The sequence below is a fragment of the Silene latifolia genome, chromosome 10 (genome assembly GCF_048544455.1).
Source record: "Silene latifolia isolate original U9 population chromosome 10, ASM4854445v1, whole genome shotgun sequence".
In the NCBI taxonomy this organism is placed as follows: Eukaryota; Viridiplantae; Streptophyta; class Magnoliopsida; order Caryophyllales; family Caryophyllaceae; genus Silene; species Silene latifolia.
The window spans coordinates 82,394,393-82,466,481 of NC_133535.1; the positions used below are offsets into that span (position 1 = coordinate 82,394,393).

The window sequence follows — 72,089 nt, forward strand, 5'->3', positions numbered from 1 at the left end:
CTTTGGGCTTGTTATGTGAAACTTGGTCGTGGTTTAAAATCATCTATTTTGCTTTTAATTTTGTGAATCTCAGACCTTATCTTGTGAATGTCAGACCTTGTTCAGTGAATCTTAGGGCTTGTTATGTGAAACTTGGTCATGGTTTAAAATCATCTATTTTGCTCTTAATTTTGTGAATCTTAGACGTTATCTTGTGAATCTCAGACCTTGTTAAGTGAATCTCAGGGCTTGTTATGTGAAACTTGGTCGTGGTTTAAAATCATCTATTTTGCTCTTAATTTTGTGAATCTCAGACCTTATCTTGTGAATCTCAGACCTTGTTCAGTGAATCTTTGGGCTTGTTATGTGAAACACAAAGCTAATATTCTTAAACTTGGTCATAAGTTGTTGAAATTGCCTATTTTGTTATTTCTCTTATCTTGTGAATTTGAGACCTTGTTTAGTGAATCTTAGAGCTTGATTTGTGACCAAAGATCTCTGACAATAGATAATGTGGATTTTGTGACTTGCAGCCGTGTTCAAAAAAGCAAGACATCGCTTTTGCATGTGGCACATTATGAAGAAAGTAACAGACAAGGTTGGGAGCACAATTTGCAAAGAGACTGATTTCTTAAGTCGTCTGAACAATGTTGTTTGGAGCGAGGACTTGGAGCCTGAGGAATTTGAAGAGAATTGGGCTAAGGTCATTAGCGAGTTTTCGTTAGAAGAAAATAAATGGTTGACTGACAAGTTTGCGGAACGAGATCAGTGGAACCACACAAAGATCAGAGAGTTCGAATAGCTTCTTCAAGAGATTTGAAAATAAATATGGGACTCTCATAGAATTTTGGATGAGATTTGAGAGTGACATGGACCAACAAAGGCACAATCTAAAGCTTCTTGAAGCACAGAGCCACAACTCAATGCCTGAAACCCTATTCGGGTCAAACTGGGAGGCCCATGCAATGAAGGTCTATACACATGAAGTGTTCTTTGACTTCCAAGAGGAGGTTAAATTTTCGGTAAATACGTGTAGTGTTTGTGGATACACCCCACCAGATCCAGTAACTAACTTTGAAGTTTCAATTGTTGAGGACGCGAACAAGCGAAAGAGATATGCAGTTGAGTACAATAGGAGAATAATGGATGTCCGTTGTGTATGTAAATTGTTTAAAAGGAAAGGTATCTTATGCAACCATATCATTTGGATTTGCTCGGGAAAGTTTAAGGAAATTCCCGAGAAATACATTTTGCGTAGGTGGAGTAAGAATGCACTCAGAAACCCGGTTTATGATTTGAATGGAAATCTACTGGAAAACAATGATCTTAATGGTAATAGTAAATTTGGAATGTCTCGGGTGTGGTCTGAGATTTACGCAATTGTTGGTATGCTCAAAAGAAAAGAACCAGAGTCAGATATGAGAGAGTTTGCTAAGCTAATAAAAGAATTCCGAGAGAAGTTGGAGCCAAACCCAAAGCCTTTGACCAAAGAACAAGAATTGGAGGCCCTTCTCAACTGCAAGGCTCCAAAATAAATCAAGATCTTACCGCCTAAAGTCTCTAGAAACAAAGGTAGTGGTAAAAGGATGGTGAGCAGGAAAAATAAGGCAATTATGAAGGCAAAAAAACCGAAAAGGTTGTGTGCTAAGGGTTAACGCATGTCACACCACGATAAAAGAAATTGTCCAAATGAGTTTGCAGAGCATCCTCCTGAGAATCAAGTATGTATAATTCTACTATTGTCTTTTCATTTTAGTATTGCTTGAAAACGCAACTACTATTGTCTACTAATTCTTTTTTTTTTCTAAAAAAAAGTATCTAATAAAGGTTTGATTCTTCACATAGGGAGACACATCGGAAGAAGAGGAAGAGGTCGAGAATGAAGAATGATGTAATGGAGTATTCTTAAGCAATGAGAATAGAGATGACGATTGAAGAAGACAAGTTTTAAGCTTGTTTTATTTTTGTCAATGTAATGGAGTATTCTTAAGCAACGAGAATAGAGATGACGATTGAAGAAGACAAGTTTTAAAGCTCGTTTTATTTTTGTCAATGTTGTGAATCCCGTGAATCCCGGACCTTATTTTGTGAAACTGGAACGTAAAATTGTGAAACTTGGTTCTGAATCTAGCATCAAGCGTTTTTATCATTTTAGACCTTGTTCAGTGAATCTTGTGAATCTCAGACCTTGCTCAGTGAATCTTAGAGCTTGTTCCGTGAAACTTGGTCGTAGTTTAAAATCATCTATTTTGCTCTTAGTTTTGTGAATCTCAGAGCTTATCTTGTGAATCTCAGGCCTTGTTCAGTGAATCTTAGGGCTTGTTCTGTGAAACTTGGTCATGGTTTAAAATCATCTATTTTGCTCTTAATTTTGTGAATCTCAGACCTTATCTTGTGAATCTCAGACCTTGTTTAGTGAATCTTAGGGCTTGTTCTGTGAAACTTGGTCGTGGTTTAAAATCATCTATTTTGCTCTTAATTTTGTGAATCTCAGAGCTTATCTTGTGAATCTCAGACCTTGTTCAGTTAATCTTAGGGCTTGTTCTGTGAAACTTGGTCATGGTTTAAAATCATCTATTTTGCTCTTAATTTTGTGAATCTCAGACCTTATCTTGTGAATCTCAGACCTTGTTCAGTGAATCTTAGGGTTTGTTCTGTGAAACTTGGACGTGGTTTAAAATCATCTATTTTGCTCTTAATTTTGTGAATCTCAGACCTTATCTTGTGAATCTCAGACCTTTTGCTCAACTCAATGTCAATGTCAATGTCAAACTTGGTCGTGGTTTAAAATCATCTACTTTATAACTATCAAATATCTTTACAAGAGTCGATGAAGGCAACAATATTTACAGGAGCCTCGACCCACTTTTTCTCAACTCAATGTCAAATTAGCTACATAAGTCACATAAGTGACCCTGAAAAATTATTACGACTTTACAACTATCAAATATCTTTACAAGAGTTGATGAAGGCAACAATCTTTACAGGAGCCTCGACCCACTTTTGCATATTATGACTTCACGGACAATTGTCGTCTTTAATTAAACACCTATACAACCAAAAACAAGTACAATCGACTTATTTACGAAATATTCGCCCACTACAAAAAAACGTTTCGATGCGACGGACACACTGCGACGGAATATTAATCCGTAAAAAATTTAAACCTGCGACGGACACTGCGACGGACCTCATGCTGTGCGACGGACTTTCCGTTGCAGCCTATTTTCCCAGACAGCCAAATTTTCTGACATGGCGGGAAGGTCTGCGACGGAAATTCCGTCGCGATAATAAAATAATAATAAGTTCTGCGACGGAAGTTCCGTCGCTATATTAAAATAATATTTTCTGTGCGACGGAATTTCCGCGCAGAAATTTTAAAGTGTCCAGCTGTACACCTCTTACCACGCTGGAAAAAAAAATATTATTTTAAGTCTGCGACGGAAATTCCGTCGCAGGATTTATTATTATTTTATTTTTGCGACGGAATTTCCGTCGCATGATTTCTTTATACGGGCTGCAGCGTCTTCCTCCCCCTTCATTATCACTCTTCAATTATTTACCCCAAATCACCCAAAACTCCGTCTCCCTCAATCTCACTACCACCACTCCCACCACCACCACTCCCACCACCACCCTACTCCCCAAATCACTCCTCCTATTTCTCCTTTCTCCTTTCCCTTTTCCCCTTTCTTCTCCTTTCCCCTTTCCCTTTTTTCCTTTCCCCTTTCCCTTTTTTTTTCTGCCGCCGCCGAGCTCGCCGCCGCCGTTTGCTCCCGCCGCCGCCGCTCTTCTCCCTTGTCTCCATCTCTTAATTAATTTAAGGTTTGTTTAATTTATTTTACTATTTTGATTAATTAGGGTTTATGGTTATTGTTTAAATTAATTATGATTAGTTTAGGATGCTTAGTATTATTAGGATTGTTTAGTTTAGTTGAAAGCCAATTTAGGATGTTTAGTATTATTAGGATAGTGAAATTTAGTTAAAAGCCAATTTAGGATGTTTAAATCAATTTTATAATACTTAGTTTAATTAAGTTTAGGAATGGTAAAATATATTAGTTTAATTAATATCTAATTTAGAATGTTTAGGATTATTAGGGTAGTTTAATTTAGTTAAAAGCCAATTTAGGATGTTTAAATCAATTTTATAATGCTTAATTTAATTAAGTTTAGGATTATTAAAATGATTTAGTTTAATCAAAAGACAATTTATGATGTTTAAACCAATTTAAGGATGCTTACTCTACTTTTGCTTAGTTTTATAAGATTTATTAGTAATTATTAAGTTTGTTTTGATAAGTTGTGTACATTTGTGTCATGTATATTTTTTTTACAAATATTAATTCATCTTATGCTTGTGTTGTGATTGTTAATATATTTTTGACCTAGTACCCGTTCAGGGATTACACATTAGGTGTAATTCTTGAATAGTCCCCGTTTTGATCGTCTTTGAATCTTTTATGCCATTTAGGTGGTAAATACTCAATTTTTTTCTTGATTGTTATGAGACAAAATTTGGTTGACATTTCCTTTAATGTTCTCCGAATACATATGTAGAGTGAGAATTCATTCTAAATAATGTATTTGGAGAACTGTAAGGAAGTGTTTGCCAATTTTTGTCTCATTACAATCAAGAAAAAAAAAATGGGTATTTACTAATGGTATGAAAGATTCAAAGATGGGTTTAGGTTGGAGAGATAAGGACCCCAATACTTTGAAAGTATTTTTTTGCGTTGTGGGTTGTCTTTGGTTGTTGTTGTTGTTGTTGTTGTTGTTGTTGTTGTTGTTGTTGTTGTTGTTGTTGTTGTTGTTGTTGTTGTTGTTGTTGTTGTTGTTGTTGTTGTTGTTGTTGTTGTTGTTGTTGTTGTTGTATGAAAAATTCAAAGATAAGTTTATGAATGCTCTTACCATTTTTATTAATAATTTTTATTTACTAATATATATGTAGATTTTCAATGAAGAGATTAGAACGAAACTGGATGTATGAAAGGTTGGATTCCAATAAAAAATTAAGGAAGGAATTCGTAATAGGGGTTAATAAATTCATTGATTATGTTAAGCAACAAGACGAATTCATTAGAAATAAAGAAATTAGGTGTTCATGTAGTAAGTGCAAAAATAAACAGTTTTTAGTTGAACAAGAAGTACAAAAACACCTTGGTCTAAAGGGTTTTTGTGACAACTATTATGATTGGGTGTGTCACGGAGAGAAATTCCCCGTTGAGGAAGAGGAAATGGCAATGCCCTCTGACAATCCTTATAGGGATATGGTAGAGGATGCGTTGCGCGATAGCATTGATCAAATTAGGGAAGAAGCTCTTAATGCCGAGGTGGTTGATGAATCTCCAAATCCCAATGTATTAGCCTTTTTTCAAATGTTAAAACGTGCCGAGCAACCTGTCTACGAGAGATGTCGACTCTCATTGCTACAGTCGGCTGCAAGGCTTGTCGCTCTGAAATGTGAACACAACTTAGCCCATAAATGTGTAGATGGTTTCACGTCACTCATGGGAGACCTTCTTCCTCAAGATCATATTTTGATGCGTAACTTCTATGAAACCAAAAATGTTCTCAAAGCTCTTCAACTTCCTCATGAAAAGATAGATGCTTGTTTTAATGGATGTATGCTTTTTTGGATGGACGACGCTCTTCTCGACAAGTGTAGAAAATGTGGTAGAGCTAGGTACAAAAGTGCAAAGAATGCAAATGGCAAAAGGGTCCCCGAAAATTTCTTAAATTATTACCCAATAGGGCCACGTTTGCAACGAATTTATGCCACAAAAAACCTCGCGGAACAAATGCGTTGGCATTATGAAAACCCCCGAGTTAGTGGGACAATGTCTCATCCAAGTGACAGTGAGGCGTGGAAACATTTTGATCATCTTCATCCTTCTTTTGCATCTGAGCCTCGGAATGTTAGACTTGGACTTTGCACTGATAGTTTCTCGGCTTTTGGGCCATTCGGGAACACATATTCATGCTGGCCGGTGATGCTTACACCTTACAATTTACCACCCTGGCTATGCATGAAAAGACAATTTATGTTCTTAACATTAATTATTCCTAGACCAAAGAGTCCCAAACAAAACCTTGATGTCTATTTACAGCCTCTAATTCACGAGTTGAAGCAATTGTGGGACACGGGATTGTTTACATATGACGTGTCTATGAAACAAAACTTCGACTTAAGAGCCGCACTCCTATGGACGATCAACGACTTTACTGCTTATGGCATGTTATCTGGTTGGTCAACTGCTGGTGAGAATGCATGTCCATGTTGTACGAAAAAGAGACTAAATCGACTTGGCTTCAAAGATAGCGTAAAAATGGAGTTGGTTTGATTGTCATAGACAATATTTAGACACTGATCATACTTTTCGCAAGGATAAAGTCCACTTTCGAAAAGGAAGAATAGAGAACGATGTTGCTGGAACGAGGTTATCGGGCGAACAAGTGTGGGAATGTGTGAAAGATTTACCAAAAATCGTGGATGCATCTGACCATGAATTGAAGACGGTTAAAGCGAAACGAATTGGGTGGTGGAAACAAAGTATTTTTTGGGAGCTTCCATATTGGAGCACACTACTAATTCGACATAACCTTGATGTCATGCATATTGAGAAATTTTTTTTCGAACAACTAATTCACACGGTGATGGATAGAAAAGACAAGACAACCTTGAACCTAAATGCACAAAAAGACATCTTACAACTTTGTTCAAGGTCGCGAAAGGTGGATTCAGTCGTTTTGAAAAAAGAGCAGAAGAAAGTGTTGTGTGATTGGATATGTAATTTAAAGTTTCCAGACGGATATGCTTCAGATTTGAGAAGATGTGTCGATATGAATGAGTTGAAGCTACATGGCTTGAAAAGCCATGACTGTCATGTGTTTATGGAGCGTTTACTGCCGGTTGCTTTAAGGCACCTTCTCCCTAAAAATGAGTGGAATGCCATAACTGTGATTAGTCAATTTTTCAGAGACTTGTGCACTTCATCAGTACAAATTGAAAAAATAACAAGTCTCGAGAAAAATATTGTCGAGATAATCTGCAAATTGGAAAAAATACTTCCACCTTCATTTTTTAACTCAATGGAACATCTGCCAATTCATTTGCCATATGAAGTGAAAGTGGGTGGTCCTGTGTAATATAAGTGGATGTATCCTTTTGAGAGGTAATATCAATATTTTTTACGAAGCCTTTTAAGGTTATTACTTAATTTCATTCATTCTTAACCAATTTTTTTGTAGGTTCTTGAATCATTTGAAAAAAAAAAATTGGAAATAAAGCTCGTGTTCAAGGGTCATTATGCAACGCATATTTGCTTGAAGAAGTAGCAAATTTTTGTTCTTTTTACTTTGAAGATCATATAGACACAAAAGGAAAAGACCTTGACATAGGTCAGAAAAAGGCGAAGTATTCTACCTTGCCCGAGCTATGTCAAGATCATGAGGGCACTACTTCTGGAAAATGTCGTGAAAGATTTTTGGAAGATAACGAATATGAACGTGCACACCTCTATGTTTTATCTAATTGTGATTCTGATGGGTAAAATCATCTCAAAGAAAACTCAGCTTCAGAGTCAAGGGGTCGAGAACATTGATGATAATGAGATTTATATTGAAGAACATGGAGGATTTGATAAGAAAGGTAGAGTACTTGGCGCGGGAAATGCAGCACCACAAATTTGGGAGCACCACCGCTGCTCGACTGGTAACCTCTTTTCTACTCCTCATACTCCGGTTTTTGTTGGTAGAGTCGCAAAAGAGAATGCCCGACATAAGCAAGTCGAGGCCGAACAATCTCAAAGGCGTGCGGCAATAGAGGAGTTCTTGAGCCAACAAGGTTTTACCACTCAAACTTGTAACCCCGGAGGTCCATCTCAAGCTAGAAATGACTTTGATGATGATGGTGGCGACAATGCTAGGCCTACTCCTACTCCCACTCCCGTGTATTGATGTAGTTGTTTGTTGATTAGTAGTTATCATTCCTACCCCGTAGTTTATGGACTTATTTGGCTTTCTTTGTTGAACAATTATTGTACTAAACGGTTGTAAACCTTTTATTTTAAGTTAATGTGAAGACGTTGTTTGGAAATCTCGTCTTGAACGAGTTGTGAATTTGTCAATTGCTAGATTTTCTGTATGTTTGTAGGAAACCGGGAGTATATGTAATTGCTTTCAAATCAATTTGGGCACTGGAAAAGCGCTGTAAACCCACTGGGTATTTCATCCCTGCGACGGAATTAGCGACGGAAAATCCGTCGCAAGGTTTGACTTTGATGTTGACTTTGGGGACATGTGTCCCATATGAACAGTGATCTGCGACGGATTTTCCGTCGCAGATTTTGACTTTCTGGTTGACTTAAGTGCCTACGTGGCCTGTTTGAACAGTGATCTGCGACGGATTTTCCGTCGCAGATGTTGACTTTCTGTTTGACCAACGTGCCTACGTGGCCTCGAATGAACAGTGCAACGCGACGGAATTTACGTCGCAAGTCTCTCTTTTGCGACGGGTTTATGCGACGCTTTGATCCGTCGCAGATATTTAGTTGCAACGGAATTACCGTCGCAAAACCAAATTTTGCGACGAAATAGAGCGACGGGTTAAATCCGTCGCAAGATCGATTTTTGCGACGGGATTAACATATTTGCGACGGAGTTTTCCGTCACTATGGAACCTTTTCTTTGTAGTGGCCAAAGTTATGAAGAAATGAACTTCACATCATTTTTAAGACAATGAAGTGTACGTTTTTAGTATTTTTATCCCATATAAGTAGTCCCAATATGATCGATTTTCGATATTGTGTCAATTTCTGCAAAGAGCGACATATATTAATGAAGTATATAGACAACCAACCTATCTTTATGTGGTGAATATCAAACCTTGTTTTGTGATTCTCAAACCTTGTTCAGTGAATCTCAGAGCTTGTTCAGTGAATCTCAGAGCTTGTTGATTTTAAACCATTTATAATGACCAAGTTTCATAAAAAAAGATCTAAGATTCACTGAACAATGTCTGAGATTTACAAGATAAGCCTTTATTTTCGTATACTAATGAACTTACCTCAAAATATTCACTTTTGGTCCATAAACTATCATCGTCCAAGGCACTCAACCACTTCAACAAAAAAACTCCACAATCATAACTAGACAAAAAAAAACAGTAAATGTTTTAAAATCAACAAGCTCAAAATAATAACTATTGATCTGTTAACAAAAGGAAAAAGATACATGCTTACATACCTTGTTTGTTGAGGGACTTCGAGATTGACAAATTCGTTCGTGTGCTTGAACTACAAAGATTTATATGACTCTCCCAAAATAGATAAAACATGATGTATCTGAAAAAGAAAAGGCAATAATATATAAGATCAAAATATATTTTGGAGTATACTTTTAAAAGAAAAGGCAATAACAATATTTTGGAAAAAAAAAATCATACAAGCTCTTTGGCATGCTTGTTGTCAGGATCCACATTAACAGCCACACATGAGTCAAGGATGAAATTTTTTCCCTGCTTTATATCACAGACACAAGCCCACCAATGCTGCGGCATCGTGTTACTATGGAAAGGGATAAAAACCTGAGATAGTAAATGTACAAGACAAACCAAGAGATTAATGCTATAATAAGGAAAATAAGGTCCATGATTCACAAAATAAGGTCAAGGATTCACAAAACAAGTTCACAAACTAAGGTCAAGAAGTTCACAAAATAAGGTGCAGGATTCACAAAACAAGGTCCATGATTCACGAATTAAGTTCCAGGATTCACAAATAAGTTCACAAAATAAGTTCGAAGATTCACAAAATAAGCTCCAAGATTCACAAAATAAGCTCCTAGATTCACAAAATAACGTCAAGGATTCACACAATAAGTTCACAAATAAGGTCAAGGATACATAAAATAAGTTCACAAAATAAGGTCCAGGATTCACAAAATAACGTCTAGGATTCAAAAAATAAGTTCACAAATAAGTTCACAAAATAACTTCACAAAATAAGTTCAAAAAATAAGCTCAAAGATTCACAAAATAAGATCCAGGATTCACAAAATAAGGTCCAGGATTCACAAAATAAGTTCACAAAATAAGGTCCAGGATTCACAAAAATAAACTCCAAGATTCACAAAATAAGCTCCAAGATTCACATAATAAGCTCCAAGATTCACAAAACAAGTTCCAAACATATCAATGACCTACAAATAAGTAAAATAAACATCACAAATATCTGACCTTGTCGATATGGCTACCATCAACTGAAGTGTAACTGTTCTGTATGTATGGACCCCAAATAACGGGGTTGTTTTCTCGATGAAGACCCTACAAGTCACAAGAAGGCAATCTTAAAAACAAAGCAACTTTAAGAACGCAAAAATACTTGAATATCAACATATAAAGGATTTGAGACTGACAAATATTGTTGTTGGCAAGTAGAGTAAATTTCTTCTACTGAGTGTGCACTTAATTCCAAATATATCAATGACCTACAAAATTAAATTTGTTAGGAAACATACACATCGAGTGACGTGAACAAAATGAAAACATGGGGAGGAAAAGGAAAATAATACTCAGGGGTTACTTACCTGATCCATAATAAGGCCTTTCGGTCCAAGGCTATGCAAAGCATCTCTTGTGACTTCCATCCACGGAGTGGACACCATAACCTCACTTCATTATTGATAAAATTCAATTAGTAGATATATTTATTACAATAAAAAAAATCAAAAAATCAAAGCAAAAATATGACATTACTGTTGGGTTTTCTTTGATTTCTTTTGAACAAAATTCAGCAATTCATTGTCAGTGTATCGAGGCCATTCTAGTGCATCATTTTGTACTATTTCTCTGGATAGGTTCTCTTGATCGCACGCCCTCAACTCCTTACTGGCAGATGGTTTATCAAGGCCGGAAACAATTGGTGTAGAAGGAGGATCACTGTTCCCTACCACAAGAGGAGGAGTAGAAGTCGCATGAGTAGCTAGAACAGTAACGGTGGGGTGAGTGGGCTCACTGTTCTCAGATCATGTAATAATTTGATCGCACGCACTCAACTCCTTACTGGCAGATGGTGTAGAAGGAGGATCACTGTTCCCTACCACAAGAGGAGGAGGAGGAGTAGGAGTAGAAGGAGTAGCTAGAACAGTCACAGTGGGGTGAGTGGGCTCATTGACGGAAGGGACATCATCAATAGCACTGGAACTTGTTTGCATATCTCTTTCACTTGTTCTCCTCCTATTGTACTCAACCCACCGTTCTTGATTATGATGATCATCCGCTACCACTGTGGGCTCAGAATGGTCAGGTTGTTCATCATTGACGTGAGGAACATCATCATTGACGGGAGGGAAATCATCAATTGCAGTATTATGAGAGGGAGATAAAAGATGATCAGGTTGTTCATCAGCTTGAATACAAAGCGTTGAAGGTTCACGAAGTGGTATGATTTAGCATTCTGGTTTTGGTGGTGAACGACGTGACTGTATTTGTTGCAAAGCATAACCCATCACGTCCAATGCCTCCAACAATTCCGCTAGATTATCCCCACTATTACCCTCCACACTCTCCTGGACATTAACCTCCACACTCTCCTGTATATTACCCTCCTCATTATTGTCTTCTTGAGATAACCTAAAACCATCTGCCATACCATCTACAGCTGCAACTAGTTTGGAAACTGTTGCTAAGGAAGGTAGTTTGCTCAGAGCTTGGCTAGCAAGAGATTTGTACTCCATGAAAGCTTGAGCCATGACCTTTGCGGAAACCGCAAGTTTATTAACAAACTCAGTAGTACTACCTGAATTATTAGGTAGAAGAGGATCAACATTTGCGGAAAGCGCAAGTTTATTAATAAACTCAGTAGGAGGATCAGAAGGTTCTTCATCTTCAGAATGTTGTTGTTCACTTGTTCGCTTTGAAGACTGCCTAAACTCAATAGTAGGCAAAGGTGCACTCGGTGGCTTTGAAGACTGCCTAAACTCAATAGTAGGCAAAAGTGCATGTGCCTTATGCTGAGTGATGACCAGTGGAGGCTCAATAGAACCCTTGCCGAAAGTTTTATTGTCCGAATTTTTGTCATTCACTTCCTCCTTAAGTCTCTGGGATATAACTTCTTTAGTCCAAGTTGAGAGCGTTGGAAACTGCCGAGTAACAAGGCGTGCTTTGAAGACACATCGGTCTAGATAAATAAAACCCAAGACCATAGTAGGTCCACCAAACCAATTTTCTTTCAGCTTTTTGATCTTCCACTCCTCCTTTTGCCAAGAATCAACTTAGGAAGCCAATTTACGTTTTATAAAATTGCACCAGTTGAATTCGTAGATCAACTCAGTGTTTACCAAACTTTTAAGAAGTCTCAAAGTTGCCTAATTGCCTACAACACCGCCTAAAAGAGCATTGCATATATAAATGATGAAAGTGCGTTTGAAATCATCTCCACCATCTCTTTGTGTAGAGAGCTTTTGCATAATGTGTTTGACCTCAATGGAACTACCTTTGTATTGACTTCTGAACTCCTCCAAAACAGACACATAAGAAGGGCACTTATCTCCAATTTTTGCTTCTTCGACAATGTTTGGACCCATTGGCAATCCCAGGCACAGATGGATATCTTCCTCTAAAACAAGGTGTTTCCCATCACACAACGATCCTGTAAAGGGGTCATAACTTGAAAATAGCCAGTAGGCCAAGTGACCCGGACCAGCATCTGTTTTAAGATGCAATAGGGAACCAAATCCCATTTCTTGTATAGCTTCAATCTGCTTATCTGATGGTGGATTCTCCTTATTGTTGAGAAAGTTGTAAAGCCCAGCAGGAGACATCCGAGTCCTCAACACAGGCAGTCTGTCTTTGTAAATTCTTGTCTTTTTTGTAGGTGGCTCAGAGAGTGGTTCAGTAGCTTCAGTAGGTGCTTCCGTAGAATCAGCAGCTGGTTCAACATGTCGCTTCATTTTAGCTTACTTCCTATTATGCACCAAGTAAGGCAAAATAACATCAGAACTAAAATCCAAAATGTAAACATTTTAAGTAAGTTTGACAATAGAGAAGGTGATTTCATGCACTTATTAACAAGTATAACAATATTAACTTCTAGTTTCACAAAACAGTGTCTGAGATTCGCACAATTAGGTCCTAGATTCACACAAGTAGGTCCTAGATTCACGAAATGCAAATGAGATGTAGCTACTGAAAACTTAACCAACAATACATTTAAAAACTGGCAAAGAACATGCATCCAAAGAACATGCATCCAAAAGAACGATAAATTAATCACAAAACCATACGCAAGAGAATCGAAATATACTAAAAAAACCCTAAACCCTCAATAACAAAAACCCTAAACCTTCACTAACAAAAAATGGCAAAAACCCTAAACCCTCAATAACAAAAACCTGCATAATAAAAACAATAATTTGACGAACTAAAGAAGTTGATTGAAAATTATGGTGAAAAATACGAAACAAAAGGAGGATGAATCGAAACTTGAGAAAGTAGATAGAAAATACCTAATTTACGGATGATAGCGATAGTAGAAACGGTAATGCTAATGGCAGACGAAAAGCTCAATGATAATGGCGGATAATGGCGAAGACGGATGTGAAATTGGAGCACTGAATATGGAAGTTGAAAAGAGAAGCAGTTAGTGAATATGGAAGTTGAAGAGAGAGCACTGAATATGGAAGTTGAAGTGAAATTTGAAATTGCGAAATTTTGTGAAACTGGACCACGTGAATCTTTACTTAAGAATACATGACTCCTAATTATGAGAATCTTTGAACTAATTACGTGAAACTGGAGCATGAAATTGTGAAACTAAGTCTTGAATAGTTGATCTTCACTTAAGATGTTTCTTTTACTCAATGTTGTGAATCCTGGAACTTATCTTGTGAAACTGGAACATAAAATTATGAAACCTAGACCTGAATCCAGCATTAAGTATTTTTGTGATTTTGATCAAAATTTAGTCTTTAGTCGATGTCATCGTTTCCCAATTTAGCCCGAATCCAGCATCGTTTCCCAATGAAGTAAAGCCTTTAGTTGATGACATTAAACATGTAATTGCCAAAGGTATATCCAGACCTGAATCCATTAATCATGTAATGTACATAATACAGAAAAAGATGCTAATCAAATGAGAAGGCGGCTTGCATTAAACATCTTTGTCTCTCAATAAAAGACCGTCATACGAAGTACACCCGTCTCATCTTATGGTCAAATCCAAGTTTCACAATTTCTTGTAGCATTACATTCTCGACTACTAAATACATTCTCGACTAATCAAATACAAGACTACAGACTAATCAATTCATGGTACCATTACAAACAAACAAGGTCATATGGCCGAATTTCACCATTTCGAATACTGAGTACATCAACACAAGATAGATATAGCAGGCCTGCTGAAGCAAGGGATGTCCACCAGTGAACACATATCCATCGGAGAAAGATCATTTGCTTGCAAAAAGACTGCCATGTCATCAATGAAACACCTATACCATCAAAAACAAGTAACAATTAAGAGATGTTCACCAAAGTTATGACCAAATGGACGTTGAATTAATTTTAAGTCAAGCAAGTGTACCGTTTTTGTATTTTTATCCCATTTAAGAAGTTCCAATATTATCTTCTTTCGATAGTCAGGCAATTTCTGCAAAAGAGATTTTCATACAGTATAGTATATATTTAATATGTAGCAATGGCAAGGTAGGAGGCAAAACCCGTAAATATATACCTCAAAATATTCACTGTTGGTTCATAAACTTTCATTGTCCAACGCATCCAACCATTTCAGCACAAACACTCCACAATCAAAACTACAAATAAATAAACATTTATGAGTAAAAGAAACATCTCAAGTGAAGATCAACTATTCAACCATTCATTTCAGCAATATGGGATTGGGTACTTGGTTTTGGTCAGAGAGGGACCATTCAAACTTGTACGATAAAAACACAAATATAGCCTAAAAAACGAAGATACATGGTTACATACCATGTTTTTTGTTGAGGGACTTTAAGGTTGACAATTGGGTTCATGTACATCAACCGCAAAGGTTCAAATGCAGATGAACCACCACAAAGAACAGATGATACTTGGTACAACTGGAACATGAAAAAGCCAATAGAACATAAAAAAATGACAGGGTTATATTTTTAAGAAACTAAAGATAAATACTCCAAAATATTTTGGGAAAAAATCATACAATCTCGTGGGCTGTGTGGTTATCAGGATCCGCATGTAAATCGGTGCTCGAGTCGAGGATGAAATTTACTTTTTGCTTTAAATCGCAAACGCAAGCCCACCAATGATGACACTTATCGTTAAGCATAGGGATAAAAACCTGCAATAGACAAACCAATTAACAATACACATGAACGAAAATAAATAAAAAAGAACATAAATAGTAGAAGAGGGATCTTTCACCTTTTGGATATTGCTCCCATCAAATGGAATGTAATCAGACTTCGTGTATTGACCCCAAATAGTCAAGGGTTGCGTTCTTCATGAACGGTCTGCATGTGACAAAAGTAGGACCATTTTAATAAACCAGAGAGGAGCAACATTAAGAAAGCAAATACTTGAATATCAACATCTAAAGTATTTGAAGCTCACATATACTGTGGTTGGCAAGTAGAGGAGATGTGATCTACCGAGTGTGGACTTAACTCCAAACATATCAATCACCTACAAAATCAAATTTAACAAAACATAGGTAAAGGATTCACAAAATAAGTTCCATCATTCACAAAATAAGGTCCAGGATTCACAAAACAAGTTCCAGGATTCACAAAATAAATTCACAAAATAAGTTCCAAGATTCAGAAAACAAGTTCCAGGATTCACAAAATAAGTTCTAGGATTCACAAAAAAGTAAAATGAAACATGAAAAGAAAAAGGAAAGGAAAATGATACTTACCTGATCCATAACAAAGCCACGTGGTCCAAGGGTCTGTAAAGCATGTCTTGTGACTTCCATCCACGGAGTGGACACCATAGCGTCACTTAAATATTGAGGAAATGCAATTAGTCAATATCTCTCACAATATAACTTTTATATTGTAAAATCAAAGCAAAATCATATAACTTTTATATTGTAAAATCAAAGCAAAATCAATACAATTTAGTTTGTGCCGATTTTGATCTGCAAACATAATCCAACAATTGCTGGTCACTGTAAGGAAGTGGTTGAGAGCCACTGCCACAATACGAACAAATAACATTATTTAATCAACTAAAGTACTAAAGGTTTTGCAAGAAAAATTTGATAATATTAAAAGAAGAAGGTTCTTACAGCGGTACACGACTCCATTCTAGTGCATCTTTTTTCACTCTATCTCTTAATACGTTCTTATCACATGTAATAATGTGATAGCACACCCTCAATGCAAAATGCTTCACCTGAGCTTCCTATAAATGGAAAAGGGGGAATAATAATATGTTGCAAACTTATAAAAATTTATATTTATCAATGTATAAATAGAGTTGAAAAAGTAATCTTACAGTATATATGGTTATTGGACAATCACTTTTGTTTCCTTTGTAATTCTCCAATATGTTCAATAAATAGATGCCATTATCTATTTCATCAGAAGTTAAATTTGATTTTGGGATAAACACTTCAAGGCCCACAAAATACTTGTCGATCTTTGGCAACTTTGGTTTAAGAAGCCGGATGAGCTTTTCTTTCTGTATGAACAAAAGATAAATCAGTCTTTCTTAGCAGAAGTATAAACAAAACTTATTTTGTGAGGTACACCACACTAACTAAGAATCATATAAGGTACTATACTGTCAAAACAGACACTAGCTACGAAATTGCACCAGTTGAACCATACATCTTAGTTTGTAAAACTTGGAGTGAAATGGTAAAGGACCATAGGTTCACAATATAAGATCTAAGATTCACAAAATAAAGGCCTACTTTCACAAAGTCCCCTATTTTGCCCTTTTCCTTTTTTGGTGAACCTCAGACCTTGTCTTGTGAATCTCAGACCTTGTTCAGTGAATCTTAGGGCTTGTTTTGTGAAACTTGGTCAACATAAGTGGTTTAAAATCATCTATTTTGCTCTTAATTTTGTGAATCTCATACCTTATCTTGTGAATCTCAGACCTTGTTCAGTGAATCTTAGGGCTTGTTTTAGTGAAACTTGGTCAACATAAGTAGTTAAAGTGATAAGATTCACAAACCTTAAGTGTAGGCTTCACAAAATAAAGTCATACATTCACAAAGTCATTTCCTAGTAGAATCACAATAACACACATTTTCCTAAGCAAAATGGAAACAATAGACGTACCACAGATTGTATAAAACAAGAATAATCAACAGATCTGCCTTTCATAGGATGGATGATTTGCACTTTGCTACTTTTAGTTCTGAGGTCGATACAAATCAATAAAGGTGGGCATGAGGCGGAGACTATTGGAGCGCAAACCTGAAAAAGGACAAAAAGTAAACTGAATTAAAAAGACAAAAATGCAGTGTATAAAAAAGACAAAAATGAACTTAAGTTGAAATATAAGCAGACCAAAATCAAAGACTTACTAGTTGAACTGCAGAAACATCAACATTGGAGAGATACTGGGAACAAAAAATAAGATCAGTATGAGTAACGATTAGAAGTCAACATCATGTAAAATAGACTTGGAGAATTGGATAAAGTAGAGGGTAATAAGACTAACACTTTCATTTCTATACGGCACAAATAAACGAGAAGGGGAAGTCCGGGATTTGAATATCTCAATACTATTTAAGATCTCACAATACGCATCTATGACATGAGATGATATCGGATCGCCTTCAGCCACACTCTTCAACTGGCTCCTTGTCAAAGTCTGACATTGACTTTGGAAAAGAATCTCCGTTTCATCATATGATTCACCAAGTATAAAATCTAATACTTGTTTCTCAGCTTGATTCAAATCCCTAAAAATATTAAGATTTCTTTGCAAATAGGGCGATCGGAAAACTTCAGCTAGAACTACAACCCTCCTCTAACCACGACCCTGAACATCCTCTTCAATTGGTAATGGACATATGGGAAATGGGATTGCAGCATTAGTTGGGGTTTTGCAAGGAACACTGGCAATCGCCTTTGCCCAATGACGTGGCGATCGACGAATATATACATTACTGACAGATCGTTTACTGACAGATGGTTTATCGATTGTTGAAACAAGTGGAGTATCTGGTAGGCAAATAACATCAAGAGTTGTCTTCCGTACCACAGTAGTAGGAGGAGAAGGAGGAGTAGCTGTTATCTCAATAATTGTAGGCTCAGTGACGTCCTTATCAGGAAGAACATCATCCAGAGCAGCGTGAGAGGATGTGTTCCCTACTAAAGGAGTGGGCTCAGTGAAAGAAGGGATGACATCCACAAGGAGGGATGACACAACAAAGATATGTGTCGTCGCTCGGGCTCGAGTTGAGACAACAAATGGTCATCAGCTGCTAGGAGCCTAAAGGATGGGTATTTTGCATTTGGTGGTGGTGAATGATGTGGCGCTATTGGTTGCAAAGCTTCACCCATCACATCCAATGCCGCCAACAAATCAGCCTCAGTCCACCCATACAAATTATCCATATTCTCCCCACCTTTCTCCACATTCTCATGAATATCGTCAACCACTTTCTCAACGATATTCTCATCCACAATGTCCGACACCTTTTCCTCATTCTTCACATCCTTCACATTTTCAGCATCATCCTCTTATTGAGATAACTTAAAACCTTCTGCTATGTCGTCTACAGCTGCAACTAGTTTCTTCACTGTTGTTGTTGAAGGCAGTTTGGAGGGAGCTTGACTAGAAAGTGATTTGTAGTCCGCAAAAGCTTGAGCCATTTCCTTTGTAGAAAGTGCAAGTTTATGGACAAACTCACTAGTGCCTTCATTCCCAGGTAGAGGTAATTTTTCAACTTCAGCTTCATATGCTTTATCTTGAATTGTTGACTTGGAAGACTGGCCGAGCTCAATATTTGGAGGAGGAGGACACAACTGTGGAATATGGTGGTTGATGACCATTGGAGGCTCAATAGAACCCCTGCCAAAAGTTTTCTTTTCCGAATTTTTGTCATTCACTTCCTGCTTAACTCTCTTGGATATAGCTTCTTTAGTCCAAGTTGAGAGCATTGGAAACTGCCGAGTAACAAGGCGTGCTTTGAAGATACATCGGTCAAGATAAATGAAAACCAAGACCATAATAGGTCCACCAAACCAATTTTCTTTCAGCTTTTTGGTCTGCCACTCCTCCTTTTGCCAAGACTCAACTTGGGCAGCCAATTCGTGTTTGATGAAATTGCACCAGTTGAATTTGGAGATCAACTCAGTGTTTACCAAACTTTTAAGAAGTCTCAAACTTGCCCGATTGCCTACAACACCGCCTAAAAGAGCATTAAAGATATAAATGATGAAAGTGCATTTGAAATCATCTCCACCATCTCTTTGTGTAGAGAGCTTTTGCATAATGTGTTTGACCTCAATGGAACTACCTTTGTATTGACTTCTGAACTCCTCCCAAACAGACACATAATAAGGGCACTTATCTCCAATTTTTGCTTCTTCGACAATGTTTGGACCCATTGGCAATCCCAGGCACAGATGGATATCTTCCTCTAAAACAAGGAGTTTCCCATCACACAACGATCCTGTAAAGGGGTCATAATTTGAAACTAGCCAGTACGCCAAGTGACCCGGAACAACATCTGTTTTAAGATGCAATAGAGAACCAAATCCCATTTCTTGTATAGCTTCAATCTGCTTATCTGATGGTGGATTCTCCTTATTGTTGAGAAAGTTGTAAAGCCCAACAGGAGACATCCGATTCCTCAACACATGCAGTCTGTCTTTGTAAATTCTTGTCTTTTTTGTAGCTGGCTCAGAGAGTGGTTCAGTAGCTTCAGTAGGTGCTTTAGTAGCTTCAGTACGTCCTCAACAGGCCGCTTCATCCTGGCTTGGCTTGCTTCCTACAACTCAGTAAAGCCTATTATTCACAAAGCTAGGGAAATAAGTTCACAAAATAAAGAAACTTGGTCAGTAAGGTTTAGATTCTCAGACCTTGTTTTGTGAATCTCAGACCTTGTTCAGTGAATCTAAGGGCTTGTTTTGTGAAACTTGGTCATTATAAGTGGTTTAAATCATCTATTTTGCTCATACCTTTATTTGGTGAATTCACAGACTTGTTTTGTGAATCTCAGACCTTATTAAGTGAATCTAAGGGCTTGTTTTGTGAAACTTGGTCATTATATGTGGTTAAAATCATCTATTTTGCTCATACCTTTATTTGGTGAATTCACAAACCTTGTTTTGTGAATCTCAAACCTTATTCAGTGAATATAAGAGCTTGTTTTGTGAAACTTGGTCATTATAAGTGGTTAAAATCATCTATTTTGCTCATATCTTTATTTGGTGAATTCACAGACCTTGTTTTGTGAATCTCAGACCTTATTAAGTGAATCTAAAGGCTTGTTTTGTGAAACTTGGTCATTATAAGTGGTTAAAATCATCTATTTTGCTCATACCTTTATTTGGTGAATTCACAGACCTTGTTTTGTGAATCTCAGACCTTATTCAGTGAATCTAAGGGCTTGTTTTGTGAAACTTGGTCATTATAAGTTGTTAAAATCATCTATTTTGCTCATACCTTTATCTGGTGAATTCACAGACCTTGTTTTGTGAATCTCAGACCTTATTCAGTGAATCTAATGGCTTGTTTTGTGAAACTTGGTCATTATAAGTTGTTAAAGAACATTACATTATAACAATAAGCTATGGTCAATTAACTGAATTTAAGTGATAATAGGTAAGAAAGAAGCAGGAAAATTCACTAAACAAAGTCTCAGATTCACTAAACAAGGTCTAAGATTCACAAAATAAGTTCCACGATTCACAAAATAAGTTCCAGGATTCACATAATAAGTTGCAAGATTCACAAAAGAAGTTCCACAATTCACAAAATAAGGTCACAAAATAAGTTAGTCATTATAAGTGCATGGAAGAATATGTAAGAAAACAAATACAAAATTAAATGGAAAATCAGAAGTAAAGAACATTGCATTATACATAGAAAAGTGATCCATGCAAATATTTAAAACAAAGTACAAGATTACATGATAATTTATGTTATCCAAAATGTTAAACTAAGATGTACATAATTATACAGAAGGTTGACACTACTACGAAATTATACAAAATAACAAAAGGGCAAAGTTAAAACCTTAAAGTGCAAAGCCCTAGTTACACAGATAGTACATTACAAACAAGGGACAACTCTAGGCTATATATACAACATCAAAGGTAAGTCAAGAAAAGATATATCTCTACGAGTGACTAGTAAGTCAGCAGCAATGCCAATATCTATATCTCGCTCTTCACTGGGCGTAGCTAAAACATGCAATGACTCATTAACTGCACTGCGTGCAACATCATCCAGAGCATTTAGATGAGTACTCTGAGATGGAATTTTTGCTTGGTGATAATGTAGTAAGAATTTGGCAATCATATCCTCCATCATGAAACATTTGTATGTTTGAAACACTATTCTAGGACCCCTACAAATAGTCCGAACACCATTCATATCATTTATGTCTACAGAAAGCCAATATGCCAAGGTGACCCCAGGTGCACTTTTGTGTATCAGAAATAGTTGAGCCCAATTTCGACATACGAGCGCCATATGTGCTTTATCTTCGTAATGATTAATTTTAGAGAAGATTTTTTGCATAAGATCTTGATTATTAAAAACAGAATGACATGCTTGATAGTGACGGCCAGGCACTATAACTTCCTTTAACGTCGAAAAAGAGAAATCCATAGCTGTTTGTTTTTCAGTGACATAAAGTGCGCGAAATGACACTTGATCTTCGTCAAGAAGATTAACAACACAACCATTGCACCAAGTTGTCATACTTGTCTATGAAACAAGTGAAATACAAATATTAGTTAAACAAAAGAAATGTGAAAATACAAAACACAAATTCCTAGGTAGTTGGACTAACAAGCTGGGAAAATAAACAAAGGTGAAGGAGGGTCACAAAATTAGATCTAGGAAGCACAAAAGCCGGGAAAATAAAAACGTTTAGATTCTCAGACCTTGTTTGGTGAATCTTAGACCTTGTTTAGTGAATCTAAAGGCTTGTTTTGTGAAACTTGGCCATTATAAGTGGTTAAAATCATCTGTTTTGCTCATTTCGTTATTTGGTGAATTTATAGACCCTGTTTTGTGAATCTCAGACCTTATTAAGTGAATCTAAGAGCTTGTTTTGTGAAACTTGGTCATTATAAGTGGTTAAAATCATCTATTTTGCTCTTTTCTTCTTAATTTGTTTCTCTGCTTCTTTGTAATCGCAGACCTTATTCAATTAACACTCAAGCAATAACAGCAGATGACAAAAAGTAGCTAGTGTAATTTATGCAAACCTCTATAATTTATGAAAACCTTTGAATAATCTCAGACCTTATTCAATGAGAACTCAAGCAACAACAACAACAACAACAGCAGAAGACAAAATGCAACACGCAACCAAATTTACTGGTTTGAAGATAATATAATAATAAACTACTGGTTTCACAAATTTACCTCCTAGATTCACAAAATAAGTTCTAGGTTTCACAAAAGCAGGTAAACGAAATCTTAACAAACAAATGACAAACATTAAGTCCAAGTTTGAAGATAATATAACAATAAGCTACTGGTTTCACAAATTTACCTCCTAGATTCACAAAATAAGCTACTGGTTTCACAAGTTTAAAATAGAAAGAAACATACGAAAAAGCGGAGAAATCGATTGCAGTTGATTTTATGCGTTCCTACTGTGTTCGATTATGCTCACGAAGCGATCAAAACCTGCATAATAACAACAATAATTTAGTAAAGAAACGGAAAATAGAAAAATAAGAGAAAGTTTCAATCAAATTGCGAGCATAATCGAGCAGAAACGAAATGCATAGAAATCAAACGAAGTCGAGTGAAGGAAAATAGAAAAATAAGAGAAAACTGAGTAATTAAACTAATTAAATAAATTTAGTAAAGAAACGGAAAGGAACATACGAAGAAAAGGAGAAATCGACTTCGATGGCGGAACAAATGTGACGGAGTTTAGCGAATGGCGAAGACGGAGTGAATGGCGAAGACGGAGTAAATATGACAGAGTAAATGATTGAGGATGAAGGGAAATGGCGGAATAGATGAGCTTGTAGAAGCTCAGTGGTAATGGTGATAATGGCGGAAAAGTAGTTGTGAAGGAAGGGAGAGAAATAAATGAGAGGAAGTGATATTGTAAATGAGGGAAGTGCGTTAGTTGGGGAGTATTTATGGGGGACACGTGTCACATATCTGGTGCATCTAAAAGTTAGATCCAATGGTGAGTAAATGGTTCAGCCGCCTCACCCTAAGGAGGGTGCCTATATTAATTAATTAATTAAGTTTATCAGGCATTCCTCTCTATCATCTTGCTTCTTCTTTGTTTTATTTTATTTAGTTTGTTTTACAAGCTAATAAACGCAGAACAATAACAGTGACAAAACTAATTAAGCGAATAATACTTAGAGAAAGAACATAATGATCGATAAAAACACATGCAAATGAAATAATTAGAGAAAGAAAATAATGACTGAGATGACAAAACCTAAATTAAATCATGCATTTTTACCTGATAATTAGAGAAAGTAAGAGACGATGAAACCAACAGTGACGGCGAGATGATAAAGCGACGATGAGGAAGAGAGAAAGAGACGATGAGAAAGTGTGTTTGTGTTTGTGTTTGTGTTTGTGTTTGTGTTTGTGTTTGTGTTTGTGTTTGTGTTTGTGTTTGTGTTTGTGTTTGTGTTTGTGTTTGTGTTTGTGTTTGTGTTTGTGTTTGTGTTTGTGTTTGTGTATGTTTGTGTTAGGTTTGTGTTTTGTGGCTGTACCTGATCTGTGTTTGTGTGGTTTATAGTATGGAAAGTATTGACAACGGTTGTTAAACAAAAACTCGTGGCCATTACAGAATATATTAACAACGGGTCCATAGTAAACCCCGTTTGAGAGATTGCATCACAATAGTCGCAAAAGGTTTCCATATGAGAATGAGGGTCCTCACTAGGCATCCCCCCAAATTGGCTCCTCTCAACTAATTGGATGAAGGCGGACTTGGCAATAAAATTTCCGGTTAGATGTTGCGGTGTAGGAGTACCATTTGGTAGATTCTCCTCGGTGGGTACGGAGTGTGACGAGAATTTAGGCATTGTAGGTGGATTTTGTGGGGTATTGTGTAATGGGTTCTCTTCTCCTTCTATTGCGAAAGGATTGACAAACTCACTAGTGGGTTGGACAACTTCACTAATACCTCTTAAATTCCTCCTAACAAGTCTCCTATTGTTCGTCAAGGTTCTTTCGATTTCACGGTCAAAAGGTAACAAATCACCTTGTAACCTTCTAGACATGCAAAATATCAAACAACTCGAAAACAATTAGAACAAACCTTGAGGAGTTTTACTTCCCCAAGGCGAAGAAAGACACAACTAATAACAATAAAAAAGAAATCTAAATCAAGTAAACACCGTCCCCGGCAACGGCGCCATTTTTGATGCGAGTCCTTTTCGTGTTCACAAATTAAGATGTGGTCGTTGGGTCACGGTCGAATCAAAACACAATTTATAACTTCACAAACAACTCTACAATTAGTAAAGAGGCAAGTAAAGGTCGGATCCCAAGGGACGGGTATTGAAATGAGATTTCTATTGCAACTAGTGGTGTCTAAGGGGTGTCACAAATTGGGTTGATGTAGAAGGTCACTAAACTAAAGTAGCAATGAAAATAAACAAGCAAGATGAATTAAAGGGGTGTAAACAATTGATTAAAAGCACTAGGGTGTCATGGGATCATAGGGGAATCATGGGAATTGATCATACAAACATGTTCTCAAATTATAAGCAAGCAATTATTGTTGTGATGGATTGAGTTGGGTTATATCTTACAATCCTAGGAAAGTTTGGGTCCCGGAGCCGAATCGATTAGATTGTACAACACCTACAAGTCGACTCAATCTTCCCTACTCAACAACATGCATGGTCTAATGAGACTCGAGTTGGGTTATGTCTTACATGTCTCATTGAAAAGATGGAAAATGATAGTAAATGCAAGGATTCATAGGCTTAGCATTTCATCAAATATAACATGTGCATGAGTTGAGATCAAAACAAGCAAGCAAATAAAACATGAAAGCATATTAATTTAAGCATGAATCATTCCCAATGTTGGTTTCCCCTAATCACCCATTAACCCTAGCTAAGAGACTACTCACTCATTATCATGTTGATCATGCTAGCAAGGTTGTCAATCATACCAACAATATGAAACATGATGAATAAATGAAAGTAATTAACAATAATTAAAAAGGGATTAAGAGATTATACCTACTAATGATTCCAATAATAAAGCAAAGATAAAAGAAGTACTTGAATGCTTGATTGAGAGGTTGTCAATCTCCCAACAATAACCCAAATAATCTTCAATTACCCAAAATAAAGGATGAACAAAAGAGAGATTAAAGAACTAAAACTTGGATTAAAACTTGATTAATACTTGATTACAATATTAAAGAGAGATTTGATTGATATTAACTACACTAATTATTGATAAGAAGAACATGCTCCTCTAATTAGACTAATGGGGTATTTATAGTGGAAATTAGGGAGGATGCATTAGGGTTAACTAAGGGCTAAACTAGTAATTACACTTTCTAGATTGAGCAAGGAGGAGCCAGTATTTTTCGAGAGAAGGGCTTCTTTCTTTGTTGCTTGGAGAAGACAATTCGTGCTGGAGCCGAATCCGGGCGGAATAAGGTCGGGACGGGCGGAATCTGGCGTTGGAATCCGAGCGGATTCAAGGGAATCCGGTCGGATTGTGGAGGTGGAATCCGAGCGGATTCAAACAAAGCCGCACGGATTGTGCAAACAAGGGACGGACGGATTGGTGACAATCCGCTCGGATTGTCACTCAAAGAACATATCTTCTTCTTTTCTTCCCTTTTCTTCATAAATTCCTTGGGGATTTCCTTGGGGACTCAAGGATCCTTTCTCAACATTGCTCTTCTACTATAATATGTACAAAGGCCTTCTAATCTTGTCTCTCCTTGATGCTTGGTCATTGAATTCGATCAATTTAGTCTCGTTTTGCCATGAAAATGCAAGATTCTTACTCCTTTCCTATCAAGGGATCAAAATCTCAAAGAATATGCAAAACAAAGAACTAAAGATAAGAAATGACCCAAATATGCACTAAGAAGCATGGGAACAAGGCTAATTCGGGGGCTAAATATGCGCTAATTATGGTCACATTAAAAGGTACTAGGATTGTTGGTTCACCATGGCTTCTAAAGTCCGGACTGAATAAAAAATGCCCTATATTCAATCTGTGGGTAATAAACGTCACCTTTCGGTCCTTAGTTCGCCCTAGGCAATACTAGTTTAGCTTTCGCCCTAGTTAGTATAAATCCTAATGAAATGCTGCAGAACTACCCCTTTTTCAATCTTTCGATCTAGGAGAAGAGGTTATCGAGACAGTTAATTGAGTGCGTCGACTCAAACAATTAAAAGATATTAAAGCAGCAGATGCATACAAAGAGACTACGGGTATTCTAATTAAATCGCCCTTCCTACGCCATGGCTACCCTAAATCCTAGCAAAACGATTAGCTATTCATGATCGAAATGAGGAACAATACTAGCAAAGTAAATGACAATAGATAACATGATAAATGAAACTGAACTAAAATTATACTAATGATAATACCGAATTCAACGAAGGAAGAATTGAGAAATGAAGAGTATTTCCGATCCAAAAACTAAAGCAACAGTCTCCGTTTTACGTCCTAAAATGTGATAATTAGGTCTCTAGTATTCCTTGCCTATTTATAAGAAAAATAGCAAAGAAACAAAGCGTGTAAAATAACAACACAATCGATCCAAAGCCCATCAGCGCATGGCCTCTCGATCGAACTCCACAGTTGTTCGATCGAGAGCTTTCCCTAAGCATATCCCTCGATCGAGGACAGTGGTCTCTCGATCGAGGCCTTCACCTTTGCATTCACTCGATCGAGAACAGGACATCTCGATCGAGGGGTTCTTGACTTCTCGTGTGTTTTCCTATTCCTTTGGATGCCTTCACGCGTCTCAAGACGGTAAGGTTTCACGCCGACTCTCTTAAGCGGTTTGGAGGACCACAAATAGGTGATTTCCATCATTCCGGTTCGTACCTGCAAATAATGCAAAGCAGACCAAAGTAGACTATTCGGGGCATTTGTAGTGAAATACTACGAAATAAGCATAGAAATGTGTGCTGAAAAGGCCTAAAAAGGTCTATAAGAAATGCACACATCAAACTTCCCCAAACCAAACCTTTGCTTGTCCTCAAGCAAACTAATGCAACTAGCTAGGACGAAATGGAAAGGAGTAGAACATAGACAAGCTGAAGACCGTCGGCTTAAACCATTTAATGCATAAGAATCAACTACTAATAGCTCAATATCAAGGCAAACGAATTTATGCATATTTCAAAAAGATGTTGAACTTTTGACCTTGCAAGACTTTTAAAAATGGACTCTCACGGGTCGCTCAATCACACAATTAAGCACAAGGTGATATATAATAAAAGATAGAAAGAATAAAGAACACTCACCTAACTGCGACCTATAAGAACATGCATGCAATCTAACATGAATAAAGTCTCTACAACCGTACATATGCATTCCAACCAAACTGATGACCAAGACACATGCCGAGGACTTACATATGGGTAAGTGAGGTAATAGGTAAGAAGGGGCTAAAATGAATTTGGATATGTGGGGTTAATAGCCAAGCTAGCAACAACGGATCCAAATTATACAACTTCCCTACTTCAAACACCGTACAAATCAATACGAAACAGTGCAAATTGGATGCACACAGCTCACTAATCACCATAAAATTATCAACTCCCCATAAGATATAGATTAAACATGGGAGCATAGATCACAACATACAGTCTTTTCATTTTCCGCATATGATTTTTTTTTTCTTTTTTTTTTTCATATCTCTTTTTGGATTTTTCTTTTCCTTTTTTTTCATTTTTCTTCAATTCTTTTTCAATATTCCTCCTTCATTTCCTTCACCCATCCATCTCATGAAAAAGATATAATAACCAACTGCAAATCAACACATTCCCAACATTGCTACCATTACTAGCGCGGCTAGGGTGGAAAAAATGTGGATTGTAGCTAAATAGGGACAAAATAGGCAATTTGGCTATGTGGAGCTCATGGGTAAAATGAAATAAAGGGATTGCCTCTCCAAACATGTGTCACCAACCACAGACCCGAATGCATACAGGTACTAAGTAGACTAAACTCATGCTTATGCAATTTGATGTTACACGCCTCATAAGGAGTAACTACTCACTTCCTACGTGAACTGGTCATGGATGACACCAGTTATAAAGCTCTAAACCTAAAAAAGATATTGTAGTTTGCCAAAATTTCAAGTCTAATCTACTTGTTCAACGAATTTTGAAACGAAATTCGAGAAATTGCAAAGACTTTTGCTAAAAGATGTGAAACAATGCAAGGCTTAATCAAAAAGACAGTTATCAGCAATGAAAAACTCCAATCAGACTCAACCTAAAATGCAAAAATAAACACGATTTTTTTTTTGAAGTTTTTAAGTTTAACCAATGCAAACGTAAGTAAACGTGATAACAGAAATGAAATAAAAACAACATGCAGACACGATATGGATGCATACCCTCCCCAAACCAAACTGTACAATATCCCCATTGTACAAAGTAAAGGAAAAGAAATGCAGATTAAAGAGAGGGAGAGCCGAAGACTTACAAAAGTGCGCAAACCACGAACCTCCCCAAACCGAACCAGGAAGAGAGGTTGGTAGGGTTCTCGATCGACAAAGGGTCCGCTCGATCGAAAGGAAAATGGTACTCGATCGAGACACATAACACTCGATCGAGGCTTCAAGCGGTGCAGATACTCGATCGAACAGGTAGTAGCTCGATCGAGAGCTTTAAAAAGGGAAGGACCACTCGATCGAGTAACAAAACTACTCGATCGAGGGCTGTTGCATCAGTAAGCAACAGTACAGTACCTGTGCTGTACAATTCACGCATAAACTCTATTAAAATTGTTCAAACGCACACCGAACAGAAATAAAGAGTGTTAAAAGTTTCAAAAACAAACACAACAAATTACAATCGGGTTGCCTCCCGAAAAGCGCAGGTTTATGAGGTCCCGCACGACCTATAAGCGTCAAACATCACGCTCTGCCATCGCGTCGAAAAAGAGAACTTCGACGCGGCCAACAACAGCATCAGCCCCATAATAGTGCTTCACAAGATGACCATTAACTTTGAAGCGATTCCCCTCGTAGTCCTCTAACTCAACCGATCCAAATTTTGTGACGCCAATCAGCGTGTACGGACCACTCCACCTGGACTTCAGCTATCCAGGAAACAGTCTCAACCGGGCATTAAACAGTAACACCTTTTGCCCAACATGGAACTCACGGGGTACAATCCTCTTATCGTGCCAACGCTTAGTCTTCTCCTTATAAATTCGGGAGCTATCATAAGCGTTCAGCCAAAACTCCTCCAGCGCATCTAGCTGCAATAAACGTTTCTCACCACACGAGTCAGCATCATAATTAAGCTGGCGGATAGCCCACCAAGCTTTATGTTCTAGCTCAACAGGTAAATGACAAGACTTTCCATACACTAAACGATACGGTGAAGCACCGATTGGTGTCTTAAAAGCCGTCCTATAAGCCCACAACGTGTCCTCTAATTTAGCACTCCAGTCTTTCCGTGATTTGGACACTACTTTGCTCAATATCTCTTTTAGTTCCCTATTAGAGACCTCAACCTGTCCGCTATTCTGAGGATGATACCCCAAACCCCTACGGTGTTTGACACCATATTTAGACAGCAAAGCAGTCAACTGCTGTTCTCTAAAATGCATACCCCTATCACTAATGACGACCCTAGGGACACCAAAACGGGGAAAAATAGTCTTAAGAAACAGCTTAATCACAGTCCTGGCATCAAAATTGGGAGTGGCAATCGCCTCCACCCACTTAGACACATAGTCTACAGCTACCAGAATATACCTGTTACCCTGGCTAGACGGGAATGGCCCTTGATAATCGATGCCCCATACATCGAAAATCTCAACCTCTAAAATGCCGTTCTGAGGCATCTCATGTCTCTTGGAAATGTTTCCCGTTCCCTGACAAGCATCACAGCTAGCAATAAAAACTTTAGTGTCAGCGAAAAGAGTTGGCCAATGAAAACCTGACTGCAATACCTTAGCCACGGTACGTGATGGACCGTGGTGTCCTCCACAAGGAGCTGAATGGCAGCCTTCTAGGATAGCTTTGGTCTCCCACTGCGGAATACACCGTCTGTAGAGTCTGTCTGCAGATTCCTTAAATAAATAAGGGTCATCCCAGAAATATTGCCGTGCATCATGTAAGAATCTCTTGCGCTGCTGATGAGATAAATCCGGTGGCAGTGCCTGACTGACAGCAAAGTTAGCATAGTCTGCAAACCAAGGTTCATCACCATCCTTAGAATTCACAGAGGTCACAGAAAAAACATCAACAGAAAATAAAGAGTCATCAGCAAAAGAATCATTAATAGGAAGAGAATCCTCCCCCTCCTGTTGCGTCAGACGCGACAGATGGTTGGCTAAACATTTTCTCGCTCCCTTCTTATCCTTAATCTCCAAGTCAAACTCCCGTAAAAGGAGTATCCATCTCAAAGAATCTGGCTTAGCTTCCTTCTTGTTCAGAAGGTGTTTCAGCGCTGCATGATCTGTAAAAATAATAACTTTAGAACCCAACAAATACGATCTAAACTTATCTAACGCATAAACAACAGCTAACAGCTCCTTCTCCGTGGTGACATATTTCACTTGAGCCTCATCCAGAGTTCGGATCGCATAATAGATCGCACTCAGCGCCTTGTCTTTCCGCTAGCCTAGCACCGCTCCTAGTGCATAATCACTGGCATCGCACATAATCTCGAAGGCGGGTTCCAAATCCGGTCAGGAGGCGGATAATGGGTGCAGAGACCAAAGCCTGCTTCAAAGTGTTAAAAGCAGAAAGACATTCATCATTAAAATCAAAAGGAGCATCCTTTAAAAGCAACTGTGTAAGCGGTCGAACAATATTTGAGAAGTCCTTGATAAACCGACGATAAAAGCCAGCGTGACCAAGGAAACTCCTCACCCCTTTAACATTAACTGGAGGGGGTAATTGCTCGATTACTTGCACCTTTGCTTTATCTACCTCAATACCCCTGTTGGAGACTAAGTGCCCAAGGACTACGCCCTCATTTACCATAAAATGGCACTTCTCCCAGTTTAGCACCAGATTAACCTCAATACATCGCTGCAAAACTTTATCAAGGTTAGCTAAACAATTATCAAAGTCATTCCCATAGACACTAAAGTCATCCATAAAGACTTCTATGATAGACTCTATATACTCAGAAAAGATCCCCATCATACACCTCTGAAAGGTAGCAGGGGCATTACACAAACCAAAAGGCATCCTGCGATAAGCAAAAACACCCTTTGGACAAGTAAAAGTAGTCTTTTCCTGATCATCTGGATGAATAGGGATCTGAAAGAACCCTGAGTACCCATCCAGATAACAGAAAAACTCGTGAGAAGCTAATCTCTCTATCATCTGATCAATGAAAGGAAGGGGGAAATGATCTTTCTTGGTGGCGGCATTTAATTGCCGATAATCTATACACATCCGCCACCCGGTCACTAGTCTAGTAGGTATTAGATCATTATTTTCATTTCGGACAACTGTAGTACCTCCTTTCTTAGGTACCACCTGAACGGGGCTTACCCATTTAGAATTCCCAACTGAATAAACAATACCTGCGTCGAGTAGTTTCATAACCTCAGCCGTCACGACCTCTTCCATTTTCGGATTCAGCTTTCGCTGACCCTGTCTGCAAGGTTTGTGATCATCCTCTAGCTCAATCCTGTGCATGCAAACATCAGGGCTAATGCCCTTAAGGTCATCCAATGAATATCCCATCGCCTTCCTATTTCTCTTAAGAACCGTCAATAAAGCAGTCAACTGTTCGTCGTTGAGCTTAGCACTCACAATCACTGGGAACTGCTCAGTATCATCAAGGAAAGCATACTTAAGATGAGAGGGAAGAGCCTTACGCTCGGGGACCTTTACCTCGACTGAGCACAAAGTATGTGCTAAGTTTTCTACCTGTTCCAGTTGAACGTCAGACAACTCTATCTCATCTGTGGCAATTCCAAGCAACTCCTCGACATCATCCTCGTCATCTGAAAAATCTGCACACTCATCTAGAAACATCAAAGACTCTTGCGGATCCTTAACCAAGGAATCCGACCAAAACTCGTAAGCAGACTCATCAACAATATCAACAGAATAACAAGTATCCTCTATCATTGGTCTAGACAAGGTCTCGGGCAGACTAAACGTAATCACATCATCCCCTACCTCTAGAGTCAAACACCCGAGTTTGACATCAATAATAGCTCCAACTGTACACAAAAACGGTCTACCCAGAATATTCTGGGTACGGGTATCCTCAGCAATATCTAATACAATAAAGTCCACTGGAATAAAGAATTTGCCCACCTTGACGGGCACATCCTCTAAGATACCTAAGGGCCGTCTAACAGATCTGTCGGCCATCTGCAGGGTGATATTGGTCATTTTTAGGTGACCCAATTTAAGCTTAGAAAAGATAGAATAGGGCATGACACTGACACTAGCTCCAAGGTCACACAGCGCCCTATTTATCATCACATCTCCTATAACACAAGGAATAGAGAAACTACCCGGGTCTTTCAATTTAGGGGGAGACTTTCCTGAAATTAGACAACTAGACTCTTCCATGAAAGCGACAGTAGCTGTTTCTCCAAATTCCCTCCTACGCATAATAATATCTTTCATAAATTTTGCGTAAGGAGGTATTTGGGTAATTAACTCAGCAAAAGGAATGGTTACCTGAATATTTCTTACCATATCCGCGAATTTGCTGAATTGTCTCTCCGTCTTCGTGTCGCGCAATCGACTTGGATAAGGGACCTTGACCATAGGAAGTGGGTCCTCTTCTTTCTCTTTACCTCTATCAGTTCTCGACACCCTCACAGCACAGGAGGGTACCCCACTACGTCCACCATTGGAATGCGTGTCCGCAGGCTCAGTATCTCTCGATCGAGGCTCAGAAGTGCTCGATCGAGAGGTTTTATTACTAACCTCTCTTGATCGAGAGGTTTCATTGTGTAGCTCACTCGATCGAGAGGTATCGGCTCTCGATCGAGGGATTTCTTCCTCAGCACTGGTCGATCGAGAGTTAAGTTCACTCGATCGACCACCCTTCAGCAGTTCTTCGTCATTTTGTCAACAAGAATCCCTGCCTCGGCATTTGAACTTTCTGGAGTATGTTCTGGTCCGTCATAAGTGCGACCACTCCTCAAACTTATTGCATTTACCGGGTCTTCCTCTAAGCACATTGACTCACACTTTTCGAGCAGTTTACGGAAGGCATCCGCACCAGATTCCTGCTCAAGATGTTGTGTGTGAATGGCGGCCTTAAGATCGTACTTGACCTGAGTATTGTCAGCATAAAGCTCGAAGGAAGGGCCTCCTTGCCTAAACTTCCGATAGGCTAGAACTCTCTCGGATGTAGCCATACATGAAATGGGATTGTGTCCCTATTCGCCACATCTTTCACAAATTGCCTCCATAGCTGAACTATAACCTGTAAGCACAAAAACACTCGGGTTAAGAATGAGAATTGTCTCAAGGAATAAATTCCCGGAGACAAAAGACAAACAAAGAAACTATAAAATTGCACTGCCTCCCCGGCAACGGCGCCAAAATTTGATACGATTGTCGCAACCCTGTCAAAGATAGAACCAACGGGTCTCAACTGAATGTAGCAGAGGCAGTCGGGTATCGAATCCACAGGGAGATGGGAATCCTATAGTCAACTAGGTCTGTCGAAAGTAACCAAAATGGGGGGGTTCATTTGTTTGCTTTCTAAAAACTATGAGTAAAGGAGAGAATAAAAGAGACGAGAGAGAAATAAAATAGAGATGAACAAGAAAGAAAGGTACTAGGATTTTCGGTTCACCATGGCTTCTAAAGTCTGGATTGCATCAAAAATGCCCTATATTCAATCTGTGGGTAATAATCGTCACCTTTCGGTCCTTAGTTCGCCCTAGGCAATACTAGTTTAGCTTTCGCCCTAGTTAGTATAAATCCTAATGAAACGCTGCAGAACTACCCCTTTTTCAATCTTTCGATCTAGGAGAAGAGGTTATCGAGACAGTTAATTGAGTGCGTCGACTCAAACAATTAAAAGATATTAAAGCAGCAGATGCATACAAAGAGACTACGGGTATTCTAATTAAATCGCCCTTCCTACGCCATGGCTACCCTAAATCCTAGCAAAACGATTAGCTATTCATGATCGAAACGAGGAACAATAATAGCGAAGCAAATGACAATAGATAACATGATAAATGAAACTGAACTGAAATTATACTAATGATAATACCGAATTCAACGAAGGAAGAATTGAGAAATGAAGAGTATTTCCGATCCAAAAACTAAAGCAACAGTTTCCGTTTTACGTCCTAAAATGTGATAATTAGGTCTCTAGTATTCCTTGCCTATTTATAAGAAAAATAGCAAAGAAAAAAAGCGTGTAAAATAACAACACAATCGATCCAAAGCCCATCAGCGCATGGCCTCTCGATCGAACTCCACAGTTGTTCGATCGAGAGCTTTCCCTAAGCATATCCCTCGATCGAGGACAGTGGTCTCTCGATCGAGGCCTTCACCTTTGCATTCACTCGATCGAGAACAGGACATCTCGATCGAGGGGTTCTTGACTTCTCGTGTGTTCTCCTATTCCTTTGGATGCCTTCACGCGTCTCAAGACGGTAAGGTTTTACACCGACTCTCTTAAGCAGGTTTGGAAGACCACAAATAGGCTAATTTCCAGTCATTCCGGTTCGTACCTGCAAATAATGCAAAGCAGACCAAAGTAGACTATTCGGGGCATTTGTAGTGAAATACTACGAAATAAGCATAGAAATGTGTGCTGAAAAGGCCTAAAAAGGTCTATATGAAATGCACACATCACGCATCTCGAGAACCATAGACAAACATTCACAATCACAGCCGTCACAACACAATTACTATATCAATGAAGCAATCAATCTCAACACATCAACAATCATCTCATTATGGGACTAATACTGAGTAGGAAATCCTACCTAGAAAGCACAACAATCAGACGGTCTCTACAGCTGTATCAAAAAGCCTCTTCTACAAAACCTCCTCCCTCGACGCAAGGATCTCAACGGTATAACGAACGGTGAAATCCGACCTTCCAAACTCCGGGATTTGCTAACAATGCGATTAAAGTGAAGAACGTACTTTGCTTTCTCTCTTGACATTAAATTAGGTTTTGAAAAGTGTTTAAGAACAATGACGGAAAAGCTTAAATACTTTAATCGCATAATTAACAAAACCCGATAAATAACTCCCCGTAAACTGGCTACTCGATCGAGTAGCTAAGGTACTCGATCGAGTGCCCCCTTACTCGATCGAGTATCCTAGTTACTCGATCGAGTACCCAACAGGTCAGAAACTATTTTAAAACACAACTCACCCTTACTCAACAGAGTAAGGCCTACTCGATAGAGTACCCCGAGACTCATAAATACGGAGTATTACAGTTTCTCTTGGGCGGCATCTTGAAACTATATAAGAAAGGGTAGACATAAACATACGCACTAAAACCTCAAAACACGAAAGCGGACTGCCCAGAACACACTCGATCGAGTGCCTAAACTTACTCGATCTAAGAGGCTACTCGATCGAGTGCCCCCATACTCGATCGAGTGCCTAGACATTAGACCCCAAACAGACCTTCTGATCTCTAACATACTCGACCGAGTAGCCAGACTACTCGATCGAGTGACCCCCTACTCGATCGAGTGCCTAAAAACACGATTCTGGTTGCAAAATCGTCAAATACCCACTCGATCGAGTCAGACCCACTCGATCGAGTCATGCTAACTCGAATATGCTACCCGCATGCTATATCATATCCCAACATACTACACAACTTTATAAACTCAACATTATACTATAGTTAAGCATGCGATTCTACCAAGCTTTTCATATGATCAACAAAACAATTATATCATGTTATCAAACGCTACATAGTAAACATCCAACATGCTTCTTGTTCAAACAACAGTTCTATATACTTCACCAACGTTTCATGCGCAAACTCAACCTTCTACTCCAAACATCCAAGAATTACAGCATACATCACCACATTCACATGCAAACTAACAAACATCACATACGACCTTGACATATACCCCCCATGTGACCGGTTCAAAATTGTAGGGCGAGTTTGCGACTTTAGGACGTCTTCCAAGCCTTTGCATTAGCCCCTACAACATTTACCCCGGGTTCATTTTAATTGACTCCCTATATTCATTAGATTCATTGGATACAGGTTTCAGGATCGTCGCGCTGATACCATTTTGTAACAACCCCATACACCAAGTGCCTTACCAGGACCACTCAGGTATAAGGATGCTACCATCTCGGTTACCCGAGGCAATGATAATCAAATAGACAATAATGAAACAACATTTAAATAGAAATACTTTAGCGAAAGGTTACAATCCGAAACCAAAACCAAAATACGAAATACGAATACAAGTTCTCAAAACCAACTGTCTACTGAGTTAACTGAAATGTTTATTAAACTACTAAGCTACAGCGGAAGACTTCTATCATCAGACGGTGGCATATCCCAGCTATCCCAGTAACGCGACTCATACTTGCTCAATAACTGCTCACCATCCCCGAATGGATCACCACAGTTTTTAAAACATTAAACGGGGTCAGTACTTATCACACAATTTATAAAAACCAACAATACAGTAAAACAAACAGCTCAATCATCAGATATTCTCCGAACCCCAAACCCAACTCCACAATCCTGACTACACACTAAAGTGTGTAGCCCTGCCAGAGTGCCCATCGCAACAGGTCACTCCTCACCGCCAGTGGGGGACCGCAGCCGTTCCCACCTAAGCCCTGCTCATCTCCATCGAGCGATAAACCCAAATCCATTAATGTGCACATCCCTTCTATGGCGGGTTCCACAGAAGGCAAATCATGGGCGTTAAGCCACTCCCGCAAGTGACTCCACTCAGCCAGGGACGCACCCCGAAGAACACAGACAGATACAATCAATCACAACTATTATTAGCAACCAAATCCAGTAATCGTCACAATACGAGTATGATAATATTCAACAACCACAAAACACCAGAACACATTATGAGACTAATACTGAGTAGGGAAACCCTACCTGGAAAGCACAACACAATCAGACGATCTCACAGCTGATATCAAAATGCTTCCTCTACGAATCCTCTTCCTAACATACAAACATATAATCACTACCAATCATAAAATACAACAAAACCCCCAAATCCCAACACTAGGGTTTAACCAACTTTAATAAAATACTATAAAAACGGTACATAGATCTTACCCTCGACGCAAGGATTACAACGGTATAAAGAAAGGTAAAATCCGACCTTCCAAGCTCCGGGATTTGCCAACAATGCGGTTGATGCGAAGAACGTAGTTTAATTTCTCTCTTTGAAAGTAATTAGGTTTTAAAAGTGTTTAAAGAAAAGTGACAGAAGTTATTATATACTTAATCGCATTATTAACAAAACCCGACAAATCATTTCCCGTAAACCGGCTACTCGATCGAGTAGCTGAGGTACTCGATCGAGTGCCCCCTTACTCGATCGAGTATCTACGTTACTCGATCGAGTACCCAACAGGTCAGAAACTATTTTAAACTGCAACTCACCCTTACTCGACAGAGTAAGGCCTACTCGATAGAGTACCCAAAGACTCATAAATCCGTAGTATTACATGGTATTTCCTTTCAATGTGTCTAGACTTGTTACTAGACTTCGGCTCTTTGGCTTGAAAAACAGCCCCACTGTTAACAAAATATAGACTGATCGGATCTTTGGCGGAATGGACCACTCCTAGTCCCTCCATGAATTGCCGAATCCAAATAGCTTCCTTTGCAGCCTCAGACGCTGCAAGGTACTCAGCCTCTGTTGTAGAATCCGCGGTAATGCTTTGCTTGAAGCTCTTCCAGCAAACAGCTCCTCCATTTAGCATAGGTACATAGCCGGATTGGGATTTCATATCATCCCGATCGGTTTGGAAACTGGCGTTCGTGTAACCTCTTACACGCAACTCATTTTCTTCTCCAAACACTAAGAACGAATCCTTAGTCCTTCTCAAATACTTAAGGATGTTCTTTACGATCCATTGACTCTCACCAGGCTTGGTTTGATAACGACTCGTCATGCTCAAGGCATACGCAACTTCGAGACGAGTGCAAATCATAGCATACATGATAGACCCAACAGCGGAAGCATAAGAGACGGTCTTCATGTGTTCAATCTCCTTAGGGGTAGAGGGAGATTGTGACTTGCTCAAAGTAATCCCTTGACCCATAGGTAAAAATCCTCTCTTGGAGTCTTTTATATTGAACCGGTCAAGAACTTTGTTAATATAAGCTTCTTGACTCAATGCTAGTATCCTTTTGGACCTATCCCTATAGATCCGGACACCTAAGATTCATTGTGCCTCTCCCAAGTCCTTCATCTGGAAGTGTTTCCCTAGCCACTCCTTAACGGAAGTGAGCGATGAAATATCATTCCCGATGAGCAATATGTCATCCACATATAGGACAAGGAATGCAACCTTACTGCCACTAAACTTCATGTATAAACACGGTTCTTCCACACTTCGAGTGAAACCGTATTGTTTAATAACATGATCAAAGAGATGATTCCAACTCCGCGATGCTTGCTTAAGAGGGACTTCTTGAGCTTACACACCTTCTTAGGGGTAGATGTATCCACAAAACCTTCAGGTTGTATCATGTACACTTCTTCTTCTAGAATCCCATTCAAGAAGGCGGTTTTGACATCTATTTGCCAAATCTCATAATCATGAAACGTGGAAACCGCTAAGATTATCCTAATGGACCGAAGCATAGCGACTGGAGCAAAGGTTTCGTCATAGTGTAGACCATGAAATTGGGTGAAACCTTTTGCCACCAATCTAGCTTTGTAAACATCTACATGTTTATCCACGCCGAGCTTAATTTTATATATCCATTTACACTGAAGGGGTCGCACTCCCTCAGGTAAATCCACCAAGTCTCATACTTGGATCTCGTACATGGAATCCATTTCGGATCGCATGGCTTCTAGCCAAAGCGAGGAGTCGGGACTAGACATGGCCAATTTGTAGGTAGTGGGTTCATCACTTTCCAAAAGTAACAAAACACCATCCTCTTCGATGTTACCAAGGTAGCGGTCAGGTGTATTAGAAATCCTACTTGACTTTCTAGGAACAATTACCGTTTTAGAGGAAGACGGAATGCTATCCTCCACATTCTCCTCTACCTCATTCTCGGTTTGTGGCTCTCGAACTTCTTCAAGTTCAAATTCTCTCCCACTTTGTCTCCTAGAAATAAACTCTTTTTCTAGGAAGACAACATCACGAGCCACAAACACTTTGTTCTCGTGTTTATTGTAGAAGTAATAGCTACGTGTTTCCCTTGGATATCCTACAAAAAGACATTTGTCAGACTTGAGTGCAAGCTTATTGTCAGACTTGATCTTGACATATGCTTCACAACCCCAAATGTTCATGAATGACAAATGAGGGACTTTCCCTGTCCATATCTCATATGGAGTCTTATCGGCCGCTTTAGTCGGGCTTTGATTTAGTGAAAATATGGCAGACAAGAGGGCAAAACCCCCAAAATGAACTAGGAAGCTCGGTTAGACTCATCATAGACCGAACCATATCTAGTAAAAGTTCGGTTTCTCCTTTCGGCCACACCATTTAGTTGTGGTGTTCCAGGAGGAGTCCATTGTGATACTATACCACAATCTTTTAGGTGTGAATCAAATTCAGAATTTGTATTCACCACCACGATCGGATCATAGTGTCTTAATATTTTTATCCAATTGGTTCTCTACTTCATTCTGAAACTCCTTGAACTTGTCAAAAGCTTCACTTTTATTCTTCATCAAGTAGACATACCCATATCTACTTAAGTCATCAGTAAAAGTAATGATGTAGTGAAAACCTCCTCTAGCGGTGATGGTTAATGGTCCACACACATCCGTATGTATGAGAGCCAAAACCTCACTAGCTCGTGTCCATTTCCCGCAAAAGGTGCACGAGTCATCTTGCCTAAAAGGCAAGATTTGCATATACCACAAGATTCGAAATCAAATGGTTTGAGCACTTTTGATGAAGCAAGTCTCTTAATGCGTCTTTCGTTTATGTGACCTAAACGACAATGCCAAAGGTAGGATTCATTTGGATAACCCGTTTTAAGCTTTTTAGTTTCCATATGATAAACGTCATTAACATCATTTAAAACATAAATGCCTCCAATTGAAATGGCCTTGCCATAAACTACATCATTCAATGAAAAAGTACAACTATTGTCCTTAATCATAAAATAAAAGCCTTCCGCGTCTAACGCGGAAATGGAGATGATGTTCTTGGTTAATGTTGGAACAAAATAACACTTATTTAAATACAACTCTAGACCACTAGCTAAAGTGAGCACATAGGTCCCCATGGAAACGGCCGCTACTCTAGCTCCATTGCCAATGCGGAGATCCACATCACCTTTTGCTAGTGCAAACAGTGTGTCTTTCTTGCCTCATAATCTTCATCTGCTTATAACTAGGTTGTCTGCGTTATGGGAGACCATGATCAACACATAAGAATCATCAACAGCAGGGCCACCCAAAGAGAAGGACAAACCCAGGTATTTATTTGATAGAAAATTAACCCTGCAAATGATTACAAAGGCGAGAGCCATATCCGGTATCAAGTACCCAAGTGGAAGTGCAAGCATAATTAACGTCTATCACATAGAGAGAGGAAATCATACCAATTGGCGTCACACACCTTTCCTTGAGATCCTCCAAGTATTTGGGACAACTCCTCCTATAATGACCCTTTCCATTACAACGGAAACATTCGGCCTCATAGAGTTTGACACTTTTTGCCTTGGGATTGCCATTCTCAACGGCCTTCCCCTTTCCCTTGTCTTGTTTCTTTGACGATTTCTTGAATTGGGACTTTTCCTTCCCCTTTCGTTTCTTAACTCCAAGGGACATGTTCTTTAACTTCATGGTTAGAACATCCCCTTTTTCACTCCCACTAGCTTCTATATCCCTCTCCGCTTGGGTGAGGAGTGCATCAATTTCATATAACTCTTATCCATGACATTCATGTTGTAGTTTACCCTAAAGTGGGAAAACATGGTGGGAAGTGAGTGGAGGATTCGATCCACCACAAGAGTCTTAGGAATGTTACACCCAAGACGCTCAAGGATGTCAACATATTCGACCATTTTGAGAACATGGGGACCAACCTTTTGGCCCCTCTCAAGCTTTGCTTCAAAGAAGCGTGTCGCCGCTTCGTATTGACGGACTTTAGGTGCTTGTGAAAACATAGTAGTCATACGAGTGAATATCTCGTACGCATTTAAAGAAATGCAACAAAACTTGAGCTTTAAGGATATCGACCATATTAACACATTTTTTATATCATTCGATATCCTCACATGGTCATTATAGGAGGTCCGCACCGCCGATGAGGCCCTTGGACCGGGCTCGATGGGAGGAGCATCGGTCAAGTAAGTGAGTACATTGTCAGACAACGCGACACTTTTGATGTTGGATTCCCATTCAAGAAAGTTACTACCGTCATCTTTTAAGATACATTTGTCCATTACGGACCTTAGCCATGACTCTTTGCCTAGTGTAGTAGTCGATGGAGTTGATGAAGTTGCTATTGCGAATTAAAATGCTACAACAAATAAGGAAAAATTAACATTCATTGTTTTAAATATACTTGTGAAAACATGTTTAACAAGTTTTAACATTTATATAACGATCTCCCACTAAATTATATAAATGATTCCAAGACCCAAATTTTAAACAAAAATAAGCATCGCTTGGGTGAAACATCCCATAATCGTGTAAATTCGGTAACAGTTGACTAATTCTACCTCTAGAACTCTTGGTTGATGGATTTCCTCAAATCCATCTACTAGCCCCGGAATACAAGACCGTCTTATACCCCGTTGAGTCTAACCAACTTTGGCACGTGATAACTGTTTACCACCCTACCTACCCAAGGTAAAAAGAGAACACCCCGCTTGGGCGAGCGTGGCTCTAATGAACAAGGGATTCATAGGTGTTTCTAATTGGTAAGGCTAATCTCAATTTTAGTAATGTGAGAGATCTTGTCAATTTAGTCATAATTTCCCTATAAGTGAACTAAGTCGGTGAATGTAAATGGCGTGAATTGACAAACGCGAAAATAAAATGCATGTGAATGGCGATTTTGACATGCGCGGAAAAATAAAAGCAAGCAAGCATATGAATAATCCTAATATGGCGAAACACAAGGACAGACAAAACGAAAAAACCTTAATGAAAGGCGACTACCAGGCGAAAACTCTTGCTTGCAGCCATTAATTAGGGCTCTTTAATTCAATATTATGGCACAAAATTCAGCAAAGAAATCACGTAGTAATCAAAGATCTATACCTAAACGAACTACACCTCCAAAGAAGACGAGCCATGCCCATAATAATAGAAAAAAGAGAGGACCATAGGAGGAGGAGGTTTACGTACTAAACCTATGCATGAGGTACATCCTGTGACTGGGTTGTCTTTTGATGATGAAGAGGATCAAGTCACCACACAGCATGGGTTACGCAACGAGGCAAGAAGAATGAGGCAAAAAAGGATGATAGGGCCCCTGATACTATAGAGACCCCTACTGTGGAGACTGCCAGTGATGATATGTTGGAATTTACAACTAAGGACGTAAAAGAGGAGATGGAATACTAGAACCAAGCAGTATATTGTTTTGTTCTTGGGGCTAATCCTCCATGGGAAGTGTTGAATGGGTTTATCCATCGTATTTGGAGCAAATATGGCATTGATAAGGTCTCCTTCCTACCTAATGGAGTCTTTCTGGTAAGATTCAAGGAGATGAAAGATAGAGAAGCAATACTTGCGGCTGGGTATCATATGTTTGATAACAAACCCTTGATTGTTAAGCCATAGCAGGTTGATGTGGACCTCTTAAAGGAGGATGTCAAAGTTATACCTGCTTGGGTACGACTACATGGATTACCACTGAAATTTTGGGGCAAATATCTACCATCCATTGCAGGACTTGTTGGAAAATATGTCAAAAAGGATGTAGCAACAGAGGAGAAAACGAGACTAGGATTTGCTAGAACTATGGTGGAACTAACAGTGGGACAAAAGTTTCCAAGTTCTATTAAATTTAAGGATGAGCAAGGTCAAATTGTTGTGCTTAATGTGGAGTATGAATGGAAACCAAGTATTTGCACTAAGTGTAAGGGCATGGGACATGAGGATAAAAACTGTAGGAAGATGGTTCAGACAGCAAAGCCTGTTCAAAAGGTTTGGAAACCAATCCCAAAACCAGCTGCAACTGATAGTAAGCTTTCTGAAGCTGAATATCCTGTGTTGACTGTAGCTAATGGGACTCCTGGGAAAAGATTGACTACACCTACTAAATCAACTCCATCTCAGGAGACCCTGGCACCTCGGAGTGGCAAGTTTAGTACATCTGATCAAAATCCTTAGCAAGTCGTGGTAGTTGCTACTGGTAACCCTCCTCTCCAAAATGATAATAATGAATAACATTGGATTTTGGAATGTTAGAGGCTTTAATAATGTAAATAAACAACATACAATGAAGAGTTTTATTAATAAGCAGAATATTGGTCTTTTTGGGTTGTTAGAAACAAAAATAAATACTGGAAATGTGAGTAATATTTCTCATAATTTGTTTGATGGCTGGTGTGTTACAACTAATTGCCATACTCATAAGGGTGGTAGAGTTTGGCTAATTTGGCAACCAAGTCTGTTTGATATCTTAGTGCTGCAGTACAATCCTCAATTCATACATGTTAAGGTTACTGTGATAGCTTCTCAGCAAGTCTTCTATCTAACAATGATTTATGCTTTTAATGATGGGAGTGAGAGAGTTGAGCTATGGAATTGGTTAAGATCTTTGGCCTTGCAGTGCAATGGGCCTTGGGCACTGGCTGGAGATTTTAATACTGTCACTCATCCTGATGAGAGGATGGGGGGGCAAACAAAACAGGAGGATATGGAGGATTTCTTGAACAGTTTAGGTCTCTGTGGAATGACTGATATCCCTGCTACTGGTGCATTCTTTACTTGGAATAATAAGCAGGATGCTGAGCATAGGAAGTACAACAGGCTTGATAGGTTTTTAATCAATCAAGATTGGGTGGAGAGATTCCCTGATATGGCTACACATTTTCACCCTGAGGGATTGCTGGACCATACACCCTGTGTGGTTAGTAATATGAAATTGAACAATGGCAAAGCTAGAAGCTTTAAATACTTCAATATGTGGAGTAGTGCTCCTGCCTTCCTATCAACTGTGCAACAAGTATGGTAAAGACCAGTGTTAGGGACAAAAATGTTCTCCCTGACTAAGAAATTGAAGGAGTTGAAATACAAGCTCAAAGCTCTTAATAAAGAGTGCTTTTCTGACATTGAGAATCAGACTAGTCAAGCTGCACACTTACTAGCTGAAATTCAAGTACAGATTACTGCTAATGATCAAAATGCTGAGCTTATTGAGAAGGAAGTGACTCTCCTGACTGAACTTAGAAATTTGACTAAAGTCAGGGATAGTTTACTTCAACAGAAATCAAAAGTCCAGTGGATGGAAGAGGGAGATGTCAATACAGCTTATTTCCATTATACTATTAAGAAGAGATGTTTGAGAAATAGGGTTATCCATATTGAAGATAAGGAAGGACAGCTTTGTACTGACACTGATACCATTCAGAATGCTTTCTTAGATTACTATGAAGATCTGCTTAGTAAGAAGAGTCCAACTGAGGAAGTCAAATCTGCTGTGTTGGCTAAGGGCAAAGTGTGCAGTCCAGAGCATATTACAATTCTTACAAGTATTGTCACATATGAGGAGGTTAAACAGGTAGTTTTTTCTATACCTAAGGATAAAGCTCTAGGACCTGATGGATATTCCAGTGGATTCTTTAGGGACACTTGGTACTTGATTGGGAAGGATGTTTATGCAGCTGTTGTAGATTTCTTTAATACAGGTCAGTTGCTCAAACAGATCAATGCCACTAATATTACCCTTATCCCTAAGTGTGATATGCCTACTTCTGTTAAGCAATTTAGACCTATTGCTTGCTGTAATATGCTCTACAAAGTTATATCCAAGCTTCTATGCAACAAATTGGCTCCTGTGCTACCTGACCTTATTCATGACAACCAAGGAGCCTTTATCCAGGGAAGATCAATTATTGAGAATGTGTTAATATGTCAGGATATTGTGCATATGTATGCCAGAAGCCATGTGTCTCCTAGATGTCTCTTCAAAATTGATCTCCAGAAAGCTTATGACATTGTTGAATGAGACTTTGTGGAGAAACTTCTTTCTGGTCTCAACTTCCCTAGTCACTTCACAAAGCTGGTCATGGCCTGCATTAGATCCACCTCTTTTACTCTGGTACTGAATGGCAACAACTTTGGATACTTCAGAGGGCAAAGAGGACTTAGACAGGGTGACCCAATCTCCCCTCTAATATTCACTATTTGCATGGAGTACTTGACTAGACTAATTGCATTTGCTACAGAGAGATGGCCTTTCCATTATCATACCCTCTGCAAAAACTTAAAGCTCACCCATCTTATGTTTGCAGATGATCTCCTCATGTTCTGTAAAGGGGATGCTCCCTCAATAATGCTCCTTATGAAGGCCTTCACCTCATTCTCTAATGCTTCTGGTTTGAGAATGAATAATACAAAATCTGAAATCTTCTTCAGTGGTATGGTACCTGAACTACAAACTGATGTATTAAGAGTCACTGAATTTCAGGAGGGCACAATGCCCTTAAGATATTTAGGGGTTCTAATATAACCAGGTAAACTGAATAAGAAAGATTGCATTTGCTTGACTGAAAAAATTATTGGCAGGATTAGAGGTTTGGGTGCCAAAAAACTATCTTATGCTGGCAGAATTACTCTCATCAATTCAGTGCTAAATACTCTCCATAGCTACTGGGCTACTATGTTCTTGATTCCCAAGTCAGTGATAAGGAGAATAGAAGCTATTTGCAGGAATTATCTTTGGGATGGGAGCCCTGATTACCACAGAGTCCCATTAGTGTCTTGGGATAAGGATACTATGCCCAAGGATCCTGGTGGCCTTGGTATTAAGAAAGGGGAGACTTGGAATTGGAAAGCTGTAGGAAAGCTGGTGAATTGGGTGTACAACAAAGCTGACAGGTTATGGATAAGGTGGATAAGCAATGTTTATATGAAAACTCATGACTGGCACTCTTATTCTCCCCCTGCAGTTTCTCCTTGGACTTGGAAAAATATATGCAAGATTAAGGATAAACTGAAGGAGGGATTTATTGAGAATTGCTGGTTGCCTGATGAGAAAGGTTACACACTCAAGAATGGATATAGATGGCTCTGTAATCAACAACCTAAATTGGATTGGTGTTCTCTGGTATGGAACAGCTGGAACATACCCAAACACTCAATCATTACCTGGCTTATAATGCAGGAGGGGTTAAATGTTAAAACCAGGCTATTCCAGTTTGGCTTCTATGAGGACAATCTATGCTTAATCTGTGGGGAGTTACCTGAAACAATAGGTCATCTATTCTATGATTGTATCTACAGCTGCAAAATCAAGGAAGCTCTTGCTGCCTGGCTGGGGAGATCCTTTCCTAGTCTTACTGAGCTTCAGAATGGTTGGAAAAACAGTATGCAATGGAAAGGAATGACTATGTTGTTCAATGTCTATCTCTACACTATCTGGCACCAGAGAAACAATACAAGACTTCAGCTATCAGTTTTGAGACCTGAACTTGTAGCAGCTCAAATTGAGGATATTGCAGGAAGGAGAGGGTGTAGTAAAGCTGGCCCTGGAGTGTATCACAGAACCAATGGCTGGTTAAATTGCTTTGAATTGTAATGATGGTTGCTTATTTTAGCTCTGGTTGGTTATTTGTTTTAGAGCATACCGGGGTTTGAACCCCATACCTTGTAAATGGACTGGTTGTCTTTTTAATATAATATATATACTCACATTTCAGCTAAAACAACAAATCCTAATATGGCCACCTAGTTAATAAAAAGTAGACTATTACATATCGGAAACCAACTCCTTGGTCCCTCGCCTCTTCATTCCAAAAGTGGCTTCTTCTTGTGGGATTTGGAACACCTTCCAAAAATAGACTCCGTCTCGATGTAAATCCGTCTTTTGGAAACGCCGGTAAGAATAACTATTACAATTAAATTACATAGCTATTCCTATTATACATTAATTAATGAAATAAATAAAACTATTAATTAATTACAAACCGACGATACGAGATCGTATTTAATTACAAACAAATCGCTATTCCCATTCATTTCGGGTAATAACGATTAAAATAAACTAGGCCATACTAGGTACAACAAAATAAATACTTTAAATAAATGACAATCATTCATTCAAATTAAATAAATATGCTTAAAATGCTGTAAAATGATGTTAAAATCGCTCTATCTAACAATCATTGGTATCCATCTCGGTTTTGTGGATTTAATCGATTTTTAACTTGTAAAAATCAATAATCAACTCTTAAATCTCATTTAAGTCCAAACTAATTGTCCAAAATGTTTTGGACCTCAAAATTAGTCATAAATAATTTAGTGATGAATAATTAGTTTGATTTGGTGATAATTTGCTAATTTAATCGGTAAAATCATAACTTTAAAGTAATAAATCCAAAATAATTGAAAATATTACCAAAAATTGAAACAAAAAATTTTGAGTATTCTGGAACACTCCCAAGAATACCAAAATGTCAGAAAAATTGCCCAAAAATTCGGATAAAAGTTTATGAAGAAAAAGATCGATATTTATTGGTTTTTAACCACTAAAACCAATAAACATCAAAACAAGGTGAAATCACATTTTAAATTTCACTTTTAACTTTTAAAACATATTTTAAAATGTACATAAAATTATCAAGGTCAGGAATAAATGTTTTAAATATATGATTAATTTATTTCACTTTTATCGACTTTTATCTCATAAAATCAATAAACATGCAAAACTTCAAACCAACCTTCGAAATTTTACATACAATCTGTAGAAACTATGCATGAAACACCATAAAAATATCATGACCCGAATCAACTTTAACTATTTTTAGTTAACTCTTAACCAAAATACGGCATTTTTGACTCGGTTTTCTACCAAAAATCATTAAAATTAGCAAAATAAATTAATAAATCACCAAATTTTACCACAAACCTTTTGAGATCAGTAGGTATGCATGTCCAAAAAGTTTTATGCTAAAACCGCTTCTAACACAATTTTTGAGTTTATATAAATTATCTCATAATTTATTAATATGCTTAAAATCAACATGCAAATTACAAGCCTAAGCTCTGATACCACTTGAAAGATCATATATCCTAATTAGAATCTCTAATTAAAAACAAATTATCTCATAATATTTTATTTTGGTGATCTATGTAACATGGATGCTAATATAAAAGCATAAAAATAAAGATTAAGGAAAAACAATTTCCTTACATTGATTTTGATGGTAAAAATGGGCACAAACTAGATCACTTATCTAGTTTGTTCTTGAGCTAATGAAATAATGGATGATCCTCCTAGTAAAACCTTCAAAGATAAAGTCTCCTTCAAGTAGTACCCAAGAACAACACCCAAATAATCTTACAAGTATTAACTAGATACTTGTAAAATTTAACCCTTGATAATATTTATAATATTACTAACAAGCTTAGTGAATATTTGTTTTTATTACTAACAAGCTTAGTAAGTGTTCTTATTATTTTTAGAGAGATAGACAATTTTATTCACATGCAAAAACACAAGTGAGCAAGCACGTGAAAAAATGAACAAAAATTGGTCTATATGGAGGGGGAAAACCGGTTGGAGTAGGTGGAGTGAGAGAGTGGACTTGGTTTATTTTTATGTCCAATCCTTATAACAAAAGATAACTTATGGAAGAATATAAAGTAAGGTGAAATGATTATGTTGTAATCATCCACTACACTCTATTTTACACGGTCCAATGCCCATTTACGGGTTCATATCGGTTCTTATATTTGTCGCACAAATACGTGTAAATTTTATTTAAACATCGTTTCATGTTTAAATGCTTCCAATAAATTTTTTCCAAATCACTCCGTAAATATACATGTACCGCTACACATATTATTTACGTACTAATATTAATCACATTAATCAATTAGTACAATTTTAGTGAATTAACAATTAATTTACTAAAACCCGTCTCATAAAACTTATTATTTAATTATCGCATAATTAAATAATAACAACCGCGCCTCGAGTTCGCAACTCGAAATCTCTCTAAAAATAATCGACTAACCTTTTAGTCTATAAATTAATGGACTAAATAAATTGTATCTCATACAACTAATTAGTTATAAATTGGGGTTCGTTCCTTTAGGTGTGACCGAAAGGGATCAGTTGATCACCGCCGTCTCACGATAATAACGTCAAACTCTAGTCAGCCAACCGTTATTGATTTACGCTAATCAACTGACGAGGATCAAATAATAAATATCCTGATGATATTCCTTTAATGAGATTTATTATGTAAACGCACTATTGTGGAGGACACTAACTCCAACATGAGTATGCTCTAATACTCGGTCGAGTGATCACAACCAGAAGCTACTGCTTCGTACACCCCCAAACAACACTCGGTCGAGTGCTTGGTTACTCGGTCGAGTACCCCCTACTCGGTCGACTACCCGCCCTGCTGGTCGTACTCACTTGGGAGGTTTAGTTTTCGGTACTTGTCGTTAGGAGCACCTAGACCAAAACAATATTTATAACTCAACAAACAACTCTACTATTAGTAAAGAGGCAAGTAAAGGTCGGATCCCAAGGGACGGGTATTGAAGTGAGATTTTGAATTGCAAGTAGCGGTGTCTAGGAGTGTCACAATTTGGGGTTGGAATAGAAGATCACTAAACTAAATAGCAATGAAAGTAAACAAGCAAGATGATTAAAAAGGGATGTAGACAATTGATAAAAGGCACTAGTGTGTCATGGGGTCATAGGTGATTCATGGGATTTGATCATACAAACATATTCTCAAATTAAAAGCAAGCAATTATTGTTGTGATGGATCGAGTTGGTTTATATCTTACAATCCTAGGAGAGTTTGGGTCCCGGAGCCGAATCGATTAGATTGTACAACACCTACAAGTCGACTTATTCTTCCCTACTCAACTATATGCATGGTCTAATGAGACTCGAGTTGGTTTATGTCTTACAAGTCTCATTGAAAAGGTAGGCAATGGGTAAAAAATGCAAGGATTCATAGGCTCGCATTTCATCAAACATAACATGTGCATAAGTTGAGATCACAACAAGCAAGCAAATAAACTATGAAAACATATTAAATTAAGCATGAATCATTCCCATGTTGGTTTCCCCTAATTACCCATTAACCCTAGTTAAGGAAACTACTCACTCATTATCATGTTGAACATGCTAGCAAGGTTGTCAATCATACCAATAAAGTAAAACATGATGAATAAATGAAGATGATTAACAATAGTTAAAAAGGGATTAAGAGAATTATACCTACTAATGACTCCAATAATAAAGCAAAGAATAATAGAAGTACTTGATGATTGATTGGAAGTGTGGACAAGGCCCTCGGGAACTGCGTCCGCGGGATCCACACTAGGCATAATCGACTCGAGGTTATTTCGAATCGAATTAAGACAAATTAGAGTCGCCACCAAGTTTTTTGGGAACTTGGAACCGTTCAAGTCAACTTTACACCTTTCATCGAAAAGCATAAAGCCAATCGACTACGAGTGATTAAAGATAAAGACTTGTACCCTATATCACTCGATTTGAATGACTCTCGTAATCCAATGGTATTTAGACGGATCCACAAACCATAGATCTTGAGTAAGGGGTGAGGGTACGTGTTGGGAAGCCCATAAGGACACCCAACCCCGCCCGTCAATAACGGCCTCTACTAAGTCAAGTATGGATTTCAAACAAGGTCATAGCTACTACGATATATGATATGCAAACATCGTTTTAAACCCTAACATGTGACAACAATTTCTATGTCGTTTAATGCATGAATACTAACTTTGTCAAAGTTGTTTTAGCATGTTGGTTGATTTGAAATAAAAGATGCGCAAACACGGCTTAGGAGGAATGGGGGAGCCATTGGGATCTATCCTATTACAACCCAGGCATTTCATGCCGACACAACGAGAAATAAATTACAACTCAATCTAATTACAAAAACTATCGTAATTACTTTGACTCAGATTACAATACAAACTAACAAAATACAACTTAAACTATTAAGTCTTAATAAACGAAACAAATGTAAACAAAAAAGCTAAAGCTAAGTTAGACTAATTAAAGATGTTAGCCGAATTATTAGTTAATAAACAAATTAGATTAGAATTAAACTAATTAAATTAAAATAAATAAATACAAAGGCTTGAAATAAATTAGGTACAACTTATTAATTAAATTGGACCCAACTTATTAAAATTATTCACCAATCCATATTTATTAAAATAGGATTAGTAAACAATTAAAGAAACAAAAGAAGAAAAGAAACTAAAACAGGCAGACCCGTGCAGTGCACGGATCAGAAGTCAGACAGACCCGTGCAAGGCACGGTTTTTGTAGAAAAGCAAAGTTAATTATGTTTTAATTACGAAATCAGTAAAATAAATTACGAAAAAATTCATTAAATTAAATTTACAGATTTTGAACCATAAAAGATAATTAAAACGACTTTTAAAAAATTAGAAATAAATAAAACAAATTAAAAGTTAATTAATTACAAATTGAATTAAATAAATACGAACTAGGTTAGGTACAATTCTAAATCGTCAACGAGTGCAAATGGAAAGGTGTTAAGCACGCACTTCCATGCTAGCGAGAAAATTAGTGAAAGGGAAGATGAATTCAATTAAGTTACAGAATTGTTAATCTGTTTTTAAAGCTATGTCGATGTACCCTAATGTGTCTAATTAGGTTATTTAAATGATCGAATGTCGTCTAAATACGTCATATGTTAACAATCAGAGGTTAAACTAACATGTGAATGGTCCTAAGGTGTGTCGAATTGGCCGAAACAAACAAAGGGTCAAAAACGAGGAGCGAAGTTAGAAGTTCGTTTTATTTATGTCCTACCTTGAACACGAGGATATGTAAATGAGACGGGGGTGTACGACCGACTGATGTAGCGGTTTCTTTCCCATCTCAAGTCAACGCGAGTGTTCATGGTGGTACTTTAACTCATACTCGGACTAAACTAGTTTCATAGTTAATTAAACAATCGATAAACAAAAACGATAAACGAATAAAAACAAACTATAAAAAACAAACATAAAAAAACGAAATAAAAAAGGAGAAAGAGGAGGATTTGATGCACCCTCAACCTACATGTATCGTTGACACCGTCTTGGGTCGTAATCGATGGTAGATTTTATCTCGAGAGGCCGTCGTCGACGAAGAAACAAAGCAAACACGCGTTTTTTGACAAATCTGGACAGCAACTTTCAAACGATGATTTCTCCCTCGTTTCACGACGCAAATTCGATTTAAAAGATGTTTTGAAAACTAGAAAGAGAGAAGAACAGAGATCTTAAAGCAACCCCTGCTCGTTTTGAGTTATTGGGCACGAAAAACGAGCACAAACAGAACTGGACAGACAAGAACAAACCGCGAAAACTGAGTGTATAACACTCTGTTTTTCGAGGGATTTCGTGTACTCTCAAGGGCAATTTGGCTCGTAAATATTTGTCTAATGTGTAGATGGATGTTATGTGGTTAATTAGGAACAAGAAAATCGAGTTTTGACGGAGGTTTGATGGAGGAACGAGTTGCTTTTCGAGGAGGACACACAAACAGTTCAGTTTGTGTGTCGGTTTTGTTTAGGGTTTTTGGGAGGCAATTAGGGTTTGTTTCTGAGGTTTAGAGCTTGTGGGTGATGGTAGGATCTATGGAGAACTTAGAGGAATGAATGTATGGTGAAGGGTGGGTATTTATAAGGAGTTAAAGTAGGGTAAAAGGGAGGAGAGGCAGACGGGCTTGGCTGAGCATAGCTGCTGTCCAGCAGCTTTTGGGGGGTTTTCTAGGGTTCGTATGGGGGGTTTTCTTGGTGGTTAAGGTAAGGTAATATGGATAGGATATTAGGGTATGGGTTAGGGTTAATGGGCACGGGTTTTGGTGGTATTTGGAGCGGGTTTTGGACTCGGGTTTGAGCTGCAAAACAGGGGGGCTGTTTCGTGTTTTTGCGGGCTGTTTGGAGGTGATTTGGGACGGGATTTGGGCCATGGGTATGGGGTTCGAACTGGGGTTGGATGGGTAGAGGTCTAGGTGGGTTAGTGTACTCGAGATTCGTGCCAACTCGTAAAGAAAACGGGCTTAAAAACCGAGCTAAAATCGGGCTTCAAAACACATGTTTAAAACGAGTTTTTCTCGAATTTTAAATCGATTTTTCAAATCAATTAACACATTAAAATAAATGATTTTTCAAATCAAATATACACATAAAATGATTTTTCAAATCAAATATTTATTTTATTTTCAATAAAATAAACTTAAGAAAATAAATTCAAAATAAAACAAAATAAATTGAAATCACCTTAAAAAAGACTTTAATTTAAATATCATTTAAATTAAAATACTCCGTCGACAACGCTCATTCTACATCGTAAAACGAACCCAAATAATGACAATGACAACTAAATAAATACATGTGTCCTATCATCATCGGGTGTTTGTCGGGTTCTCTATAAATTCCAATATCGACGGATACGGGTATCTACAGGAAGGTTGGCAATCTCCCAATAATAACCCAAATAATCTTCAATTACCCAAAATGAAAGATGAACAAAAGAGAGATTAAGGAAATGAGATTTGTATTAAGACTTGATTAAAAGTTGATTACAAGATTAAAGAGAGATTAGATTGATATAAACTACACAAAGATTGATAAGAAGAACATGATTATCTAATTAGACTAATGGGGTATTTATAGTGGGGATTAGGTACACAAATTAGGGTTTACTAAGGGCTTAAATGGCGATTAAGTCCTTGAGGAATCGCTCCTCTCAGAAAAATATGCGAGTCTCCTTTTTGCTAGTCTTTCCGAGGTATGCGCATCCTTTATAGAGCAAGAAGAAAACGAAATAGCTGTAACACAATCCGAGCGTCCAGGGCACGGGACGAGCAGATTGTGGGTCTTTTGGACGAGCGGATTCTTTGGCTGGACGGGCGGATTGTGGCGGTTTTGGACGAGCGTCCCTCTGAAGAAGACGCTCGGATTCCCTGTCTTGGACGGGCGTCCAGAGGGCAATCCGCTCGGATTCTGAGTCAGCTTCCTCCTTTCTTCTTTTTTCCTTCTTCTTCATACAATCCTTGAGGATTTCGTCGGAGATGCAAGGATCTTTTCTCATCATTGCCCATCTACTACAATATGTATAAAGGCCTTCTAGTCTTGTCTTCTCTTTGATGCTTGGTCATTGAATTCAATCAATTTAGCTCCATTTTGCCATGAAAATGCAAGGTTTGCACTGCTTTCCTACCAAGGGATCAAAACCTCAAAGAATATGCAAAACAAAGGACTAAAGATAATAAATGACCCAAATATGCACTAAAAAGCATGGGAACAAGGCTAATTCGGGGACTAAATATGCTCAAATAATGGTCACATCAAATATCCCCAAACTGAACCTTTGCTCGTACCGAGTAAAGAGGTGACAAAAACTAGGACCGTTATTTAAACTAACCTAATATCATAGCCGATATGAGACAATTAGCGGGTCTCACACCGCCCCTTCAACTCACAACAAGACAATCATGAGGTAGGATGCCTTCTTGCAAAGCAAGGTGGGTCTTGCCAAAATGGCGACACATCCAAACATTAAAGCAAATAAAATCAAGTAATGGATGAATCTACAAAAAAATAGCCACTTTCCTCATCTAAGTGGCAGAAATTATCTACAAGGGAAGCAATTCAAGGGTACACAATCCTTCATAGATGCAATTTCTTCAAACTACTAAGCCTAGAAGGATACCAATAAATCACCTCCAAGTTGTGTCAAGCTAGGGTACCTTTGTCCTCAATCGTTAAATGCTTTCGTCAAGAGTAGACTCCCTATGGTGTTAGAAACACTGGAGGATCGCGGAATTCCCCCTCTTGCCTAGACAAGAAGAAGGGTTGTCCCCTCTTTACCATGCACAAAAATGGATACGATGGATAAAGGGATCGATAGAATTTGAGTTTCATTTGGGAGTTTGCTTTTGTTGTTGTTTTTCCCCCCAATTTCTTGTGGCATATAACATTTGAGAACACTTTCGTTTGCCATTTCTTTTGATTTTTGGCATTTCAACACTTGACAACTTTTCAACATTTTGCATTTTTCTTTTGAACATTTTCAAAGTCACCCCATATGTAGTGAGGGTGCCTTATATTTGAAGCTTAGGAGTTTTCATTTTTTGTTACTTGATGTGGAGTGATGTCGTCGGTCTCCCAATCAAACACATTTATAATACTCAACAAACAACTAGTTAGCGGTAAGTCGAGGTCGATCCATGGGACGGTGTGCTTTGGGTTCTAAGTCTATCTATCTCAATTTATGCTAGTGTCATGATTGATTTGGGTTTGTAGTTGTGTTCTAGACTAATGCAAGCAATAAAGTAAAGCAAACAATAAAAGGAAGGATGTAAACAATTGATTAAAAGTGCTAGGATGTCATGGGTTCATAGGGGATTCATGGGAGTTGATCATACAAACATGTTCACAAAGTTGCAAGCAATTAATGTTGTAAAGGAACCTAGTTGGTTTATGTCTTACGGTCCTTAGGAAGAGTTGGGTCCCGGAGCCGAATCGATTAGATTGTACAACACCTACAAGTCGACTTACTTTTCCCCTAATCACGTCTATGCATGGTCTAACAAGACTCGAGTTTGTTTATATATTACAAGTCAAGTTGAATAGATAAGAGATGGTTGTAAATGCAAGGATTCATAGGCTTAGCATTTCATCAAACATAACATGTGCATAAAGTTGACATCACAACAAGCAAGCAATTTGATTATGAAAACATATTGGATTAAGCATGAATCAATCCCCATGTTGGTTTCCCTAATTACCCACTAATCCTAGTTAAGAAACTACTCACTCATTATCAAGTTTAACATGCTAACAAGGTTGTCAATCATATTAACAAGGTAAAACATGATAATAGAATGAAGAAATGAACAATAAAGAGTGAAGAGTAAAGGAATTATACCAACTTAATATGATGCAAATAATAAAGCAAAGAATAAAGGAAGAGAACTTGATTGATTGATGTGGAGGCTCTCTACTCTAAAAACTCCATCCTTTGATTATTACAAATGGGGTATTTATAGTAGGGATTCATTAGGTTAAGCAAGGTAAAATAGTAATTAACAATGCTAATTGTTGAGTAGGGAAATGCTCCTCTCAAAGAAAGATACTAGTCTCCTTTTTGCTAGTCTTTCAAAAATATGCGCATCTTTCATGGAGAAAGAAGAAAACGAAAGTTGTTGTAAGGGAATGCGAGCGGATTAGTCTCGGGACGCTCGGATTGCAAGGCCTCAAGACGAGCGGATTGGTGGGTGGGACGCTCAGATTGTAGCAGGGGAAGACGAGCGGATTTGGAGCAAGACGAGCGGATTGTCTTAGGGGACGAGCGTCTTGAGTCTCGGGACGAGCGGATTGGCGAACAGCTTCTTTGTTTGAGCTCGGATTGTAAAACGGACGTCATTTTCTCATCCGGACTCCTAATGGAGTGATTCAAAAGCCTAGATCACTTGATTTTTTGACGCCGTTCCATCTAGCATACTTTCAGAGCCAAAGTAGTAATTCTTGGTTTGGGTTGCGAGCAATTTCTTCTTGTAATGCCTTCCCTCTCGTCATCCTTGCTTTTTAGCCTAAGATGCCTCTATATACTCTTTATTTCTACATCCTTGGTCATCATTCTTGCCCCCTCTTCATACTAGTCCATCCAATATCATCAAAAAATCTTCCAAATATACATGCAAGAGGGGGAAATTCCGCCTCATTTATCTCCTTTTCTACAAAACATATGAAATGCGCTAGAAAAGCAAATAGGAAGGTTTTGACGGATAAAATGGCCATAAAATGTTATAATAGTATGCAAAATAGGCTCAATTAGGGGACTAAATGTGTGCAAATAATGTTCACATCATTACTCCTCTTTTCTTTTGATGCATTTTGCAAACTTTCTTTCACTTTTTATTTCATTTCTTGAACTCAAATCAATTTCTTTTTGTGCCCATTACCTTTAATGACAAAAATGTATGTTAGAACATGGATGAATGATGGTTGCATGGTTTCAAGGGTCACCTTGGAATAAACGGTAGCCAAGGAGTTATCACATCACAAGGTACTCTTGACTAGGCCTTAATCCATAGGTCAAAGGATACTAGCATGACACATCCTAGGGTGTTTTACAAGTATTCTAACAAGCAAAATCTTAAGAAGAAAAAGCATCTACTAGGGCCTATATACACTTGTCAAGTTTCCCAAGTAGACGGTTTCACAAAATTTTTCTAACATGCAATCTATATGCCATAATGCAACTAACATTTATACATCCTAATGCATATGATTCTACCAACTAGTATGCCAAATAATCTAAATGCAATCCTAAATTCACATTATTTATACCGCATCAATCAAAATAAAGCAACATAGTCATTAACATAAAGAGAAAAAAAGGAGATTGGAAAGATCATACCATGCGGTCTTCAATATCCTCATGTCTCAGATGTGGCATAGTCCATCAATGTGAACACGGATGAACAAACACAATATATACAAGACTACACTACAAAGGAAATGAACATGTTTTTGGTTTTTTGGATTTTTCATTTTTTTATGGTTTTTGATTTTATGAAATTAAAGAACATATTTTTGGGATTTTTCGAAAATTTTCAATTTTTATGTATTTTGGAATATAAATTCCCATCTCTCACTTTATTTTGGACATTGTTCTCAATGTACATTTAGGAGTAGGAATAAAAAGGAAATACATGTTTTTGAATTTTTTTGATTTTTTGAAATAAAGTAGAAATGCAATGATATGATATGAATGAATGCATGCTCTAACTAAATTCAATTCTATATGACATATATAACAAATGAATGCAATCTAAACTACACAATATGATGCATGTTCTTTATTAAGCTATGGTCACCTATGATCAAACCTCCCAAACCGATTTAAACTCTATTTCTAGTATAGAAAAGGAATAGGTTTGGTCATTAGTGGCTATCCATGAATTCTAGTCTATATGCAACTATCTACATGAATCATGTGAGATATATACAATGCAACTATACTATATGAACTAACTAATGTAAATGCAATATGAAATATAATACAAATGCAATCTAAATGTATATGTATATAACTAAATGCAAGTGTAAATGTAATGCAAAGTCAAAGGAAAGGATATCTTACAGATGGTGGTTTGAGGGAGGACTCCACCAAACTCATTTCTTGTTGCCATGGTTATTGATGTTGTCCATGTTGCTCAATTCTCTCAATAACCGGTCAAAGGCTTGAGCACAATCCTCAAATAAGCATGAATACGGTTTGTTCCAATTCAAAATAAAGCTTGGCCAATGAAGCTTGTCACTTACTCTCTCATTCACCTTGCCCTAGGCATTTGAGTCTTTGCAATTATTCAAACCAACAAGCCCATGATTCTTGTCAACGTAAGGTATGAAGTGTGGCTCATATTCGTCCGGAGACTTCCACTCACCAACTTCTTCTTCAATTTTGGTGATGATGATAACACTTTGATTATTCAATCCTTCCAAGGTAGAAGGAGAATTCTCATAACATTGATGATCGGATACCTTAGGAGTTGAGATTGTGGGTGCCAAATCTCCACATGCACGTTCATTTGCAAGTTTGTTCTTTAGCTTTTCCACCAAGTACCCTTTATATGATAATTTGACTTTTTGGAGAAGGTCCACCATATCATCTCCAACAATCATAGGTTCCATGGTGGGTGCGAAAAGGTCTTCATGGTCAATAGGAAAGAGGAATTCATCTTCTTCATGGAAGCATACCTCAAACTTCTCAAGGATGGGCTCCTCAAGTAAGGCAATCTCACAACTCCATTCCTCTTCTTCATTGCAAGACACATATCCCGCATAAGCTTCTTCCATAGGCTTGTCATCGTCGCTATCTCCATAAGAATCATAAATAGGGGCTTCACTCCTCTTCATTAACTCTTTCTCCAACACCTTAAAGTTCACATCAAAAATCACACCCTCATACTCACAAAGGCTAAGAGTATTTGGCTTACTCAACCTCATGTCTTCATCATCAAATACCACACTTTCATACTCACAAGAGCTCAAGGAGGTTGGCTCTTTCCACTTCACATCTTCATCAAAGGTCATTACCTCGAATTCACATTCATGGTCAATGCTCAAGGATTTGTGGGGAGTGGTTGGTTGGGTGGTTTCTGTTGGAATAAGTGTCCTTCGACAATAATGCGATCACAACTGTTGATAATAATGATCACATGTTTAAATGTCATTTTAAGAATACATGTGGGATGTAATTTTTTACAGTCAACTGGTCCACACATATCGATAATGATTGGCTGTCTAGAGTTTGACATTACTGTCGTGCGACGGTGGTGATCAGTTGATCCCCTTAGGTCATACCTAAAAGGGTAACACTCTTAATTGAATATTTAATTGATCGTATGACGATACGAGTTAGTTAAATTACTTAAAATTGACGGACGATTTTGGAAGTAATATTTACGTGTCTCATTGTAATTTGATTAAATAAGATACGGTCTAAGTAATCGAATTGTTTTATTACTTAGATGAAATTATTGTTTACGGAAACAATTGAAAATGAATGGATAATTTATTATAAATACAAGATGTTGTGATTTATAAATTAGTAAACCATTTTGGTACAAGTAATTGTGAATTACTATGTTAATTTTTATAAGTGACATATTTTATTAATATGTTGATTTTTAATTGTTAAAAATACATTTTATATATAAGATGTCATGTAATGTGTCACATGTGACATATTGACAAAATCAAAAATAAAATGGCCTCATCCACTTTATGTGTGTACCGAAATGGAGGGTGTATTAGGATAAAAATTGTGTTGATTATTTATAAGTGGAAAACATAATTATAAAACCTACACCTAGCCTTGCATGCCTATATTCTTGGTTAGAGAATCAAGCCCATGCATAGGGCACCCTTCCCACCCACCGGTTTTGCTCTCTAAAGAGCATCAAATAGGTTCTTTCATTATTCATTCACATTATTCTTATTTCTAGTGTAAGAAATAAAAACTCTCTACACATCTTATGAAAAACTAGAGAAATAAAAGCTCCAAAATTATCCTCTCTTGGCCAAAATTACAAGAGACAAAATAAATATTTTTGGGTCAATTTTAGTAAGATTATTATTATTCTAGATCAAGTAATATTAATCTATTAAGGGGTTATCTTGGGTATTCATCTTTGGGAGAGATTCTATCTTTGAATCTTTGTTCATCCACATAAGGAAAGCTCAAGAATAAGTAAGAAGGAGATCTTACTTGTGCCCTTTGATCCGAAATTTTATAGTAAGGAAAACGATTTCTTCTCTATTCTTATTCATGTTTGCATGCATAAGATTTATATTTAATTTTATGACTAAATTAATTGTAACATATATTAATATGTTGAGTATAATGAGATAACGATTTCGAACAAGCGGTATCATGAGCCTTAGGTTGTTTGCATGCAAATCGGTTATTGTTTTCCCGAGTTATAAGATTAACAAACAAAACTTATAAATTTGTGTTTATTATGAAATATCACGAAATTTATTATGCATGTCAAAGTTTCTGGTCCTAAAATGTTTTTAGGATATTTTGGTTTATTTATGGATTTTATTGTTCATTTTTAATAATAATGGCTTTAAAATGTGATTTTTATGATAAAAAATGTCATTTTTGGACTAAAAATAGCTAAGCTTCGATTTTTTCAGTGGTTTTTGGATATGTTTTCACATATATTATATAATGATGGTCTGTAATGTTTCATAATAAAATGAGTTGTATTGCTCGAAATATGGATTTTTCAAGTTAAAATCGTATTTAAATGGAAAAATAGGTTAATATGAGTTATATTTCGAATCTGGTCATAGAAATTTAGTATGTTGTCACATGTAATTTTACAAGATGTGTGTAAAATATTTGGCTATAATGAAGTCTTTATGCATGATTTATGAATTTTTGATGAAAAATAACATAAATAGTGACTTTAATTAGTAAAAATGCTAAAACATACTTCATGACTAAGGAAAAACGTCATATGTTGCATTTTATCATATATTTCAGATCTAAAATTGAAATGTTGATAAAAATATTTTTCCTCATATTTTTATGATTATAATTGATAAATCCGATAAACCGCAACATTGTTTTTCTCGATAATTTTCGAAATTTTTAACCTAAGTTTTGAACATTATGACTGTCATGGTATTTTTCCAGAATGTTCATGAGTTTAAATTACAAATTTTGAATTTATTTGAAATTTTTATGATTTTATTTGAAGTTAATGACATAATATTGTAATTTTGAGTCCATTTATGAACAATATTAAGAAATCAAGTTTAATTATTGTCAAATGTTAGTGGAAACTAATTTTGAGTCCTAAGATGGTTAGGGTAATTAACTTGTACATAAATATGAATTTATGTAATTATTGTGATTTTAAAAGGTTAAATCACGCAAATCTGTAAAAACCGATTAATATATGATATTGGCTCTTAAAAGGCAATTTAGCATAAAATTGGGCATGTTCATACATATTATAGTGCTGCATTTTATTTATGATTGTCATATTTTAAGTTTATGTAATTTTTGAATTATGTAATTTTATTTAGTATGGCCTTAGTTTAATTGGTATTACCCGAAATGTATGGGAATATCGATTTGGTTGTAATTTATTGTGATCTCGTATCACCGTTTTGTAATTTAATAGATTTATTTTTATTTTAATTACAAATGTATAATAGGAAATTATGTAATTTATTTATTTATTCCGGAGTTCCTTGAAGACGGTGCCACTCGAGAAGGTGATCCATTAAAGAAAGTGTTGCCTTGAAATGCGTGCCAAGACCGAAGTTCAAGGGACCAAAGGAGTTGGTTTCCGAATATGTAATAGTTAATTAGATTTACTATTTTAGGAAGGCCATAATAGGATTTAATTTATGCTTTGCATTTTATTTATATGTTGCATGCATCGCTAAATCGCCATAAGTAAACATGCATTTTTAATCGAGTTTATCGACCGTGTCAATTACAATTATCGTAGTTCACCGCTTTAGTTCACCTAAAACGTGATAGATAATAAATTGACATGACCTCTCGCTAAAAATAAACAATTGAGACTTAGCCTTACCAAAAAGTAGAAACCATGAAAACCTATTTCGCGAGGGAGTGCACTCGGCTACCCCGGGGTACAAACCTTGTTACGTAGGGAAAGTGGGTGATAAATGTCTATCCACCGAATTCATGTTGATGAGGGATGAATCGGCTACCCCATGCCCAAGTTAATGTGAATTTAGATCATGGACACATTTATTCGAAATTTGGATTGAGCTCAATGGAAGTATTCGTGACCGTAGTCACATGTGTTCCGGGCTATAGATAAATATTAGAGTAATTTTATCGACCGAGAGTTCTAAAAGTAGAATCGATTAAAGAGTTAATCCACCGAGTTATATTGATAAGGGATGAATCGGCTACCCCGTGCCCAAGTTAATATGAATTTGGATCTCGGAATCATTTATAATAGTTGGGTAGAGGTCACTATATAAATGCTCATATCTTGTTAAATTATTTACAAGTATTATTATAACGATGAATGTTTTGTTTTCATTATTCCGTTATCATATTGTTCTATTTCTTTACCACAATTCATATACGATATCATTTTGATTTTGATTCAAATCTCCATTAAAACATCGTAACTAAAGACAAATTTGAATTTTCTTCTAAAAACCTCGTATTATCCATTGTAAGGATCTCTTGTGAAGAGTATAGATAAAAGTTATTCGTGATCAAAAGGGTTTTTGATTCTTGACTAACATATCTACTTACAATGAATTGTTTCTCATATGCTTGATTGAGTTAAGTACTTTGAAACGTTACATCATTTTGGTAGATTTGTTTGAAATCAAAATTGACCAAAATATCGCAACCACTTCAATGAAAGTTTTAAGACTATACAAACAAATGAAGAGTAGTATTCATGAATTTCAATTTTGCTTCTATAAGCAAAGACTCATTGAAATGAGTGGGAGCATTCTCTTAAACCGTTAAGAAAAGGAAGAAGTTCAAAGAAGTAAAATTAGAATGGAATTGATACAAGGTAATGTTAAAAGTAAAGTTATTAAGAATAAAGATACTAAACCTATCAATCCCGACCGATAAAGTTTCCATTGTCTTAATTGTTGGACGCTAGAAAGGAAATAACCCAAATTATTGAAGAATCAACAAGTTAGTTGTGGGACATCTAATGAGACCTTCTTCTTTAAATGTTTATTTGATTAACATAAATTTTGCTAGTACTACTTCGTCAATATTAGAAACCAGTGGAGGTTTTCATCATTGTATTCGATACATAAGATGATTAGAATATGACGACTAGCAACAATGATGTCAAGATATAGAGTCATTGTGTACTCAATCTAGTTTTGGGTTTATATTTATACCTTAATTATGACTATTAAGTGAATAAACTCTAGATAAGAATATAATTTTGTTAAGATACAAAAGAGGTTTCACTTTTGTGACCCTACACCACGATTTGATGTATGGCTAGCCCATTATCAAGGTGATTATATTCTAAACCAAACTAGAATGATATATCATGTAGATGATGCAAGACTCAAATTGGTAACCCAAGATTGAACCTTAGATTCTGGAATTATGAACGCAAAGAGTTATCAAGTACTCTTGAAACCATTAGATATTATGGTATATGCGTATCTTGTATTCAAAGCAAGAGGTCTCGTACTTTTGGTTGAAAAGGAGATCGAGAATGTAAATCATTGATACAGAATAGGTTGATCATTTACTTTTACCAACGATTTAAGTTGACACTGATGTGTTCACTTAATAAGGTAAATAAAGAAGTCTTTGAAGAAGTTCAAAGAGTTCAAAGAATCACGATTTAGTCGTGATGGGATTATCAAAGTGAAGACTTTGATATAAGCCAAAGGAAATGTGATATAGTATCACAAATTAATCTCTCTTAGCACGCATTATGGAATAATGTGTTGTTGGATAAATAAATCAAACGCTATTCGATATGGTTTGGACTTCAATCAAGTTACTTTGAGTTACTTGATCCTTTTGGGGATTTTATCATTTTGTCTAAATTATTTTTCCACTAAATCTAAAACGAATCATATGAGATATGAAATGGTAGGGTACCATGTTTGTAAGTTTTAAAAGAAACAAATGCTTATTTTTCCTTTTTATAATCACGAGTACACCGGGTTTGTGGCTCGTGAAGCTGTCTTTCTAAAATACAAGTTTATTTCTAGAAGACAGAGTGGGATAAATTATTCAAGAGCCACAAAGAATGTTATGTCGCAAGAAACTGGTCTTTCTTGGCGACATGAGACGTTTTGTGTAAGACGTTGTTTCATGTAAGACGTTGTTTCTTCAAAACCTAGGAGGTTAAAGTCGTCACTTGTTGAAGATGATGAATTAGTGTTACTTTTAGAAAGTAAAGAGCTTACAACTTACAAAGAAATTGATTGATTCAAGTTGATTACTTCTGGAAAGTAATGAACATATAACTTACATGAGAATGTTTTAAGTCACAACTCAATACAAGGCTTAGAGCCATGAAAATCGGAAATAAATTCCAAGTGAATTATTAGATATCAAAGCTTGATTGGTAGCAAAGGGTTTTGCACTAGTTGAAATGCTTAAGTCTATTTGGATCTTCTTAGGGATTATGTTTCATTATGATGATATACATATAGCAAGTGAATCTAGAACCCACTTCTTCGATTAGAAGGAATGTATTCAATACATGTCTTGAGTCTTGTAGATTCTTGCAATCCTAAGATAATGTGAAACTTAAGAGAGAGTCTTAAGTGGGACATCAATGAGTTGGAATAAATGTTTTGATCATGTTATAAAACTTTTCTCGATAAGTCGAGAACTTATGTTTATACATGAAGTTTAGTGGGAGTTACGGAAATTTTAGTAGTCTTATATATGGATGACATATTGATCATTGCGAATAATTTAAGACTTGGAGTAATATAATACATCTTTAATATCCAGATTTATGTAGATAAATATACATGATATTAGCATCAAATAAGAAGTCTTATGTTGATAAGATTTATGATTAGTTCAATCGAGTTGAACATATTTGATTGATTCCATTTGCTTCCGCTGCCGGATCAATTAAATAGGAAATGATGTATAACGCTTCATATACTTTGAGTATAATAAATTGTTTCAAATCGAATTTAAGTAATAGTTACCAAGTAAGCCATAAAGATTACCCCTAAGTGCTTGCAGAAGCATTAAGGGTGTAAAACAAAGTGTTTTTGATGCAATTTTTTGTAAGAGTGTTACACAAATGACAATTGACAATTGAGATTGCGCATGGTTTCCGACAAAACCATAATCAAAACACATTAGGATGGTTAAGATACCATTGTGGCTATGTTATTTAAGAAATAGATTTGTTAGAATCGTTCTAGGCAATAAAGAACAATGACAGATATTTATAACGGAAATTGAGTACACTTGCAATCATGAGATGTGCAAGAAGGATGAGTCCCGCACACTGTGAAAACAGTGGGAGCTATTCTAAGGCTAGAGGGCCTATATCTTGATTGGATCTCGACACGTACTCAGAAAGTTTTGTAATGCGAATGTATACATTACAAAGGAAAACCAGTATGTAGTAAGGTTGAGTGAGGTACAAGAAGTTGATAAAACCTACTAACCAAAGCCTTCTCATAGGCTTAACATGATGAGTCATTTCATTTCAATTGAATTGAGATGAACAACTACATACAAGATCTAAATTGGATTATAGAATATGAAGTAGTAATCAAGTATTGACTACTCATATGATAATCACATTTGTCGTTCGAGTTTTTAAAATATGAAAACTCCTTTTATACTTTGTTACATCGAAACGGGTTGTAGAGACAATATTGAACCCCGTTAAAGTGAACCTGGATGAACATGGTATTCGCCCATAGTCACTTGTATGAGATGACGTCTCGAAGTGACTAGAGTGTGATACGATTGATGGCAAGTTGAAATGCCATAGAGTCATATGAGATGACTAGTCGATCACATAGGCAGACTGTTAGGAACACTTTGTCGGGCCTTATGACCACTTATAGAGTTCTGGCAATTTATATAGCCTGGTCGTGGCGAGAGCTACTATAGTATTCTAATGAGTCGATTCTTTTGACTAAAGACTGTTCACCTAAGGTGGCACAGTTTCAGATTAAGTTTGATTTGTGTTACTACGACCTTCGTAAATGGGGTCAAATGGGCATATTTTGGGTTATGATGGTTGTGGCTAGTCGAAAGGAATGAGTGCGATAGGAATTGTACACCCCCTTGTCAGGGTTAAAATAATATCTCAGGGCCACTCGAGGAGTAATGAACTGGAAATGCGTGGCCACGCTCAGAAGGTATCTAAGGTAGATAACTCCGGTCAATCAGTTATTCTCCAGATCGAGGAAACCACTCTCGATTTGATCACTTGCAAGTACGACCTGAAAGACACCTTGCATTGAGTGGGAGATAGTAATAGGACAAGATAATTGGTGACACACACTTGTCGAGGACAAGTGGGAGATTGTTCGAATAAGTGTCCTCCGACAATAATGCGATCACAACTGTTGATCATAATGATCACATGTTTAAATCTCATTTTAAGAATACATGTGGGATGTAATTTTTTACAGTCAACTGGTCCACACATATCCGTAATGATTGGCTGTGTAGAGTTTGACATTACTGTCGTGCGACGGTGGTGATCAGTTGATCCCCTTAGGTCATACCTAAAGGGTAATACTCTTAATTGAATATTTAATTGATCGTATGACAATATGAGTTAGTTAAATTACTTAAAATTGACAGACGATTTTGGAAGTAATATTTACGTGTCTCATTGTAATTTGATTAAATAAGATACAGTCTAAGTAATCGAATTGTTTTATTACTTAGATGAAATTATTGTTTACGGAAACAATTGAAAATGAATGAATAATTTATTATAAATACAAGATCTTGTGATTTATAAATTAGTAAACCATTTTGGTACAAGTAATTGTGAATTACTATGTTAATTTTTATAAGTGACATATTTTATTAATATGTTGATTTTTAATTGTTAAAAATACATTTTATATATAAGATGTCATGTAATGTGTCACATGTGACATATTGACAAAATCACAAATAAAATGGACTCCTCCATTTTATGTGTGTACCGAAATGGAGGGTGTATTAGGATAAAAATTGTGTTGATTATTTATAAGTGGAAAACATAATTATAAAACCTACACCTAGCCTTGCATGCCTATATTCTTGGTTAGAGAATCAAGCTCATGCATAGGGCACCCTTCCCACCAACCGGTTTTGCTCTCTAAAGAGCATCAAATGGGTTCTTTCATTATTCATTCACATTATTCTTATTTCTAGTGTAACAAATAAAAACTCTCTACAAATCTTATGAAAAACTAGAGAAATAAAAGCTCCAAAATTATCCTCTCTTGGCCGAAATTACAAGAAACAAAATAAATATTTTTGGGTCAATTTTAGTAAGATTATTACTATTCTAGATCAAGTAATATTAATCTATTAAGGGGTTATCTTGCGTATTCATCTTTGGGAGAGATTCTATCTTTGAATCTTTGTTCATCCATATAAGGAAACCTCAAGAACAAGTAAGAAGGAGATCTTACTTGTGCTCTTTGATCCGAAATTTTATAGTAAGGAAAACGATTTCTTCTCTATTCTTATTCATGTTTGTATGCATAAGATCTATATTTAATTTTATGACTAAATTAATTGTAACATATATGAATATGTTGAGTATAATGAGATAAAGATTTCGAACAGTTTCTTGGGTTGCCTCCATTTGGGCAATTTGAATTGCCAACTCCTCACCATAGGTAACAATGCTTTGGAGAACATTGTTTCTATTTTGGCTCTCCTCTAGCACTTGTTTGAAGAAGTTTTCTTGGTCTCCCATCATTTGGAGAACCACATTTTGAATGTCAAAGTTTGGCTCATATTCATGTTGTGGGTGGGTGTGAAAGTGGTTGTATTGTGGTATTTGGAATTGGTTGCAAGGTGAGTTTTGGGTGGGTGGTTGTTGTGGATAATGGATGTGGTGATTTTGGTGGGAAAAGTTGGGGTAGTAGTTAGGATTTTCATTGTATGAATAGTTAGGTAGGTTTGTGTTGACTTGCTCCTCAAACTCCCCATACCCATAGTCATACTCAAAAGATCCACCACATACTCCATATGTCAAGTCTTGGGTCATCATTATAGCCAAGATAAAGAAACAACTACAAGTATGGAAACTACACAAAAATGGTATGAACAATCCTTGAGGAACAAGTTCCTCAAGGTTAAAGCAAAATCAAAATAGACAAACAAGTAAGAACTTAATCACATAGCACCATCCCCGGCAACGGCGCCATTTTGATGTGGAGTGATGTCGTCGAGTCTCCCAATCAAACACATTTATAATACTCAACAAACAACAGTTAGCGGTAAGTCGAGGTCGATCCATAGAACGGTGTGCTTTGGGTTCTAAGTCTATCTATCTCAATTTATGCTAGTGTCACGATTGAGTTGGGTTTGTAGTTGTATTCTAGACTAATGCAAGCAATAAAGTAAAGCAAACAATAAAAGGAAGGATGTAAACAATTGATTAAAAGTGCTAGGATGTCATAGGTTCATAGGGGATTCATGGGAGTTGATCATACAAACATGTTCACAAAGTTGCAAGCAATTAATGTTGTAAAGGAACCTAGTTGGTTTATGTCTTACGGTCCTTAGGAAGAGTTGGGTCCCGGAGCCGAATCGATTAGATTGTACAACACCTACAAGTCGACTTACTTTCCCCCTAATCACTTCTATGCATGGTTTAACAAGACTCGAGTTGGTTTATATCTTACAAGTCAAGTTGAATAGATAAGAGATGGTTGTAAATGCAAGGATTCATAGGCTTAACATTTCATCAAACATAACATGTGCATAAAGTTGACATCACAACAAGCAAGAAATTTGATTATGAAAACATATTGGATTAAGCATGAATCAATCCCCATGTTGGTTTCCCTAATTACCCACTAATCCTAGTTAAGAAACTACTCACTCATTATCAAGTTTAACATGCTAACAAGGTTGTCAATCATATTAACAAGGTAAAACATGATAATAGAATGAAGAAATGAACAATAAAGAGTGAAGAGTAAAGGAATTATACCAACTTAATATGATGCAAATAATAAAGCAAAGAATAAAGGAAGAGAACTTGATTGATTGATGAAGGGTTGTCAATCCTCCAATAATAACCCAATAGTCTTTAATTACCCAAAAGTAACAAACTTGAACAATAATTAAGGAGAGATTAATGTGAGATTTGTGGAAAGATTAAAGAGTAGTCTATTCTAATCTACTCCTAATCTAATCTAAGAGGAATTTCTAATGTGGACGCTCTCTACTCTAAAAACTTCATCCTTTGATTATTACAAATGGGGTATTTATAGTAGGGATTCATTAGGTTAAGCAAGGGTAAAATATTAATTAACAATGTTAATTGTTGAGTAGGGAAATTATCCTCTCAAAGAAAGATGCTAGTCTCCTTGTTGCTAGTCTTTCAAAAATATGCGCATCTTTCATGGAGAAAGAAGAAAATGAAAGTTGCTGTAAGGGAATCCGAGCGGATTGGTCTCGGGACGCTCGGATTGCAAGGCCTCAAGACGAGCGGATTGGTGGGTGGGACGCTCGGATTGTAGCAGGGGAAGATGAGCGGATTTGGAGCAAGATGAGCCTAGATCACTTGATTTTTTGACGCCGTTCCATCTAGCATACTTTCAGAGCCAAATGAGCAATTCTTGGTTTGGGTTTCGAGCAATTTCTTCTTGTAATGCCTTCCCTCTCGTCATCCTTGCTTTTTAGCCTAAGATGCCTCTATATACTCTTTATTTCTACATCCTTGGTCATCATTCTTGCCTCCTCTTCATACTAGTCCATCCAATATCATCAAAAAATCTTCCAAATATGCATGCAAGAGGGGACTAAATGTGTGCAAATAATGTTCACATCATTACTCCTCTTTTCTTTTGATGCATTTTGCAAACTTTCTTTCACTTTTCGTTTCATTTCTTGAACTCAAATCAATCTTTTTGTGCCCATTCCCTTTGATGACAAAAATGTATGGTAGAACATGGATGAATGATGGTTGCATGGTTTCAAGGGTCACCTTGGAATAAACGGTAGACAAGGAGTTATCACACCACAAGGTACTCTTGACTAGGCCTTAATCCATGGGTCAAAGGATACTAGCATGACACATCCTAGGGTGTTTTACAAGTATTCTAACAAGCAAAGTCTTAAGAAGAAAAAGCATCTACTAGGGCCTATATACACTTGTCAAGCTTCCCAAGTAGACGGTTTCACAAAATTTTCTAACATGCAACTACATGCCATGATGCAACTAACATATATACATCATAATGCATATGATTCTACCAACTAATATGCCAAATAATCTAAATGCAAGTCCTAAATTCACATTGTTTATACCGCATCAATCAAAATAAAGCCACATAGTCATTAACATAAAGAAGAAAAAGGAGATTGGAAAGATCATACCATGCGGTCTTCAATATCCTCATGTTTCGGATGTGGCGTAGTCGATCAATGTGAACATGGATAGACAAACATAATATATACAAACAATATATACAAGACTACACTACAAAGGAAATGAACTTGTTTTTGGATTTTCAATTTTTCAATTGTTTTCAATTTTTTTCGAATTTTTTGATTTTTTTTGGATTTTTTTAATAAACGTTAAGTTAGAATTTCCCATCCCCACACTAATATGGGCATTGTCCTCAATGGCCAATATGATAGGAAATTATGCAAGAATGATGCATGATTTCTATACTAAATGCAAGCTATACTAGTCTACACTACATGATGCATGGGTTTTTGTTTATAACGAAGAGCGTAATTTAGATTACCTCCCGTTGCGTATGCATGTACTTCCCCAAACCGAGATAGACATTATTTCTAATGTCTTAAATTTTGGGGTAGTTCATGCACACAAAATGCAATTCATGAAACTATATATTGTCATTTTGGATTTTTCATGTGGGAACAATAAAAAGAACACCTCAATGGGACCAAGGTGTTAGTCCTCATGTTGCTAGGACTCTCCAAACTATGATCAAGATAAAATAAAGAAAACAAAGAAAGAAGTAGACAAACCTCAAGAGGGTAGGAGCCTCCAAAGTTTACTAGTCCTCCATCATATCATCATTGTCATCAGTTTCCTCCATGGAAGTGAAATCATCTCCACTCCCCTCTTCACTTCCTTGATTTTGCTCACTTCCTTCATCATCTTCATTAGCCTCTTCTTCTTCATCTACCTCTTCATCAACACCCT

General features: G+C 37.2%; 1 protein-coding gene and 1 long non-coding RNA gene across 2 annotated transcripts; both read right to left on the minus strand.

The window, feature by feature from the left end:
• Positions 1-15,626: 15,626 nt before the first annotated feature.
• Positions 15,627-16,164, minus strand: LOC141609048 (uncharacterized). The gene is made up of 3 exons (XR_012527164.1): positions 16,098-16,164; positions 15,897-15,981; positions 15,627-15,664 (listed from the first exon to the last, which is right to left on the minus strand). It is a non-coding gene; the product is annotated as an uncharacterized LOC141609048 (long non-coding RNA).
• Positions 16,165-29,245: 13,081 nt separating this feature from the next.
• Positions 29,246-33,280, minus strand: LOC141607834 (uncharacterized). The gene is made up of 4 exons (XM_074427182.1): positions 33,258-33,280; positions 31,823-33,168; positions 29,480-30,807; positions 29,246-29,437 (listed from the first exon to the last, which is right to left on the minus strand). Exons 1-4 carry the CDS (start codon positions 33,278-33,280, stop codon positions 29,246-29,248), a joined length of 2,889 nt encoding a protein of 962 aa, XP_074283283.1.
• Between the last annotated feature and the right edge of the window lie 38,809 nt (positions 33,281-72,089).

Coding starts and splice junctions, on each gene's coding strand:
- LOC141607834 (XM_074427182.1), bottom strand. CDS start 33,280: ATGAAACCTCTCGATCAAGAGAG. Junction 33,169..33,257: donor AAACCTCTCGATCAAGAGAG/GTTAGTAATAAA, acceptor TGGTGGACGTAG/TGGGGTACCCTCCTGTGCTG. Junction 30,808..31,822: donor GGTGGTACCTAAGAAAGGAG/GTACTACAGTTG, acceptor TTATTTTTACAG/ATCATGCAGCGCTGAAACAC.